Below are 72089 nucleotides of genomic sequence, written 5' to 3' on the forward strand. Positions count from 1 at the left end.
TCTTCATGGAAGATCTGCACGGGTTAAAAGGTTTCGCTATGGTGAAAGTTTAACATCAGAAGCATGTTTAAAACGAACAAGAGAAGCTTCAAAAAAACAAAACAAAAAAAAAATTGAAGGAAAAAAAAAAATAATAATAATTATGATGACAACAGCAATATTGTATGTCCTGAATGCAGGGGCGTTGCGTGAGAAAATTTCAGGGGGGGGGGGAGGAGGGTTAAGAGACCTTGTTTTTCCCAACTGCTTTACATAGTTTTCACAACTATTTTTTATAATTCAAAAATTCAAGAAATCAATTTCTGTCCTATTTACAAAATCTACTGATTGTTTTACTACACTGCACTCACTCTCATGAATTGCCAATTATCAGTATTTATTAACTTCTATTAACAAAACATGGCTTCCTTTACATATATACAAAATATTCAATTCAAAAAACGTCTAAAAGTTTTATCCATTTATAGTGAAATTGTATCAGTCCAAAAAAACACAATTTACAAATCTAATAAACTTTACAAACCATTCTGGCAGCATATATAGCAGTTTAAAATTACGGAAATGGATACAAAGGAATATGGAAAATATTATTTTATTACAAGACTTATACGCACAATATTTTATCATCAGTCTATCATTTTTTGTCTGCTGTTTGATTTTAATATGACGTTTCTTCAATTGAACCCACCGTTTAACAAGATGTTCGGGGTTAACTCCTTTACAAAGTTCTTTTTCGCACTTCAGTAGCATAAGACTATCCAATCTCTCGTCACTCATTGTTGTTCTCAGATATGATTTTACAATCTTGAGTTGGCTGAAAGAACGCTCATTTTATGCTACACCATAAGCAGCTGTGATTACAAAAATGCATAGTTTATGGGCTTGTTTCAGTATATCCTTTAACTTCACAACATGGTACAAAATGTCTTTCAGCGTCTTGGCTAGTATTCTTGATGACTTAAAATCTTCACCACCTTCTTAATCTATGGTGTCGTTCGTAATCGTTTTCTGCATCAATGTGTAATTTCCTAGAAAATATTACTGCACTTTCAATCAAATTATTCATGGCATCTGTATCGTTACTGATATTTTGTATGTACTTGGCAGTACTTTCAATTACATTAATACTGTCAATGACATTGAAGTTTGGACTTTCTAAAATTTTTGTTAATACTTTTATCTTCTCAATGATATTCTTCATGAAGAAAAGAGTACTAATGAAATCAAAAGTTGTTACTTTTTTCAGAAGTCCCATTGCCTTAGTTCTCGTGTTAGTATCAAAAATCTTATTATTTTAGATGATCTGAAGAAGATCAATAACCTTTTCTAAACACTGATTTAAAGCCTTAACAGATTTTGCTCGTGCGGTCCATCTTGTTCTAGACAGGTTTACAAGCTGTATTGCACAGTCAATGTCTTCAAGTTTTTCTTTTAAATGACTAAATCTTTTTGTGCTTGATGTGAAGAAAACATGCAACTGTTTGAGGACATTAAACAATTCTTGTATTAAAGTATTAACATTGCAGGCATGTTCAAAAGCAGTGTTTGTTCTGTGGTCTTGGCAAGGTATGTAGGGTACATTATGGCCAACTTCTTCTGTTATATACTTTTGTACTCCCTTAAATTATCCAGACATTGAACTAGCGTAGTTATACGACTGAAAAGCCATCTTTGATGTGTCAATGCCTTATTTATGTAAAGAAGATAAAATTAGCTCAGCCATCTCTTTTCCAGTCTTATCAGTGCATTCGATGGATTTCAAAAGCCTTTCCTGAATCTCGCCATTTTCACTGGTTGTTCTCACAGCTATACTCATTATGTCCTTATGTGACATATCGGGAGTAGTGTCGGCCATCACGGAAAAAAAATTGGAGCTGTTAATTTCATCAATGATCTTACTCTTTAATTCAGTTGCAATTAAACTAATCATTTCATTTTGAGACGATGGACTCGTGTATGTAACTCTATTTGGACGAAGGGCTCTATCTTCAATCCAGGCTTTTAGTGTGGGATTGTGGCGAGAGATTAGATTCACAACTGCAACAAAGTTACCTTGATTAGCACTGTCTGATTCCCTAAACGCTAGCCCTTGGCATCCCAAAGTCTTGCATTTATCGATAAGAATTTCGACAGATTTTCAATTCTGCACCTCTATTTTTTGCTCTTCTATTAGAGCAAGTCTATTGGATTTTTGAACTTGCGTCCTGTTCAAATTTTTTATCAGTAGATGTTGTTTCTTCTTCTATGGATATACCACACGTTGAAGTTGATGTTTCAATTATTATCAAGTCTAACTTTGTATGCTCACTACTTTGTATTTCATCACCCACTTCGACATCGTTACCAGCATTCGAAGGTTCTATTTTTCGTTTTTTTTTTCGAAGCTAAGGAGGCTATGAAAGAATTCTCTGGGGCTCCCACTGTTTTTATATGAACCTTTCTACCAAACCACCATGAACGGATCTTTCATGACTGGTTTTATAGTCGTTATTAAATACTGCTTTGCATACGCAACATAATAATATATATCTTTTGCTTTTCATAGTTAGTGCTGGAAAACAAACGCAGATGCTATAATTTACCGTAATTTTTAAATGATTTAATGTTTATAAAAGTTATCACTCTTAATAAATGTGTTAAGATATAAGAGTCTTATCATAGTAGAATAAGACTAATAATCCTATTATATATTCTTATTAGGCCTATTACTCCTGCAAACCTAATTCTGATCCTACTTTAGTATACTGATAATTGGAAGTAATAACAGGCACAAAACGTTCATATCAGAGTTTAGCATTTATTTTCTTATACTTTCTGATAAAAGCTTTATATAAAATTACTATATTAAAAAACTAATCATATCATTTTAAATGCTATCATATCTTCTATACAAAGACAGAAATGTTAAAATCAATTCATGGAAATAAATATTCACGTTTCAAAGTAGAAAGTATGAAAAAAAATGAATAACTGCTTTTAGTCAAACATAAACTTGCAGCTGCCATTTTTATTGTTGATAACAAAAAAAAGAAGCGCGAAAAAGCTTGAAGCTGTGGAATAGAGCCTTAAGCCGTTTAATAAACGTAAAGTTTATTTGTCCAAGTCATAAAAGAATTAGATCTTTGATGGATTTTCGCAAAAATTTTGATTTAATTTAACTAGAAAATATTTTTTATCACCGATTTCCCAACTGCCCCAACTCGTGGCAAGGAAATTCCCAACTTTTCTATTTTTTAGATTCTGGGAGGGGGAGACTCCCCCCTACCCCCTCCAAGGCGACGCCCCTGCCTGAATGTGGTGGCTGTGGAGATAAAGGTTTTTTAATTTGATCAAATACATTTGATCAAATTAAAAAACCTGCTGATAAATTTAAATGTTTTATAAGATAGTAAAAAAAAAAAATTATTAGCTCAATGCCCACATTTCGGATAATAGTGTCAAAATTTTGAGATATTTCAGTTCCCAGCCTCAAATTACCACAATATTACACGTTAAGGATAGAAACTTAAGATAAATTAAAAATAAATTAAAAAAAGAAATGATTATGTAATTATTTTACAGAAAAGACAAGATATAGGATAAGGCATGTTTTTTCAATTTGGTGGATCCTGACCACCTATGAAGAAGGGGGGGGGGGGTTAATTTTCAGTTTTGATGATTTTTAAGCAAGCAAATCCATAATTTTTTTTGCTAATTTTAAAAAGCCTCTTTAGTTTACTAACGTAATTTAAACAAAGTGCTGTGTTAATATAAAAGTTTACAAAAAAAAAAAAAAAAATTGCAAATATCCAAGGGAGCGATTGCCTCCCCCTTACTATGGATCCACCCTTGGCATAGATCCGTGGTTAGTCACCACAAACCATTAATTGGATTTGAAATTTATTTTATTTATATAATGAATAGCTATAGACAATAGATTTAACTTGGTATAAATTATATCGTCTTTAAAGGATTACTTCAATAGTCAAATTATAATGTATACCTGTATTACTTATAATTTTTTGATTGGCATATTTAATAATAACTTCTTGGATACTCATTTTTAGACCACATTTCTTATACGAATATAAATAAGAAGTAGTTAAATTGTTCCAACAGTAAATATTTTTTTTTGAAAAATCTTTTTTTCTCCCTAAACAATTATATAGGCCCTTTTATATAGAACCAAAAGTTCACCTTTCGGAGCTACAATAATTGGGGCTTTTGTTTTTGTGAAATATCATACATTTGTGTTTACTTGAACAAAGTTTTAGCTTTATAGTATTTTATTCATGGTTGAAATTCTACTGTACCGTATTTTACCGTATACCGTATGAAAGGTTTTGGAATAAGTGAAGATAGAAGTGATAAATAGGTGTGTTATGACATATTTGACATTTTATATAATGTCGAAGGCACTTTAATTACAAAAAGGACAATATTTAAGTTATCAAATAAAATTTTAACAGTTGCGTTAAGTCTTGGTAAAAATATATACATTCAATATACTTGGTCTAATTGCCCCCCTTTTTTTATTTTTTGCGATTTTTTTTTATAACTTCTTACCAGTTTTGGCACTATACAAAATTTTTTTTCCTTATAAAATGCAATGCCTCTATACAAATATGTTGTCTGTCACTAGAAAAAAAAATATTCGTGAACTTCACAATATTCAATTTTTACAATAGAAAAATCTGAAAGTATATGAAAAATGTGGTCTTGATGCCCTCCTTTGCCTTATATGTATATAAAATATATATACATATTGTATATATATATATATATATATATATATATATATATATATATATATATATATATATATATATATATATATATATATATATATACATATATAGATACATATAGTATATTTATATAATGTTATTATAGTTTTTCTTTGATAAAGAAAAAGTTATTATTTTGTGCATACAATTACCTAATATGGTTAAAAAATATAAACGTCTAACTAATCGACAATCCTGGGAAGAAAATTCAATGAAGCAGCTATTGAATCAGTAATGAAGAAGGAATTATTGTATAAGAAGGTATCGTTAATGTTTTGTATCCCAACAACGACACTGTGAGACAGAATAAAAAGACTTCAGCAAGGGAGTTTAGAACTAAATAGTTGTGCAGTAAAAAAACTTGGGAATTTTAAATAAGTTTTTAACCTTGAACAAGAGCAAGAGTTAGCTAAACACCTAATTTTTCTCAAGAGTTGCTTGTTTCCAGTTTCAATGAAAAATTTGAGAGAATTGGCCTTTTAGCTACCTGAAAAGAACAAGATACCACATAGCTTTAACAAAAAAACAGGAATGGCAGGCTGCCAGTGGGCAGGAAACTTTTTAAAACACAATCCTGTTATTTCTTTGCGTATGCCAGAGGGAACTTCTGGAGCTAGAGCAATGGGATTTAACCGACCTGCTGTGAATAAATATTTTGAACTATTGACTAAAAGCATAGATGAAAATAACATAACTCCAAATAATATATATATATATAATGTTGACGAGACAGGAATTTCTTCAGTACCAAAAAAAGTATCAAAAGTTATTGCTAAGAGGGGTAAAAAACAAGTTGGAACTATAACATCAGCTGAACAAGGGAAAATCATAACAATCGAAATGTGTATGAGTGCCTATGGTATATATGTGCCCTCCTTGATTATTTTCCCCCATGTTAGAGCTCCCAAGAATGTTAATATTATCGAAAAAGCTCCTCTGGGTACTATTGCATCATATCACTCTAGTGGTTGGATGCAAGCAGATATATTTTGAAGTGGTTTGATCATTTTCTGTCCTTTGTAATGCCATCCAAAAAAAGGCCTGTACTGCTATTATTAGATGGTCATGCAACACATACAAAAAATATGGAGTTCATAATGAAAGCACATGAAAATTATGTTACTGTTATTTTCTTTCCACCACATTGTTCACACCGTCTGCAGCCACTAAATGTCTCCTTCATGGCACTATTTAGTAGCAACTATTTGAATAAAGTACGTATTTGGCTGCGTACACATTATCCTAGAGTTGTGACCGAATATCAGGTTCCAGAACTATTTGGAATAGCTTATATGAAATCTGCAAACATGTTGACAGCTGTAAATTGTCTTAGAAAGACTGGAATAAGTCCACTTAATCCGGAAGTTTTTGATGATTGGATGTTTGAGCCTTCAGAAACAACCAACAGGTCATTTCCTGAGATGGATTCAGCAACACCAAATCTAACTACCAAGTCTCAAACACAAACTATTTGACTGCAAGAATTATCCCTGACATCTTGCTCTGAATCAGAAACTTTGTCTTCGACATCTATGGCTTCTTTCATAATTGCTTCACCTGCAGAAATTGTAAGTATTTCGAATGAGAAAACTCAGCAAACTCGCAAACGATGGCAAAATGGCAAAACAGCTATACTCACCAGTTCACCATATAAAGCGGAACTGGCAAAAAAGATGGTTATAAAAACTAAAAAAAGAAAAAGCGCTCAAACAGTTGACAAGACTGTAGAAACAAAAAATGATACACCTACAGAAATTGTACCACGAAAAGTATACCCCCAGCGATTTTTGTGATTTTTGTTTAATTACATTTTCAAAAACTGTTGCATTTTTTTTTAAATTGCTAAAATTAAAAGCTTTTTTTTGTTGTTGTTGGTTGTTAAAATACACTGATAAAAAACACAGGTCAATTTTATTTTCATATTTCATTAATCTAAACCTTACGGGGGCTGTTATGACCCCACTTCCCTATATATATATATATATATATATTATATATATATATATATATATATATATATATATATATATATATATATATATATATATATATATATATATATATATATATATATATATATATATATATATATATATATATATATATATATATATATATATATATATATATATTTTAAGGTACGGTTGTGCCTCTCTAGAGGGGCACAACCGCTTTTTTCACTAAGTCTAATTTTTGTATTATAACATTTTCAAAAACCGTTTTATTTTTTTCTTAATTGCAGCAATTTAAGGCTTAATGATGTGTTTATCGGAGTACACTGTTAAAAAAACGCTTGTCGTTTTTATTTTCATACTCCATTAATCTAAACGTTACGGGGGCTGTTATGCCCCCACTTCCCCTATATATATATATATATATATATATATATATATATATATATATATATATATATATATATATATATATATATATATATATATATATATATATATATATATATATATATATATATATATATATATATAAATGTATATATATATATATATATATATATATATATATAAATGTAATATATATATATATATATATATATATATATATATATATATATATATATATATATATATAAATGTATATATATATATATATATATAAATGTATATTTATATATATATATATATATATATATATATATATATATATAAATGTATATATATATATATATATATATATATATATATATATATATAAATGTATATTATATATATATATATATATATATATATATATATATATATATATATATATATATATATATATATAAAATATATATACATATATATTTATATATTATATATTTATATATTATATATATATATATTATATAAATGTATTTATATATATATTTATATATATATATATATATATATATATATATATATATATATATATATATATATATATATATATATATATATATATATATATATATATATATTGCCATTATTAATATATGATATAATAATAGTAGAAATATAATTTATATCCTATAAATAACTAATTAACAGGTTTAAAAACAACACATTAGGAAAACATCAATTTAAAATACTTTTTATGTAATTCGTATAAGTTGTTCCAAGGGAGTTAAAATATTATGGGGAGTTAATTTGTTACGCCGACAGGGGTTAATTTATTTCAAGAAGAGTTACTCCCCGGGTAATTTTTTACGCAACGGGAGTTAATTTATTATGGGGGTTAATTTATTTCATGACACCGGCCATTAACTTTATTGCAAATTTATGGAAACTGTTATATTTATTAAACGGCAAAATATAATGTTAGATAAAAAAAATAAAAATAAGTAAGGCATCTTAACAAGAATTAGGCATATCACTATGGTTCGTTCCTTATGGTATTTGCAGTATATGTATAAGATAAAATCCTAGAACCTACATACAGAGCCGACCCGATGGGGGAGGGGGGGGGGAGAACGACGGAGGTGTCTAACCTAATGAAAATTACATTTATTAATTAGTCGGCAAATTTGGATACTGGGAGTCGGCAAAATTGGATCTTTTGTAGGCAATCGGCGAATGTTAGCCAACAAGGAACTTTTTTTTTTTTTTAAATCTTAGCAAAAAATTTTGTCTCATTTATCCAATTGATTAAAAAAACTTTTATTGTGGTTAATATATTTTACTACTTTGTTAAAAAATATTCTATATATTCAATCACGCTTGTATAACTCCTGTATAACTATATAACAAAGAAATTTTAAATTATATGTCTATTCTCGAACTCTACTAGTAAAATTCAAATACCAAAAAATATCAAAACAAAGTTGTTAGACAAAAAACGATTTGATTCCCGTCAAAAAAGAGAAGTTTTAATATTATTTTAGTTTTTTTGTTTTTCTTTATTACAATCTTTATACAAATATAAGTAAATAAAAAGTTATCTTACATTAATTTAAATTATTTGCAAATAAAGATATAGTTAGAAAACAAAGAAAGATAGCAGAATAAAGAAACGGAAAACTCGTGAAGACCATGATGTCTTGTCACCGAGAAACCGCTCAAGCTGACTGAAATGATTTTCAGTCCGAGCAATATTTGCATAATTTATATAATTATGGATAAATGAATGATAGAGTTGGGTCAAGCTCTTTTTATCTATATAATCTGTAGATTTATATAAAATTCCAATATTTTAGAAATCTTGGTATATAAGGTAGAGCAGGGCTAGTTGAGCAATTTTTACTAAATCTAACAGATCTCATAAACGGTGCGTTGGATTTACATAATTTTTTCACTATTTGATAATTTAACCTGCTAAAAATTTGTTAAGAAAAAAGTCTACTTTTTGATTTTTTTTTAAATAGTACCTAAAGTTTGCGGAGCTGCTCAACCTGCCACAGCCACAGTCATAAAGTATAAAAATTATTTTTTATACAATTATCATGAACTTCAAAGCCCGATTTAAAAATTATTAACTTTAAAAATGTATATGCATAATGTATCATAATGTATAATGTATTATTTATTATCAAAGTTGTTTCTTTGTGTTCGAAAGTTACCCCTACTAAACTAGGTGACACCTTAGTTTTAAAGAGAACAATAAGAGTTAGGAAAAAACGGGCAGTTTTAATCGAAAGTCCGATAAATTGTTAAAACATCAACACTTAAGTGATGTCAGATAAAAAGATTTATAAGCATCTAAGCAAAAAATAGCAAAATTTTTTTCTTTCTACTATTTTGGCCGAAAATAGAAATAGTGCCCGTGTATCTTACTCAGCTGCTTTTTATCAATCTTTTGTTGTGCATTGTGTTAACATTCTAGTTCCCTAACTTTCATCCATTAGATGTTTTGTCAAATGATGCATGTTTTTTGAGATATTTGAATTTCCCAACTTGCCCCTATGCTCAACTAGCCGCTCTACCCTACGTAATCAGTATGCTGTTTCCATGCAATGTGCTCATCAAGATAAACTCCTAAAAACTTTATGATAGAGTCCCTCTTAATCTCAATTTGGTTAATAAATATTTAAGGCAGATTTATGGGTAGATAAAGTTTTTTTGAAGCGGGCGAAAAATGATCCATTTTGTTTTATTAACATTAAGAATTAATTTGGTACGCTTGAACCAGCTAGATATTTTTTCAAGTTCGTTATTTATATTACAAAACAGTTTACAGATGTCCGTATTAGAAAGGAATAGGTTAGTATCATCAACGAACATAATACTAAGTAGGTTTGATGTTTTAAGTCATTATAGATATAGAGCCTTGAAGAAAACCGCAAGATATATGTAATAAATCTTTTTGAAAATCATCAAGCGCTGTCGACTCCTTTATATTTACATAGTTTAAAGTGTAATCGTATGCGCTAAGCATTATAGGATGTCCTGGTAGTATAGTAATAAGTTCACCAAAACAAACTCGGCTGAAACTCTGCAAAGTTTTCTGTTTTATATTGCGTTATTCTTTAATAAATAATACTCTTCGTTGTTCAAAAATGCCTTCATATTGTGCTACAATTAACTGCGCGAATGCGAATATATAGTCTCATGGCATCACATTCAGACGTTGTTTAAGATAGAAAGACGTACATGCAGTTCTATCCGTCTTGCACCAATATTCTTGGAGCATTTTTTGAATTGAATATTATCGTCAAGTGTTATACTGACTTCTTAATGACCAACCAATTTGTTGATAAAAATAATACTCTTTTTTAATCTAATTCAATTCAAAAAAGTTTTATGTTGATAAAGCTGCTCGATGTGATTTAACAACAATGGAAAATAGCATGTTTCTCTTAAGGGTATTTCAATTGCAGATTAAAAATGAGTGTTTTGTGATTTAAAATCCCTATCTCATTGGAGATGAAATGTTACAATAACTAGTATACTGAAATTGTGTCAGGAGCTCTTTTCTCGCGGAAAAGTTTAGCTGCATTTTAACATCTCACTTTAAGCAAGACTATTTAGAAAGTTTGATTGGAACTATTCAGAGCAAAGAAGGTCGAAATGACAGACTTTCAAACGATTTAGATTAGCTTACCTGAATGTTTTGTTGTTGTTGTCATTAGAAACTAGCAGCTTTAAAAAACAATTGTCTTAAAGAAATAAATTTTGGTGTTGTACTGCATATAAATGCATTATTTAAATATTTTCACTAGAAAAACCAACCAAATAAGATTGATTATTTTTTGCTGACAAAAAAAAATCAATTAAACAGGTTTACTGTTACAAATCTTATAAAGAAAACTATTGTACAAAGCATGCAGATTTTGCTAGCTTGTTAAAAAAAGGTGTCGAAGTGTGTAAACAGTGTGTGGTAATACTTTGTGGTGAAGCAATGGATATTAGGCATGGTTTAAAGCAGGGTTGTCCAACGCCCGCGGGCCAGAAGGTGGCCCTCGTCAGCCTATGGCATGGCCCGCTTATCACGGTCCTTTATTTTTGAATTTTTATTTTAATAAAAATTTCAAATAACAATAATAAAATAAGTTCTACAGCATATTATTTATATATTTATAATTCGAATTATACATTCGATTTCGATTATACTTTCACTGAATAAATCCGCATTTGAAATAATAAAACGCGCGCTAAAGAAAAAACATTATTTTTATATATTTAATAAAGATGGCTTCAGCTAAAAGACGTAGATGTGATACTGAAAGCGGTCATGGGGGTCGTGTATTTAATCCTTCTTGGACAACTGACTATTTTGTACATGAACAATGTAATTCTTTTATATGTCTAATTTGTTTGGAGAAAATTGCCGTGTGTAAAAGTTATAATGTGAACAGGCACTACACTACAAAACATGCTGTAAGTTATGACAAATTTAAAGGCCAATTTCGAATTGATAAGATTGAATTGTTGAAGAAAACTTTTCTTGCACAACAATTAGTGATGAAAACTAAAGTGATTAGCTCTTACAGTGCTACCAAAATAAGTTTTTTAATGGCAGAAGCTGTTGCAAAAAGTGGTAAACCTTTTTGTACTGGAGGTTTATTAAAAAACTGTTTAAAAATATTTTGTAAAGAGATATGTCCTGAAAAAACACCTACTGTTGAAGATCTTAGCCTCTCACACCAAACTATTGCTAGAAGAGTTGAAGATCTATCAAAAAATATTGAATTATCATTAAAAGAAAAATTAAATAAATGTGAAGCCTATAGTCTGGCACTGGATGAATCAACAGACAGAGGTGATACTGCTCAGCTAGCCATTTTTATTAGAGGTATAACTAGTAACTTTGAAGTAATTAAAGAACTGTTAGATATTAATCATATGAAGAACACAACAAGAGGAGAAGATATTCTCTCTGAAGTGAAAAAAACATTGGTGAAATTTGAATTACCAGAAATGAAACTCTGTAGTGTCACTACAGATGGAGCAAGTGCACTAACAGGAAAAAATATTGGATTTATTGCATTACTTAAGAAATCCATTAATCATGAAGTTATTTCATATCACTGCATTATACACCAAGAGCAGTTATGCGCAAAAGTATTGGAGATGAAGAATGTTATGGAACTTGTTATTCATACTGTTAACTTTATAAGAAGTCGTGGCCTTAATCACAGACAGTTCAAACAATTACTTGAAGGTTGTGGTAGCGAGGCTGAAGATGTAATTTATTTCAGCCAGGTTAGATGGCTTAGTCGAGCTGCTACTCTGAAAAGATTTTGGATACTATTACCTGAAATAGTGCTGTTTCTAAAAATTAAAGGGAAAGACACAAGCTTGCTTGAAAATATTGACTGTCTGAATGATTTGGCATTTTTGATTGACATGACTCAGATTTTAATGGAATTAAACCTTAAGTTGCAGGGTAAAGATCAACTTATTAGTAAATTGTTTGAAAATGTAGAAACATTTTTTTTGAAATTAAAACTTCTGAAACAACAATTAAGTTCTAAAGTACTTGTCCATTTCAAGGCATTATCAGAAAGAAATATTAATACAATTGACTCTGAAAGATATTGTACTCTTATTTTAAAATTAATTGATGAATTTGACACAAGATTCTGTGATTTTAAAAAGGAAAAAAATGAGTTAGACCTATTTGCCCATCCATTTTCCATCAAAGCTGAGACAGTTAGAAATGAATTTCAAATGGAATTAATAGAATTGCAAAACAATAAAGATTCTAAAGAAGCCTACAAAGAAGTAGAATTGTTAGAATTTTATAAAAAATACACGAGCATTGAAGTTTTTCCTCATTTGTGCAGACATGCTATTAAATATTTTTCACTTTTTGGAAGCACATACAACTGCGAACAGTTATTCTCAAAAATAAAGCATGTAAAAACAGAACAGAGAAATAGATTGACAGATGAACACCTTACTAATACCCTTCGAATTGCATCATCAAATATAAAAGCAGACATAGATCATTTATGCAAAAAAAAACAGTGTCAAGTTTCACATTGATCGAACTTTTGTATAACTTCACTTTGAACCTTAACTATGAGTGTAACTGTTTATCTAAATTTAAATAAAAACTTCAAATTTAATAATTTTTATTTTGGGTATTTTATGTTTGTGGCCCTCAAGTTGATTTTGAAACGAATTAATGGCCCTTATTGTAAAAAGGTTGGACATCCCTGGTTTAAAGACCATTAAGAAAACAAACCGCCAAATTTATTTACCAAAATCTTTATTTATATCATTGATTTGTCATATTGTATTTAACATTATTTGTAGAATTTATTGAAAAGTGGCTTCATACTAAAAACCTAGCTTTTAGATGTTATTTAAAATTATAGAATTCTGTACTTTTGATATTTTATTTAAAGATTGCTTTAAGTATGCTTTTTACTTACAATAAATTTTTTTTTTGCATATTTGTCAGAACAAGAATGTATACATATGTGTGCATGTGTTTAAACTTGAATTGAATAATTTTCTATGTAATTATTACAGCAAATTATTTTATTAGGTTTCATTTAAAGATTTTTAAATTGGCTTATTATTATGACCCGATAAGCTTCATAAAAAAAGAATTTTAATTCTATATATAGTTTATAAAATAAATTAAGAGCAATCAATTACTGAAAGCATTTAGATATTGAAAATAACGTCTTTATTTGTTCTTAATATTACCAGGGCATTCCACAATTCTCTGTAAACAAATTACATGTTTTTACTCGAGTCGACAGCGCTTGATAATTATCATTACAAGAAAGAAATTGTTTACGGTTTGATAGGTAGCTCTCCAACCACTTTAGAGATTTTTCGTTTATACCATATTTAGGCTTATTGAGTAAGATAGTGTGATCTACTGCATCAAAAACCTTAAATAGATCAATAAAGATATCTATTGTGTATTGGGAATTTTGAAAGGGTTTTAAAGTTTTGCGTACAAATTGAATAATCGCATGTTCCGTGGAGTGTAAAGCCAAATTGGTTGTTATATAGTAGATTGTTCCATTGAAAATAATCAGACTCAATTATTCCTAATTCTTTCTAATATTCTTTAAAATATAGGTAAGATAGAAATGGGTCGGTAGTTGCTAATACTAGCCATATCGCCTTCTTTAAAAATTGGGGTAATTTTTGCAATTTTTCATTATTTTTTTAAGAGATTAGGTGTCGTCCATAAACTACGCAACGCAAAATATATTTTAAAAACAGAAGTAAGAGATATTGAGCTCTTTTACGCGGCGGTTTTTATTATTTTGATTTTTTATTTAAATTAGGACTCAGCGAGGGGAAACTTTTGATTTTTTTTTGCTTTGTTTTGTAGGGAGTAATAGTTGCTAACAACATCTAGTTCAATATATAAATGATATATGATATGATCTACAACACGTAGAAAATTCTTTTGACTTTACAATATTCATTTTAGTATATCACATATTGCATTTTTTTTAAAATATTACATTTGATGTCAAAGTTTTTTTACAAATATGTTGTTATTAAACAGAACTTTCAAATTTTAAAATATTTACTGTCGCATGAGACATTCTTTATTACATAAAATGCATTTATATTTTCAAAAAATTAGTGTTTTACGAGTAAAAAAATGTTTACTAAAACAGGTTTGCAAAGCAAAAATGTCGGCCAAATGTCGGTTTATTTTGTAAAATTATTTCATTAATATACTTCTTTAATTATTGATAACATTATCACTAAAGGTGAACTTCCACTTATCCGTTTTTCTAAGGGAACCACGGTCGTTTAGACTTTATAAATAAGTGGAAAGTTATTATACGCAAGCGCAGTAGAGTTAAAAATAATTTAGAATTTTAATAATGGCTACGGATGCAACGTTTTTAAAAACTTATCATTGACAACGAGTAACTTGTTTAATTTTAGATAATTAAATAGACTTTTAACTATTTTTTAAAATGAAATTATTGTGAAAATAACTTGCAGCTGTACTAAGAAATGTTTTAAATAAAGCGTAGAAATTTAAATTTTTTATTTAATCAGCAAGATGAACCTTTTATCTTTTTTGCATTTTTTGCTTATATGAGGATTCAATTTTTTTTGCAGGGTTAAAATAAAATCTTAATCGTTAACTTTTTGTAACCTGTTGCTACGGTACTCCTTTCCGATGTATGTGTGTGTATATATATATATATATATATATATATATATATATATATATATATATATATATATATATATATATATATATATATATATATACACACACATGTATATACATATATATATATACACACATATATATACATATATATATACATATATATATATATACATACATATATATATATATATATATATATATATATATATATATATATATATATATATATATATATATATATATATATATATATATATATATATATATATAAAGAGAAATAGAGAAAGAGATCTCGAAAAGAGAATAAATAAATAGTAGTAATAGTAATAAATATAGTAATAGCAATATATAATAGTAATAAATATAGTAATATAATAGTATATATAGTATATAATAGTATATAATAGTAATATATATAATAGTAATAAATATAGTAATAGTAATAAATAATAGTAAATAAGTAGAATATATATATACATATATATATATACATATATATATATACATATATATATATACATATATATATACATATATATATATATATATATATATATATATATATATATATATATATATATATATATATATATATATATATATATATATATATATATAAAAAGAGAAATAGAGAAAGAGATCTCGAAAAGAGAACAAATAAATAGGAATTGGTTGATAAATATGGATGAATTACAAGGATTTGTAAAAAATAAATTTGTTTATAATTATATATAATATATACAATTTTTTATATAGTCTAATATTAAATAAAATGGAACTTCACAACAAAAATATTAAACTCATTTGCAGAGTTTGTGGACAGTTACTTGGTAAAAAGCATTATTTTATAGGAGAAATTCTTAAAGTAAAATTAGAGAAGCTGTTTCATGTTGAAATGACAGATTTGGAAATTGTCCATCCTCCAAAAATGTGTAAAAAATGTTATTGTACAATGAACAATGTACTTTCAAGAAAAACATCAACTGCCCTTGGTCTCTGTACTAAGTGGAAACCACACTGTGATGACTGTTTTACTTGCCAATCAGTAAAAGTCAGTAAAAGCTTAGAAAAGGTTTAGTAGTTTCTAAACAACAATCTAGAAATAAAGCAAGATGTAGTGGCTGCCAAAAAAATGATTCAAAGATGTGGACATTTGCAATGTTCACTACCATAAAAGAAGCAATAACCATAATACAAGATGAAGACATAGATATATCAGAGCTAAATAATGAGTTAAATCCACATTTGCAACATTGCTTATGTAATATATGCGGTAAAATTCCAAAGCAACCTTTAACTTTAAAAAAATGCGAGCATCTATTCTGCTTTTTTTGTATTGTAGAAAATATTAAGTTCAAGCCAATTAGTAAAGCAATATGTCCTCAATGCCAAGAATATTTATTATATGAAGATTCATTAGCAAGTAACAAAACAAATTCTCTCATTAAAATGTTGACTGTTGCATGTATTTCAACACAAAATAAAAGATCAAAATATAATTCAAATAAAAATATAAATATCTTTCATGCATAAAATACATTTTTCATTCCTTCAATCTTTATGTAAAAAATATTCTAAATATATTCATATTGATTTTAACAGTTTCAAGCTAAAAAACATTAAAAAATAAAAAAATTTAAACACGAAATACAAAAAATATTTATATCAAGTTCCAAGAAAAAGTCTTTCTGCTTTAGTTTACTTTTCCCTTTTTTACAACAGGTTAGTTTCCTTTTCAAGACCCAAATATGGTTGGAATACTAAAAAAATATATACTATAATATTTGTTTGTTTTAAATCAATTTTTATCATAATTTATTAATTTTGAATCAATATGTACAAAACCAGACTGATGATTCAATAATAGAATCAAAATTATAGCATTCAATTGATAAAATCAAAAATATAACCAATGGTATTGCTTTGAAGCAGGCAAGACAGTTGATTTATTTAATGTTATTGACTAAATCGAAAGCCTGGAATAATAACATTCAAAATTTTGATCATAAATAAGAGTGCATAATAATATAATGTATGTATGTCTATGTGTATATATATATATATATATATATATATATATATATATATATATATATATATATATATATACATATAAATATATATATATATCAGGGCCTTGCGAATCGATTCGATTCGCAAATTAAGTGTTGCTTCGATTGAGTCAAAAAAAAAGATTCAAGTTTTTTTCGAATCATATTTTATTTTGCGAATGTTGCTATTTTTTTAGATTTCTAAAGCTAAAATGTAATTGAAATGGGTTTTTACCCCAGGTGGAGTAAGAATAAATGAAAATAGTTCTAATATCACTTTTAAACAAACGTCAAAAATATAATCCGGGCAAAAAGAATTTAATCAAAGAAATATTTTAATTTTTTTTGGAAAAAAAAAAGCTTAAATTTGGTTTACCACGAATTGCTGATTCGATTCTCAAATCAGACCTCCTTTGAGATTCAATTCAAAACAAAAAATGTCGATTTGCAGGGCCCTAATATATATATATATATATATATATATATATATATATATATATATATATATATATATATATATATAATATAAATATATATATAAATATATATATAAAAATATATATATATAAATATATATATATATATAAATATATATATATATATATATATATATATATATATATATATATATATATATATATATATATATATATATATATATATATATATATATGTGTGTGTGTGTGTGTGTATGTGTGTGTGTAAATTATGTTAGTGCATTTTACAAATAGAGTGTTCAATGTTCTTAAAGAACAGAGTAATATTAAATGCCCTGCTAAATTATAACATTTCCAAAAAATGTATGCTATGTTTGCAAGAAAAATTTGAAATAATTACTCATTTAAATCAGGAAAATTTATTAAATTAAAAATTTGAACTGTTTTTTACTAATTTACATACATATATATATATATATATATATATATATATATATATATATATATATATATATATATATATATATATATATAGCCACATCGGAAAAGAGTACCATAGCAACAGGTTACAAAAGTTTAATGATTAAGATTTTCTTTTAACCCTGCAAAAAAAAATTGAATCCTCATATAAGCAAAAAATACAAAAAAGATGAAAGGTTCATCTTGCTGAAAAAATTTAAACTAAAAAATTTCTAAGCTCAAAAATATTTTAAAAAAGGTTTAAAAATTGTAAACAAAAACACTAAAGTTGCTTTAGCTGAAAGTTGATATTATTCACTATCAGAGGTCTTGTATTTTATTTGAAAAATTTCTTCGCACAGCTACAAGTTATTTTCAAAATAATTTCATGAAAAAACTAGTTAAAAACCTATTTAATTATCTAAAATTGAACAAACTACTCGTTGTCAATGATTAGTTTTTATAAGTAGCCATTTTAAAAATTCTTCAATAAATGTAATTCCACTGCGCATGCGTATAATAACTTTCCTCCTGCAAACGACCGTGGAACGGGAACAAATAAAAACTTATACTGCGCATGCCCACGTGATTATTTTTACTTTTCCTTTACCGTCCGGTAAAAAAACTATTTAATGAAAAAAAACGAATGAATGGAAACTCACCTTAATAGTTGCATGATTTGTCAGATCAAAAGTGGAATATTAAAAACTGATATTAGCGATCATTTTCCAAATTTTCTAATAATCCACTCTTTGATTCCTAAGGCAAAGAGAAAAAGAAATAATCTATTATAAAACTTTGTGAATAACTTGACAAAAAATGATTGGAATCGTAAAACTTATTTTTAACGGTTTTTTTTCAAAACAATGCAATTGATCCTTTCCAAAAATTAAAAAAACTAATTGCTCCAAAAACTTTAATAACCCGTAGATGACAAATGGTTGTAAAAAATCAAACAAAGGTTGTATACAATTTTTTAAAAAAGTACAACTTATAACAATAAAATTAAAAAAAAAAAATACAAAAAATATAAAATTTGTTTAGAAAGATTAAAAAATCAAATTAAAAAAATTATCATTGTAACCTCTTACGACATTCATAAGAGCATTTGATGAAAAAGAAATTGCTGAAAGTCTTTACAAATTTTTTATAAACATAAAAAAACTTAGCAGCAGATATAACTCCTGGAAATAAATATTCCAATCCTATTTAAAAAAACTCACTATGTAATGGATGAGTCGGAACTGTCTGTAAATAAACTACAGACATCTTTTAATGCACTTAAAATAAATAAAAATGCCAGGTTTGAAAATATTAATGTTAATGTTCCAAAAACTGTTTTTGATGTTATTGAATCACCTCTTTTTTTTTGTCTTTGATATTTTAATAACAACTGGTATTTTTTCTTGTCAATTAAAAATGGCTCGATTAGTTCCTGTATACAAAAATGGCGATGATTCTATACCATCTAACTACAGACCTATATCTATTCTTTTTTATTTTTTAAAGTTGCTCGAGCGTATTACGCATAACAGTCTATATAATTATCTTGAAAAACATAATATCGTTTTTAGCTAATAGTTTGGTTTCCGAAAAGGGCATTCAACTCATCATTTAGCCAGTCAAGTTCTGAACGAGCTAACAAAAATTATACTCTCGGTTTGTTCATCGACTTGTAAAAATCTTTTGAAAATGTTGATCATGAAAGCCTCTAAAACTGAAAACATATAAAAAATAAATAAGAACCTAAACACGCTACAAAGTTACCTTAAAAATTGAATAAAAGGAGTATCTTATGATTCATAATGTACAAATTTAGAAACAATAAGCTGTGGAGTTCCTCAAGGCTCTATTCTAAAACCCTTACTGTTTCTGATTTATGTAAATGACAACTACCTATCCTCAAACATGTTTAGTTTTTTTTTGTTGCTGATAATACTAATATTTTTATACCAATTCCATTATAAAAACAATTTTCTTAATGACTTAATAGCTTGGTTCAAATCAAACAAACTCTCTTTGAATATATAAACAAAGTATATAAACAAAGTAAAAAATGTTTAATTGATTTCTATTACTCTTTTATACATAGCTACATAAGCTATTGCAATATTGCTTAGGCTAATACTTGCCCTTCAGTATTGAAAATATATATATTAAACAAAAACAAGCCGGTAGAGTTATGTGTAATGAGCAAAAATACGCCCACTTCAAGCCGTTACTCCAGAAAATTAATGTATACAAGAAGTATATAAGAATACAAAAAGTTGTTTAATACCTTTAAAAATATGAATTAAAGTTTTACATAATAATTTCAAAATTTTGTATGTCATGTCTAGCATAAATTTATGGAATAAAATAGTCTTGTCTGACTTTGACTTTTAACGAAAATTAACAGAAGTTATCTTTTTAACTGAAAATATCTTTTCTTGTTTTTAGTTCTTTTGTTTCAATATTTTATCCAGTATATTTATATTTTAAATGCACAGTTACATATAGTTTATGTTGATTTATTTTTATTGGTTAATTTAATTTTTTTTTCTATTATTATTATTATTATTATTATTACTATATTTAATATTGTAAAGGGCTTCATGATAAGATCGTGTGATCTTGTGGAAGTCCTGCTGATTATATTTGTAATAAAGCTATTATGTAATTGTAATTTTTTAAATCTACACACATAATACCATTGTTTAAAAAAAAAAGTAGACTAGACACGAGGTGTTATTAGGGTTTCTAGAATACCAAAAAAAATTTTCGAAAATAAAAGTTAGAAGGTAATGCTATTCTCTATTAAGGTCTAAAGAGCTGGAAGTTATTAATTTTAAATTGCTGGGATCATTATAAGTTAAAGAAGCTATAATCAGTAAAGAAACTATACAGTATATACTGTTACATGCAGTATCAAAGTAAACGTATTTAATGAGAGAGTTGCTTAACTGACAATTGCTGGCAAATGGTGACATAATAGGAGTATCCAGTGCCGTGGTTATTGGGTCCGAGCCCCCCTCCCCCCAAAAAAAAATCTGTTGTTAAGGCCCTTTTAAAAAAAATCTTAAAAAACTTTTCATAAGATAATGCTAAAAAAAGAAGCTACTTCCATTACCAAATGGGCCCCTAAATTTGCTAGACCCCCTCCCCAAATTAAGTAGTGTTGGGGAGCCTAGCCATGGCTCTGGGAGTATGAACTTACCATCAGTAAGAGCAGTAACAAATATAAAGCTTCATTGGACAAAACTTTTGGTGCAAACCTAAATATAATAACAATGTAGCTTTAAGGAAAAATTTTCTAGTACTGTTTACAAACTTCAAACTGTTTGGAGCAAGCAGAATTTGCTTCAAAATTTGTTATATTTGAACATTCAACTAAACAAAAAGTTTAAAACTTAACAATCGATACAAAGATATAATAAAAATGCTTTTGACAAGTGTCTCTAAACAGAGACAGCTGTCAAAGCATTATGTAGATGATCTATTAGCTGTCAAAGCCTCAGAAAGTGTCTAATATTCCCAGTGGGCACGCATTGTCCGAGGGACGCCTGTTGAACGTCTCACGGACGTCCCCCGGACAACGCATGCCCAATGGGTTATGCTCCGAAGTATAGTGATAGCTTTTGGAGGCGTGATTTATCCATTGAAATTTAAAAAAATCTTAAACCAAATATTAACTTTTATGTATAAAAATTTCAAATTTTAGATATATAAAAAGATAAAACATGAACAACAAAAGTACGGATGTTTGGAGCTAGTATTATGAACAATATTTATAAATTAAAATGCATGCTTCATATAAAATAAGTTTTTTAGAAACTCTATTATACAAAACACAAAACTATAATATAAAAATTGAATATAGTATATAAGAAATATATTTATAATAAATAAATAAATATAAGAATTAGTTTACAAAAATATATTTTAGAATTAGAATTATTATATATTTTAGAATTAGAATTAGAATTTTAGAATTTAGAATTAGAAAATATATTTTAGAATATTTTAGAAAATATATTATAGAAATGAATTTTTTAGAAACACTATTATACAAAATTATAGTATAAAAATTGAATATAATATACAATAAAAACTAAGCATCGGCGTTACCGCACCGTCGGTAAAAATGCGTAAATTTGCGTAAAACGCGTAAAAATGCTTAAGTTTGCGTAAAATACATAAATTAGCGTAAAATGCGTAAGTTTGCGTAATTACCGCGGTAATTTTGCGAAAAAATGCGTAATACGCAAATTTACCGCATTTATCACTTTTTACCGTTTTTTATCACAATTTACCGCTTTTTTTGCTGGTTACCGAAAAACTAAACAAGGATTTTTTAAATTGCTTTTGTATTTCTATTAGTAAATTTTACATATACAGTTTAAACAAACAAGTTATTAATAAAAAATTAATCATCAGATATTTCATCATCTGTCTCTAATAAAATATTTGCAAGCTCAGATGCTCTCTACTTATTTTTCTTATTCCTCTTCCATTTCGGCAATTTTCGAGCTTTTTTGCTTCTCCTTTGTTTTTGCTGGAGTGTCATTGGAATAAACAAAGAAACACTTTGAGTTTGGTCTTCATCTTGGGTCCCTTTATGCCTATCTTGTTGAGCTAAAGTCCTTTGACTCTCTTGAGTATCTAACTGTAGCTGTTGTTGCACTTTAGGTTAAGGACCAGCTTGAGTATCTGATAGAGTTAGAGAGCCTTTTCAGATGCACCTCTTTTTTTAGTTTCAGTTTGATGTGATTTTCACTGTTGGTAAGTCTTCTTAGTTGGTGGTGTGACATGTGGTAATTCATATGGCTCTTCTTCGCAAGTTTTTTCCCAATTGCTGAGGTTAGAAGGAACCCTTGCGTATTTTTGACTCACAAAAACTAACATGCTAGTGTTTTCTGGTTTTACGTTATGCCTAAAATCAGTAACCGTCCTACCTCCGACTGAAAATATTCTTTCTGATGAAGCAGAATTCACAGGTTTAGCCAAGTAACTTCTAGCCACACTAGCTAGCAAAGGTAACTCATTTTTATTTTGCTTCCACCATTCCAAAGCATCCACATCTCTTTCAGGTAAGGCCATAGTCTGATACTTTTCAAATTCAAGCATCAAGGGAGGCTTGAGCTTTGATTGGCTGTGAAGTCTCAGGGCTTTGAAGTCCCAGGGTTGTGAAGTCCCAGAGATTGACTGTGAAGTCCCATGACGTTGCACTAAAACCTGCCTCCTGTTTTTTAAAAACTCAGGGTCCACTGGATCCATAGTTTCGTCAAGATCTGATGTTTCTAACAAAGTATGATCATCAAACAATGACTCGTAGAACTGGATTGTGGTTGTGTAATTGTCAACCAATTCCTTGATGGTGGCTTCTCTCCTTTCCTCACTGTTTGCCATATTTTTGAGTGTTTATTCTCCATAATATGGGTGCAGAAGTGAACCTACATTATAGTATTTGATTCCAACGCCATTATTAGGTCAACCTTTCTCAAATTTTTTTCCATGAAGTCGTGTAGGCACTCTTGATGCATCAAAATTTGAAGATCTGGTTTGTTTAGAGTTTCGAGAGCAACCAGTAAACCAGCCTTCAATCTGAGGATTGACTTGAACATCATAAAGTGAGAATTCCATCTCGTTACTATTGGCTGAATGATCTTGATGTCCTGCCAGTCCAATGAACTTTGGTCGGTCTTTGAACAAGTCCTTTACATTTCTTAATTATATCATTAATTCCTTCTGATATTTCTACCGCCTTTGTTAAGCAAGTGTAGCACAGGTTAGATGATCACTAATCTCTTTGCTTTCCGTGATTACTTTCTTCATGTTGGCTGCAGCATCAGTAACACCCACTTTGTAAAGTTCTTCCCTCTGAAGACCAGGAAATTAAGAACTCATGTGGTCTATTCCTTGTGCAAGCAAAACCCCTGTATGTCTCCCAATAAAGTTTTGGCAATTTAAAGATGAATTTTTGAGTTCAAAGTCTTTGATAACATAATGCAATACAAGGGAGACGAAGGGATCACCATTTCTTGCAATCCATCCATCTGTAGTGAAAGCTGCCATTTCGCAATGCTGGATGTCAATTTGCATTTTTACATTACGTCTTAGATTGCGATAAATCATTGGCAGCTTGTACTTGGATAAGGTGGTTAGACTTTTCAGATTGGCATGTGGACAAAGATAATTCAGCAGCATTTTGAAGCCAGCAGTTTTAATTACGTAAAATGGGAGGTTAGAGAGAACTAGTGCAAGGGTTAGGATGGTATTAAATTCCGACTGTTGTGCAATTTGTGAAGGTTACTTTATGGTTACTTTATGGTATATTATGGTTTCAGTAAAGTTGTCCATTTTTGTTTGGTAATTTGATGATGCACCATTTGGGAGGCTATCAAGCCTTTTGTTTTGATTAATAGGACTAAAATTTACTCCTTATGGTATTGGACTTATCAGCCTCTGCTTGAGCATTCCTTATTTCTTGAAGTTTCTTCTCTTTATTTTCATTATCGACTTTTTGCATCTGGTAAAAAGATAGCGGATTGCAGGATCTGGAAGAAAATAGTGGAAATATATATGTTTAAAAAGATGCGATTTAGAATGTTTAAGCAGTAGATAGTTCATAAAAAGTAAATACATGAACTACAAGACACATTAGTGTGTTTTGAGTAATTCAAAGTATATTTTTTTATCAAAAAATGTCACATTTTACTCAGAAATTCCGGGTTTTCGTGCATTTTACCGCATTTAAGCAAAGTTTAAAATTACTGATCTCAAAATGTAACTGGATAGCTTATACCGAAAAATTTTTGAAACCATTTTTGGTCACCCAAGATGGCGGCGGATATAAGGAACGGCTATATGAAAATTAAGAAACTGATGATAATCAAGTTTTATATCTTAAGCTCAAATATTGATAAGTTTCAAATAAAAATCTATTTTTTTGAACATAAGATTTTTTCATAAAAATAACGGAGTATTACTTATTTACATAAATTTCAAATATAAATATTTTTTTATTTAACAAAACATATTTTTACAATAACTTGTTGTATATTAACTTTCTGTTTTTTGTTTTTTAGAATAGATTTAATAAAAAAAAAAACAAATTCTCAGTAAAACTAAGTACGAGTTTTAATTTTACCTTGTTAAATAGTAGTGAAGAAAAAGTATTTGTTAGCTTGTGCAGAAATCTCAAATTTAAAATAATTAGCATATGATATATAATTTATGTACTTTTTAGTTCTTAACTACCCAATGCTTCTGTTAGAAGGTTAGTAACACAACTGCAGGTTGCGTTATTGAAAACATAAAATTTGTCAAAATACCATGCAGTTATGTTATCAACCTTCTAGCGTACTGCATTGGGTAACTAAGAACTAAAAGGTACATAAGTTATACATAAATATTAATTTAATTGTAAATTGCACTTAAAAAGTATATCAAATATTTTGAACTTTAATACTTAAATTAATAATTTCTCTGTCTTATTTTTTTTAATCACATCATTTCTTTAAAATTTTTAAAAATTTATTTCATTGTCTTGTTATTTTTTCAAAATTCTGTTTATTTATTTTATTTCATATTACTGTAAAGTCCTATAAGATGTACATCGTTTACCGCTAAAAGCTTTGATCGCCACCATCTTGGGAGGTCAATTTTGGCCTTAATTTTTTTTCCAAAAAAACGATAGAATACACTTATATCCAGCTATATTTTGAGATCAGTGGTTTAAAATATACTTAATTATAGTAAGAGTAAAACACTTACTGTAAGTAAGCTTTAACTCCACTGGTGCTACCTTGAGACTTTTTAATCACTTTTTTGCGCTTATTGCACTCAGCAATCCCGATTTTCTGCCAGAGCCAGAAATGTTATCCTCTTCTCTGTCAAGCGTGGTAAAATAATTCCAAAAAAACATAGTGTTTTTTAAGATGGTTTGATTTGGTAGTGGTTTTGGTATACTAATCAGATCAATGAAGTTAGAACTTTGAGACTGTTAGTCTTTCTTGACTTTTGTCAAGCTTGTATAGGAGGCTAGTTTAATTTTAGGATGTAATTAATTATTTAATAACTATCTGAGTTGATAAAAACAAAGTAATTTTTTACGCTATTTTACCATAATAGTTACCGCTTTTACTGACTTTTATCACAAATTACCGGAATCACCGATTTTTACCGCTTTTACGTGGTTTTACCGTTTTTACGCAATTTTACTGTTTTTACGCATTTTTACCGGATTTTACGCAATTTACGCATTTTTACCGTCTTAAAGCCTAAAAATGCGTAATACGCGTTTACCGAATACAGTAAAAATGCGTATTACGCGTTTTACCGCATTTTACCGAAATTTTTTACCGCCGGTGCGGTAACGCCAATGCCTTTTAAATACACAAGAACTCACTTATTTACACATTTCTAAACACACATTTTATAAAACAAATTTTTGTTACAATTATTTGTATTTCACATTTGTAAAGAATAAGATCAGGATCAAGAACAAATAAGATCAAGAATGTAGTAATAAAAATATAAATAAAAAGTAAGAAACTTCAGAAAAAGTCTCATTTGTTGTCAATAATCAAAAGTTTTTGTTTAAGTTTATTTTTAAATTGATCAACGGAAGAAATAGTTTTTAACTCATTGTTCATTAGTGTGTTCCATAATCTAGGTACTCCGATTGCGATCAAGAACTTAGTAGCAGAATAATTTGTTTTTGGTTGAATATTATTGTTATTCAAAAATCGTGCTAGGTATAAGCGATTTTTTGTTTTTTGTTAAAAATGAGACAAGGGTGTTATATTATTATCAACTTTGAATATAAACATAAGAATTTGATTAGGTTTAAGTATACCTAAAAAATACCTAGAAATGACTAGAAAACAATACCTAGAAATGATTGTGAAAAAAACCCCCATATTTAACCCATATTTGGTCTACTTTATTTCAGATTGTTCAGTAACGTAATAGTGATTTGCTAGAATCTTTATTTATTGTAAATAAATTTTAAGTTTTAATTTATTTTAAATACTTGTGATAATTTATTGAAGACATGGTTCCACTCATGATTTCAATACCATCAAATGGGCTGAAGTTGATCTGCGGGTTAAATTTGATCAAACTGAGGATTAATGACATTTTGTTTTTAAAACGTTTAAAAACAAAATGTCATTAATCCTCAGTTTGATCAAATTTTTTGAATGATTTGAATTGCATTTTGTAAATTTTACCAATTTTACCCGAAAATAATTTCATGGTTTTCAGGGTTTTGTTTGTGGTACCATCGCACTAAAGTTTTGTCAAGTTTTTGTCTAGATTTGTCAAATTACATCCGTAACTGTAATATTTTATATTTTGTTATTTTTAAATAATTAAAACTAAAAAAAAGCTAAAGCAAGCTAAATAATCACTGCGCCACGGCTGATATGATTAAATCAAATCTGGCTGGTTTGACAGTCGGTGTTATGAACGTTGGTTTCAAAAAACTTTTCTTAAACTAGTCAAAAATCAACCGGAAGGTAAAGAGTTAATTGGAGACAGTTTAGCATCGCATTTTACCGAGTTAGTTGGAAAGCTCACTGTGGAAAATAATATATATCTTGTATGTTTATTGCAAAATGTCAAGCATTAGCTGCAACCGTTAGATCTGGCCGTGTTTATATCTTTTAAATGATTTATGACGATTCTTTTAATGACGACCATGATTTGGTTGAAAGCAATGATGAGATATTGAAGCGAGCAACGTTAAGCAGACTAAAGACAAGGATTTTAATGACTTCTTTATCAAAGGTCAGTGAGTTGCTGTTGCTAACCCAGGGAAGAACAAAGCGCCACCTTGAACTATATTGGAGAGATCGCAAAAGGTTTCCAACCCATTCAATAGGTCAAAGTGAAATTTGTGAAGAAGCAGAGTAGTGGACTTACTATCAATTTCCTGATGAAGACCAGTTAGACACAAAATCAGCTTCTTTTTTCACTGATATCTTAAAAAACCAAAAGTAAACAAACAAGTAAAAAAATCTAATTTTTAAAGAAATGAGTTACACAATGCCCGGACAAGAATATGCTAATACATGTATAATTTTTATTGCTAAATTGTTGCAATATTAGTGTAAAATTATTTAAAGTCTAAATTTTAATTAAATTTACCTCATGGACAAGCTTTAATTGATTTTTAAACATTTTTATGACATCAATTTCACCTTGGAAACGGGTGTATTGAAAAATATTTTTCTGAGATTGACTTTAGAAAGGTCGACTTTGAAGTTTAACCATGGAAAAGCACTTGAAAAGTTTAAATTATATTAAAAAAACAACTCTTCTTATAAAGTAAACTCTAAAGAAAACTATAGTGGTTTTACCATAAAGCACAATCAAGAGAAAAGTATCTTATGTAATGAAAACCTATCCTAAATAATTAAAGTATATCAAAAACTTGACATTAAAATAATTATATAAATTAAAAAAAAAAGCTAAACTATAACTTGTAAAATGTGCAAATTATAAAGTGAAAACATATATATATATATATATATATATATATATATATATATATATATATATATATATATATATATATATATATATATATATATAGATATAGATAGATAGATAGATAGATAGATATCTTATATGTATCTTTTACCTGTTTATTATTGCGCTTTTCTTTAAAATTATTGTGTACTCTTTTTAATAATTAAACAGAGTTGAACCTGCCGTTTTAAAAAAGGCACAAGTCTATTAATTAAAAATTTTTTAAATCAATGTTTTTATAAAAATGTTTATGGTGCTAAAGAAACTATACATAGAACTATATAATTAAAAAACAATTTTTAAACTAGCTGTGAAAGTGTTCCTCACAAAACTGCGATTTCAGTTTATATCTATCTACTTCTCTCAATCAATCTCTCTCTCTCTCTCTCTCTCTCTCTCTCTCTCTCTCTCTCTCTCTCTCTCTATATATATATATATATATATATATATATATATATATATATATATATATATATATATATATATATATATATATATATATAGATATATAGTTTTTAGCTGTTGTAATCTGATTCCTTTTTTTTTAAATTTAGCTATTGCTTACTGCTTTCATAATACGAAATAAGCTTTTTAAAAACAACTTAATAATGAAATAAAAACAAAGAAGAAAAACTGTGCAAAACTATTAAATGACTATGATTTGTCAACATTAAAATGAAAAGTTTATACAAATATTTGTTTCTCGGAAATTGAGGTCCAATTGTATTGTATTTACAACAAAAGAACTGTACCTGGCATTCTTTATCTATTGTTTAATTACTTTCTTCTTTGTAGTAATTTTGAATTGTGTTAAATAATTTTATCAAATAACAGTGAAGAGTATCAACTTAGAACAACTTCATTTCCGGCTAGCTATAAACTAACCAATCATTTTTACGGTTCTTAAAAATGAAATAAAAAACTTGGTTTATGTTTCTTTAATAAGACTGTGTTCATATGCCAAGTTCACTTTTATTAGTATTCTAAAATACTTTTGAGCGGATTAGTTTGCAAACGAAAAGTTGGTTTTATAGTTAGTGGCTATTAAGCTGCTGGCCTATAATGGCGTTTTCAAGCAGTCTGTTCATGCTATTGAGCATACATTTTATAGCGCTCACTTATGGTCAAGGTAAGATAATAGCTAAAGCTTTTTATTGCCGATTTTTTTTTTTTTTTAATTTTTTAGAAAACGCGTAAAAACATTTTAGGAGATAAATAACTTTTATTTTATTAGAATATGTATATATATATATATGTATATATATATATATATATATATATATATATATATATATATATATATATATATATATATATATATATATATATATATATATATATGTATGTTATTGTTATTATAATTATTATTATCATTATTTAATTTTATTTAACACCCAATGTAATTTACAAGGTAAAAAGAAAAATAAGAAAGTTATTTCCGGTTATTTTTACTTCAGAATTCTTTCTTATTCTCATATCTTTGAAAATTCCTCTTTGCTCTTTTGCATTCCAGCCTTCTATCGTATATTCCAATGTTTGTTCAACATCGGAGGGAATTTCACTTTTGGAAGGCGCAATTTTTACCTTCTCTTTATTTTAAATCAAAATTTTAAAATCTAACACCAGAAAACGGCATAGTTCCTGAACATCATCAACAAAATCAAATTGTTCAATCAAAAGCATTCTATAAGATTTTTTTTACTAATCAATAGTGATCACAAACTTATTAGGAAATAGTTTAGAAATGAACTTCAAAATTATAAAATATAGTAATAAAATGATAATTAAAAAATAAAATGGAAAAATCTAAATTTAAAGCTTTCATTTAGTAATCTTTAGACGTGATTTTTACAAACTAGGCTTTCATTGTTTAAAAACCATTATATATTTATAAAATGATTTTAAAAAGTAACTGATATTCAGTACACAGAAAAATATTTTGCTCTTTAAATTCCTTAAACACGTTATCAAAGAAATTTAAATTCGTGCTCAACATATGCAGTAACGTTTTTTTAACGCGGCGCTTAATTATCTTATATATTATTGCCGAACTTTATAGTAGTGTTAGGAGTGTGTTTAACACGGAATTCTTGGTAGCCATTGCAACCAAGGTAACGGCAAGAAAGAGTTGCAGCACTTTATTTATAAGCGTGAACGATAGTGTATGCGAATATCTAACTTATGTAAACTTCAAATTATGTAATGTTAAAACATATATTAAGTTTTACCGTTTTACTTTCACTAGAAAACTGCATTAACATACAGTTTTCAAGTGTAACAATAAACAGATATTTCAAGAACTTCTATTTCAGTAAAAGTAGCTTTAGGGCATCGCTGCGATATTCAACCTTTAAGAGACTCATTGCAGTTTAGTGTCATCCCATACTCTTTTCTGGTAACGGTCAATACATTCTAGTTTTTCGATAATATAATCACCATATGGTTTACTTTTAACAAAGGTAATTAGAATATATTAAATTATATATTGCATGGACGATTGAAATATTTCTTGAGCTCCAGCAGCTTCCGTTGACCGTGCTTAGCCAAAATGATTAACTTAGCAAGCGTGTGTAGCTTTCCAATGCCATAGCAGCAGGTAAGTTTATTTCATATGTTTTGAACCAGAAACACTTTGATTTATAAATGGAGATGAAAAAATATACTTTCAAAGTCACAGTTTGAACATTGAATAATAATTCCAATCGAAAATTCCATACGTATAGATTATAAAAAACATTTAGCTTGCTATTGCAAGAAAAAATTATCAACATCAGAATCACAGTTTATTGATGGACTACAGTTATATCTTTTCTTAAGCTTTGATGCACTAGTTGTTTCTGATTGACAAATAGTTGTGCTATTTGTTCTTCTGCTTTTTTTGTATACCTATTTCCTCGATACTTTTTCTTCAAATTTCTAATTTTATTTCTTTAGTTTGCCCTATCCAGATTGTAAGTTTAGACATAAAGTTAAATTACATTAGAATAATAAACTTTTAGAAATATAATATTTTAAAAGCATAATATATCTAAAACTGAAACTTCAAGTGGAAATCTTCAAGTAGTAAAATGAATAAATTACCTGTCTACACCGTTTTGTTTTTTAATTTCAACTATTTTAACCTTAAGTTAAAATGCTTCTCAATATTTAAAAAAAATAATCAATCTTATTTTTATTATGAAAAAGTTCAGTTGTTTCTAAAAATGATTAATTTTAGGTACTTCAATCAGGCCGGGAGAATGTTTACCTGTACCTGAAGATGATTCCCGCGAGTGTTCACCTGAAGATGAAAATAGCTGCATAACCGATTCGGATTGCCCTAATTCAAATGAAAAATGTTGCAGCGATGGTTGTAACCTTTTATGTACTCGAAATTTCAGTCCGCCTGTTGCTCCTATAACATTGAAAGGAAATCCAGGTGATCCAGGAGACAAAGGAGACCCAGTAAGCAAACAATTTTATTTTACACTGTTTTATTAGGGGCAGGATGTCTATCCATCTTGCAATTATACTTTTAAATAGAGTTCATTTTTTTTAATTATTTGTACCTTTTTATAATTGCTTTGACACCTAATCTTTCTCATCGTTCAACCTGTTTTATATAATTAGTTATATAACTGTAATTTTAATACATATCTATAAGATTAAACTTTTTGGATTTAAAAAAAAAAGTTAAAAAAAACAAAAAATAATGCATATAACCACATTCAAGTAAAATGTTGGATTCGGTTTATCGCTATTCGACCAACCGTTCCAAATCAATCAAGAACCAATTATTTTAACAACTTAATTTAATTTATTAGTAATATTTTGGCACTATGAATGGTACTATGATATGGTATTCTAACACCTAAATTTGATACTACGTTTAACTAAATTTGTTATTATGAATAATATTTTGGTAATATGAATGGTATTTTAACAGTTAGATTTGGTACTATGAAGAATATTAATAATTTTTAGATCATGAATAATATTTGTTGAGTAAATCTGTTTTTAAATCCAAAACGCGTCAGTCAATTTATGAATGCTTAATTATTCCTCTCCCCATATGTCAGTCGATAAATATAATTAAAATACGTAAGTAAAATAAATAGTAAGGGCACAGTCGTCCGTAAGATGTCTATACAATATTTAATGCGGTGTCACAATTTGTAGGACGTCCTTTAGACGTCCAACGAGCGTCTAGGCTCCATTGGCACACAACAATATATTTATGATTTGAAATGTGTAGAGCTATATGGTCACTCCTGTTTTTTTTAATACCAAGTTAATTGAATACAGGTTTGGGTTTTGATCGTCAATGCTGATGTCGTAAAACAGATGAACTAAATAAAATCTTCCAAATCGAAAATTTTTTAACAAAAAAGTTTTCAAGGTTTTTATCTTCTAAAAATTCATAAATTTTGTTTAAGTTGCTTTTGCTTCAGAAAATATAGTTAAAAGGGGGGGGGGGGGGGTAGGGAGAGATTAAGAGCTTAGGGAGGGGTTAATGCAATATCTTCTAGCTAATGGGGCAAAAGAGTCTGTTTACTTATTGTTTATTGATTTTAGTTACTTATCTAAAATAAACTTGTTAAGAATGATGCCTTGGCGTTTCTGTTCATAAATTAGACATTTAGTATTTGTAGTTGCCTTAAGTTAGCAATCTATTTATGGATACTTTTCTGTGTTTGAAAAGCTTTTCAAAGTTCAAGCTCCTCATTTCTGGATTTTTTGATTAACTTTATGGCCAACTATGCTCATTTTTTTAAGTTTTTTATCCACTATGTATAAAAAATTTTTATATACATTAAATCATAACAGAAAATAAATTACAATAATTATAACATGGTAAAATCAATAATCAAAAAAGTAATTAATACTAAGTAAAAAACTATTCAAAGCACCATTCTTTTGAAATGAAAAAAATATTTAAAATTTTTACAACATCAGAAATTTTTTCTGAATGAATAGATATTAAAGCTAAAGAATTAAATCTTTACTCTGTTATGCAAGTATTTGTAATATTTGATGGGACCACAGATTACAAAAATGTTTACTAAAAATCCAATGATAAAAAAACAAAACTCCAAAAAATCTAACTTAACAAACTTTTTTTTTTTTACAAAAGTTGCAGAAAATCACTGATTAAGAACAGCCGAGTAACAGTAGATGTGATAAAAATTGATTTTAGATCTAAATATTGAGTGTTCACTTCTATTCAACTTCAACTTCATTAGACTGTTGTGAGAATAACGAGTGACTGTTAAGCAAACAACAGTGATTGTTTTAATAAAACTAAACTTACAATGAAAGAAAAATTTGTCATTAGATTTTAAAACATCAGGCTTTGGAATATGTATCAATACTAAAATTCTTGCCTTCATTGTGTGTGATTTCTTCCATTGAGTGAAATACATCTAGATCGCTATTTTTCTGAATCCATTTAATTTGATAAATATTAATTTTACTTGAAAAATTTAACTTTTTGAGATCCAATGCACATTCCTAATACTTTAAATATTGCATGATTTACCAACTAAATTAAGTTTTTACTTAATTTTTTTAAATTGTTATATAACTAATATTATCTAGAATTAAATTTATAAATTTAAAAGGTCTTTTTGTTCACTGTGCATGCCATAAACTTAAAGTTTCGGCAGAGGTGTACTTGGTTCACGGGTGATTAAAAGTATGATTTATTTTAGCCGTTTTTTTAATTAAAAGATACACCACCCTCCCTGATCCCGTGAATAAAATACACCTCTGCACAGTAAAAAAAAGGTTTTCCCGACATTTCCCCTTCACCATCATAACTAAGACCACTGCATTTATGGATATAAAGGCATTTATCATGAATTGAAAAAGTTATTTTTTATTATTCAATAAATTGCAAAAAGTCTTTACAAACACTATTATCACACTCAATGTATCTAATAACAAAAAGAATGTTCAACATTTGAACAATCAGTGGCTTCGTCGCATATAGTAATATATATATATATATATATATATATATATATATATATATATATATATATATATATATATATATATATATATATATATATATATATATATATTATATATATATATATATATATATATATATATATATATATATATATATATATATATATATATATATATATATATATATATATATATATATATAAATAATAACATTTCAGTAACAAAATAAAACATAATACAAACATGTTTAAACTTTTTATTTTATTTTCATAAAAGCATTAATGTCGAAAATTCTTAAAAAGAAAGGATTTTCGTTTAAAATAGGAAACCTTTTTAATGACTCTTTCTTTACAGTTATTACGGAGCTTTGCCTTGTAAGTGATAATTTAGACAAGTGCTTGGATTTATCAGCTTTTCTATGAGTTCATTAGTATTAAAAGCTAATAAAGCCTTATTTACTGTAAGCAAAACAAGACCATTCTAAAAGCGTTTGATTAAAAAGGGTTCACTCGGTTCCGTTTACTTAAAAAAATGTATTCTGTCATACGCGGTTTTTTGAGCATAGTGGAGAAGAGTTTTTATAAGTTTGCTTAAGTTCATTATAACATCAAAGCCGTAGTAGATATTTTTCTTATTTATTTATAAAGACAACTCTACGGAGGGTGTCAACCCCTCCTCCCTTAAAGGTTGACAACTTTCAAGTTATAGTTGATTTAGACGGGTACCTGACACATTTGAGTCTAATGATTTTTAATTCTAAAAAATTTTGTTTTTGCCCACACCCCCTCCCCTTACTTTTTGGAATAAAACGACTAAATAATGAAGAATCTTCATTGTTTTTAATTCATTCACAAAACTAACATTGTCTTCATTGATGACAAAGTTAACTTTATACAGGAAGTTGATAGTATGGTTTCAGGACCTCAAATTGATTCATTTCGGATGGCCTGACTGGTTGCAAATTAATCCTAACCTAATTGCTTATAATTGAAAAAATGGATACACCTAAGAACATTACCTACGAATTTTTTAAATTTTTAAAGTAAAAAATCTAATATGTAGACTCTAGAATTACGCCTCGGGAATGACAACAAGTGTAATTTTTCTTTACTTTTTTTGTCATTACATTGTAATGACAAAAAGTACAAGTAAATTCCAAAATTCATATTTTTGTCAATTATCGTAATAATTTGGTCAGTACTGTATATATACTTGTATACTATGAATTTAATTTTTGAAGAAGATTTTATTATATATTATTAAAATATTATGGGTGAATCTCAAGATACTAATCGCAGGATACCCCCTAGATCTGCCCCAGCAACAGTAAATAGAAATAGTACATTATTTAAAGTTTAAATGCTTTTGAAGATTATAAAAAATATTTAGTGGAATGTTTAAATAAAAACAAAAGCCATTTTAACCCCTAGATCCGCCCCATCAACAGTAAATTTTAATTTCAATCCCCTAGATCCGCCCCAACAACAGTAATTAGAAATAGTACATTATTTAAAGTTCAAATGCTTTTGAAGATTATAAAAAATATTTAGTGGAAAGTTTATATAAAAACAAAAGCCATTTTAACGTCTAATATTTAAAAGTTGAAAAAATGGTTCTAGTTTTGTTGTTAAGGGATCGTCCGTAAATTACGTAATGCAAACTTTCACAATAAACAAAACAAAATAGATCAAAAGTTTTCCCATGAAGTTTTTCCTTGCAAAAGTTTCCCCTTGCAGTTTAAATAAAAAATTAAAATAGGCCATTAAGTTTAATGAAAATCGCCGCGTAAAAGAGCTTAATATCTCCTCCTTCTGTTTTTTAAATATATTTTGCGTTGCGTAATTTATGGACGATCCCTAAGGCGTTGTTAAGGTCAACATCTTTAGTTACTCTTAAAAATGTTACTTTAGAATGTTTTATGTTAATAAAAAATACAATATTGTTATATCAAGTTAAATGTTTTAATTAGTTTAAAACTTAGAAAAAATTAGTTTAAAAACAACTTTCAAACCAAAAATCATTAAAAAAAGTAAAAATAAAAAGATAAACTGCAAGATCGAAATTTTAACCATGAATGATGCATTTAGGTTAAATCTTAATGAGTGGAAAAATGTTGAGGGAGTAAATCTGTAGTTAAGCGGCGTAAAATAGTTTTATTTTTTCGCTTGTTGTGAATCTTGCTCAAAGTGGTGACTTTTTATTATGAACAAGTAATATTTATTGTCTTCAGTACATACATCGACTATCTTATAGCCTGCTGCTATAAGAGAGTGCTGCTACATCGACTATCTTATAGCCTGCTGCAAAAGGAAGTGCTGCTACATCGACTGAGGGTTTGGTTGGGGCAGGCAGTCTATCAAATAATAAAAAAAAACTTAAAAAAAAAAATTAAAAGGATATTAAAATATTCCGTATATTAAAAAGTCACCACTTTGAGCAAGTCTCGCAACAAGCGAAAAAATAAAACTATTTTAGGCCACCTAGCTGCAGATTAACCAATTATCAGCTACTTTAATTTTAGTAGTAATAAACTTTAGTGGAAATATAAAAATTAAACTTTAGTAATGGACACACATATCCTTTAAATCAAATCTTAAAATATTTTAAAATCCTAAATTATGCTGATAATTAAACAAGGACTTTATTATTATTTTGAAAATGTTTGTTTTCAGGGTTTTTATTCGCTATCACATATTATTTTATATAATAGTAGCAATAGTATGGAAAATTTGCTATTATTATTTAAAAAAAAGTAAGTTTGCAAATTACAGTAATTCTGCTTAACTAACAACATGATGTGTTAAAATAGCTTGCAAGCAATATTGTGGTGAAAATATTGAAAATAATTTTTTTAGGGAGTAAAAGGTGCTAAAGGTACTTCTGGACCTCGTGGGTTGAAAGGAGATAAGGTATAGAAAGCTAAAATTTTTTTAAATTTATTATTTTGAAATATCAAAACTTTTTTTGTGGCAATGGTTTTTTTTTTATATTATTTTAATATAGATGTTTGTAAATTTTTTGCTATTTATTAGGGTTTAGCAGGACCATCTGGTGATAATGGAAAACGAGGAAAGCGTGGTAAACCAGGTCCGCCTGGTCCTGCATTTGGAGGAGGACCAGGTGGAGGTGAAATACCTGTAGGACCAGTAAGAATATTTTTAAGTAAAAACTTAGTTGTGTAAGAATTTTATTTTTAAGCTATAAAACTTTAACATAAATTTATATTATTTGCATAGCTAACTGGAGAAAAGGGTCCAGGACCTAATGGAGAAGGACTAGCTGGAAGCTTAGAAAGTGAAGGATCAGTTGTTGCTAAAGAAGGTCCAAAAGGTCCAATTGGGCCTGATGGTAAACAAGGTCCTAGAGGACAGTATGGTGATCGTGGTGAACCAGGGCCTCAAGGTGAATCTGGCGATCCTGGTGAAAAGGTAAAAATGTCATATTGATAATGATAAGTAATTCTCAGATTTTACTATATCTAATATTTGAAATGAACTTTTAATTATCTTTGTTTTTAACAAAAAATCATTTATAACAGGGCGCTCAAGGGCCAGCTGGATCTCCAGGTACAAATGGTCGTGATGGCTTAAATGTATGTATTTTTTTTCATGGGAAATTAAAATGAAAAAATATAGCCCAAATATTTTCAGATCCAATCTAGCTCAAACAAATTCTTTATTATATTAATAAATGTTCATACAAGTTTTTAGTTATATATATAAATTTTGTACAAAATTATTTACATGAAAATGAATTCATTTTAATTTATACATTTATGTATTCCTAAAAACAACAATAACTGATGCATCAGATTTTTTCCTAGTAAACTTCAGCATTTTGTAATTTAATAATCCATCATAGTTTCAAAAGGCTTGGAAGAAGAAAATATTTTTGCTAAATACAATTTTTATTGGAGTACAATTATGCATTATTATTTTGTTTATTGTTAGTTAAAAAATATTTAAAACTGTAGTTTTTTTTCACTATTTTATTTAAGGGTGAGCGTGGAGACCCTGGAACAATAGGACCACCAGGTGAACCAGGTCCAGAAGTAAGTTTTTTAAAACTTTAATTTTATTTTATTTTTCATAAAAAAATGTTCTTCATACATTAAACATAGACTGCCTACTTAAGCCTAAACTCTAAGTTAGTATACTTAAGTTCCTACAGAGGGCTGTTTCAAAATGGCATTGTCAGCAGCATTTCATGTGCAGCTAAATTTGCTTTTGGTAATTATTAAATATAAATATATGTGTGTGTGTTCTCTTTATGTTATGTTATATCATACATAGTAGAAAAAAAGTTCTGTTTCAATTGAGCCATAAGAACTTGCTAGAATTGCAAGTTCTAATAACTCATTTTAACTTTTAGTTTCAAATATGGCTGCTCTATATGGCCGATGATTGTCTTTAGGCATAATATATATATATATATATATATATATATATATATATATATATATATATATATATATATATATATATATATATATATATATATATATAATGGTTTTTGTTATTGGGTCTAGTATTAAAAACATTAAACTCTTGATCGTAGAATTATATTACTTACTTATTATTATATTGTAGATACTTATTATTATATTTATAGATTTTTTTTACTAGATTTATAGATACTTATCATTATATTATAGATACTTATTATTATATTATATATAGAATTATATTACTTACTTACTTATTATATTTAAATTTAAAAAAAATTTTTTTTACTTCAAATTTTTAAACTTTTTCCAGTCTTATAAATTAATTTGGATTGGACCAAGTTTTCGAGAAAACTGCCCCAAAAATCTGTTATGTGAAAAAAATAACTTATTTGCTGATATCAAAGTAATTAGATTTATGGTTTAAAAAAGTTATTTAAAAAAGCGTATTTAAAAAAAAATGCCTAGAAAAGTTTCTATTTTCCATATTTTATATTGAAATCTCAAATAGGTGTTTTTACCTAATATTGTAAAGCCTAAAATAAGTTGTTTTTTTAAAATAAAAATAACATAATTGAATTCAGCATTTGATGGCAACTTTTTAAAATCAGGCTGATATGCTCTAGAGAAATAATTACATTTTCTGTAAATCAAGACTTTGAAACTTAAAACACACACAAAAAAGTGAATTTCTGCTAACTGTTTTTCCCTATTTGTTTAGATTTAGCAATTAGCTAGAGTTTTAGCAAGAGAATTAGCAAGAGTTGTTTATGCAATCGCGTGTTTGTTAACTGAGTTAATGTTAGGAGAAAATAAAATAAAATCGTTACTTTATGTCATTTTAGGTTTAAAAATTTATTTGTTTTAATAAACCTTATCACAAAAATATAAAACAATATTATTTAATTAGATACATATAAAAGTAAAATAAAAACATTTTTGTTCCAGTCTTATAAATTAATTTTTAATTTGTTTGTATTTCAGAGTTATAGAGTTGAGAGAGGGTTATAACCACAATTAGTGTCCTTGTCTGTAGTGGCCTTCATGGCCTTGGGAAGGTGTACTAAAAAAAAATTATATCTATATAAATATATATATATATATATATATATATGTATGTATATATATATGTATATATATATATATATATATATAAATATATATATATATATGTATATATATATATGTGTATATATATATATGTATATATATATATATATAAATATATATATATATATATATATATATATATATGTATATATATATATATATATATATATATATATATATATATGTATATATATAAATATATATATATATATATATATATATATATATATATATATATATATATATATATATTAAAATTTCTGCTACACATATTTAAATTAGTTTCATTTTACTGGTGTTGTAAATCCTTTTTTCATAAATAATTTAAATTTTTATTTTACTATTATTTTAATAAAAATATTTAATTTATTATCTTAATAATACTGTTTTAATATAAAATCATTTCTGTATTTAACTAAGAACACTTTTACTTTCAACTGCACTTAGTGACTTTGTTTTATTTTATTTTTTTAAATCTTTTTAATTATTTCCTTGTAAGTTTTTCCCACAAATGAAATTAAATGAATGAATGATTTATAGATAAAATTAAAATTATTAATTGCATGTTTGCTTTTTTTTCAAGAAAAAAAAAGCATTTACGTAATATATATACCTGAAAAATATATATATTAAGTAAAAATCTGGTTTTTGTGTAACAAAATTAGGCCGTTATTGAAATGATTTTAATGAACATAGGCGGTAGGACATATTGATTTTGAAACTGAGTTATTGGACTAGTAGAGGCGGGTGTATTATTGCAAGTTAAAATATCACTCTCAAGGAATTTTTGTAAAACTGCTTAGTTTTTTGAGGAAAGCTAATTTTTCCTGCATTTTAATGTATAAAAAAACAATGTTTTTAATAAAAACAGTCTTAAAAACAATGCTTTGACAGAAAACATAAAATTTATTGACTTTAGCGTTTTATTTAAAAGAAAAAATGTTTTTATTTTACTTTTATATGTATCTAATTAAATAATATCGTTTTATATTTTTGTGATAAGGTTTATTAAAATAAATAAATTTTTAAACCTAAAATGACATAAAGTAACGATTTTATTTTATTTTCTCCTAACATTAACTCAGTTAACAAACACGTGATTGCATAAACAACTCTTGCTAATTCTCTTGCTTTTTTTTAAATACGTTTTTTTAAATAACTTTTTTAAACCATAAATCTAATTACTTTGATATCAGCAAATAAGTTATTTTTTTCATATCAGATTTTTGGGGCATTTTTCTCAAAAAATTGGTGCAAAATGGGAAGCTAAAATTTTCAAAATTTTTTTAATGGTATAAAATTAGACATATCTCAACTAGTCCAAGATCTATTTTCCAAAAAAAGTTAATATTGACCTGCCCTAATAGGCGGTTTTTGAAATGATTTTAATGAGGAAGAGATGCAAAATGTTCAATAATTTTTCTTTTTTAACTTAAGAGATTGAAGCTCTTATTTTTTATTATTTGAAATTGTTATATGTGACTAAGAATATTTTCTCTTCCATATATGTATATAGTAAATAAGACAAACTTTTTATTAATACAAACATTACATTTCAACTAGCTCTACTAATTTTTAGCTAAAATTAAATATTGAAAATTTGTTTAAATGCTTCTAAAGGTGATTAAAAAAACAATACAAAATATAATTATCAGAATACAAACTATTAATAATAATTACAAAAATACTTAAAAATTTATTTTTTAAAATTAATAAGTTATACTAACGAACGAATAGGAAGTAGCAAAAAAGAATATACAATATATATATATATATATATATATATATATATATATATATATATATATATATATATATAAAAACTATATATATATATATATATATATATATATATATATATATATATATATATATATATATATATATATATATATATATATATATATATATATATAATATATATAAAAACTTTCTAATAACCCAAATATTATTTTAAAACATACAATATATATATATATATATATTATATATATATATTATATATATATATATATATATATATATATATATATATATATATATATATATATATATATATATATATATATACATATATATATACACTGCAGGCCAAAAGTTTCCGGACACTTGATATTTTTATATAAAAAGCTAAAATCTATCCTGTATCATTAAATTAACCAATAAAATTAATTTATAATACTTAAACTTACTAATTTTAAGTGTTTATGTAAGTTTGAGGTCAGTAATTGGGTATTACTGACCTCAAACTTAAATAAGTAAGTTTTTTTTTTTAATTGTTTATTTTAACTTGATATATAGCGTTACATTACTCTTAAGACTTTGGTCTTGTTAAAGTTATTTATTTGTTGAAACATGAAGTAAATATTTATAATATAATGATAGCCGACTAAAATGATTTAGAATATTTAGTTTTGTTTAGTTTTCATTTGGTATTAATGGTGGTTACATTATAAAATCTTGAAAAAAATTTTAAAATTTTATAATTTGACTATTTAACTAAAAATATGGGTAAGAAACTTTCTTTAACGGTTGCAAAACGTTCTGAAAAAATTACATTACATAAAGAAAGTTATTCAGTTCGTAAAATTTGCAAAAAATTAAAAGTTGCCAGAAGTACTGTACAAGATACCATCAAACGATGGAAAGAAACAGGCATTTTTGAAAACAAAAAAATCTGGTAGACCACGGAAAACAACAAAAGCAGAAGATAATAGTATAATATTGATGAGTAAAAGGAATCGAAGACTTACGGCCCCGGAAATAACTTCAGGCTTTAATAGGAGTCATTCAAAATATTTATATATATATATTTATACATATATATAATGGTGTCCTCAAAAACATGACCTGGCCGGCCCAATCACCAGATTTGAACCCAATAGAGTTACTGTGGGAAGAATTGGACAGAAAGGTCAGACAAAAATGCCCAACATCCAAAGAGCACCTGTGGCAGATATTAGAAGAATCCTGGTTATCAATTACACCCGAAATAATAGATAAATTAATAAATAGGATGCCACGGATCGCAAAAAAAGTGATAAAAACTCATGGGTTATTTTTTGACGAAAAGACAGTTTAATAATAATAGTGTTGTTAGTATTTTTTTTCTTTTCTTTTTTTTCTTTTTTTTTTTCTTAAATAGTAACTATATGTATCTTTTATAAAATAAATATGATATAAGAATTTTTTTGAAATAATTATGGGAGTTTTAATTAAAAAATTAAACAAGATCAAAGTGTCCGGAAACTTTTTGCCTGCAGTGTATATATATAATATATGTATATATCTTATATATATATATATATATATATATATATATTTATATATATATATATATATATATATATATATTGTATGTTTTAAAATAATATTTGGGTTATTAGAAAGTTTTTCTAGAAAGGATAAAAATTATAATTATAAAAATTTGCTAGATGGGAATGCTCAGCTTTAGATTTCTCTTTTTACATTCTGTTGTATAATATTTCTCTGTCAAGTATAAATTGCATGGTTTTCCAACATCATGAGGTAGTGGTGTAGTGTAGCGCTTGCTTTATAATTAATCTTTGTGGTATTACCAGATTATAATCAATTATATTCTGGTAGTATCGCACCTAACTTGTTTCTATGTGCAGCAGCCTTGATTAGAAAGGTTTGTTTTTCAGAGTTAAATAGTTAAGAAGTGTAAAATGGTTACAATCCTAACCACAAATAAAGAAATCTCCTTGACTCTAGCAGCCTTCTTAGCCTTGAGGAGGTGAATTAACGTTAAAAAAAAAAATTAAATTGTTTGGTCTAGTCAAGAACTTTACATATAAGTATATTTCCATGTTCTCCATATAAATCTAAAGAGTTTAAAAAAAAAGTTTTAGTTATCAAATTAGTAAAAGAAAAGTGTTTTTTTTTTTTTTACTAATTACAGCTTTATTTTGGTCATAATAAAGATATTTTGTGCAAAAAAATTAAAAGAACATTATTTTATGAGTTCATCAATTCAGATTGAATCATTTTCATTTTACATTTCTTTTCAACAATTCTTACATTATAAGTAATCTAAGAGTCATTGATTCAAAACAAATTGTAAACCTTTTAAATTTTTTCACTAATTTTTAAAAATTGTATTTTTTTTTTAAATAAATGACTAAATATATTTTCTTAAATATATAGGGATTGCAAGGACCCAGTGGATTGGATGGTCCTCAGGGTTATAAAGGAAATAAAGGTGAACAAGGACCAAGTGGTGAAAAAGGTTCTCCTGGAAAAGAAGGTGAAAAAGGTCAGGAAGGTGAAAATGGATTGAAAGGAGATACTGGACCAGCAGGTCCTCGTGGATTACAAGGACCTCCAGGACCCCAAGGACAAATGGGTCCTACAGGATTAATGGGGCCTATTGGATCAATAGGACTTCCAGGGCCACAGGTAAGAATATACATATTTTTGTAAGTTAACATATTAACAAAAAAGTTGTTTAAGGTAAAATAACTTTGTCACTGTTTTATTTAAGGGATCGGCTGGTTTGCCTGGTACACCAGGAGATCAAGGCGAAAGAGGACCTAAAGGAGAAACAGGAGCAACTGGTCCCAGAGGGGAGCGCGGTGAACAAGGAGAAAGAGGAAGGTCTGGAGAACCTGGTCAAAAAGGTTCAAAAGGGCCATTAGGTTCAAGAGGCAGAGATGGGTTTCGTGGAGATAAAGGAAGTTCTGGCTCACCTGGTTCCCAAGGTCCAAGAGGTCTAGTAGGGTCCCGTGGTCATCAGGGTTTGCAAGGATCTGATGGTAGCATAGGTGAACCTGGTCCACGTGGTGCTCTTGGTGAACAAGGTCCTCAGGGTTTACAAGGTCCAAAAGGTATGACTGGTGATCCAGGAAGTCCTGGAAGTCCTGGGGCACCAGGACCAACTGGTTCTGTAGGAAAACCAGGTCGAGATGGAAATATTGGCCCAGCTGGTTCTGATGGACCTCCTGGTATGGCAGGTATACCAGGAAATCCAGGAGAACCAGGATCACCTGGAGAGAAAGGTCAGAGAGGAGATCGCGGTCAAATTGGTCAGCAAGGTATAAAAGGTTCAACGGGTGCTCCTGGTGCTTCTGGTGAGATGGGTGCTCCTGGTGATAGAGGTAGTGCAGGTCCAGCAGGAAAACCTGGAACATCTGGGAAGCAAGGAGCTCGTGTATGTTTTCTTTAACTTTTGTTTAGCAATATTTTTTTAAAAATTTTTCAATGCGTATGAACATTTTAATACTTTAAAATAATTGATTACATTTAAAAAAAATAGGGAATCCCTGGAAATGATGGGCGACCTGGAGCAATGGGACCAATGGGTGAAAGAGGTTTACCTGGTATTCATGGTCTTCAAGGAATAAAAGGTTCACCTGGATTATCAGGAGCTGCTGGTGAAAATGGTCGACCAGGAGATAAGGGAGCACAAGTAGAACTTACTTTAATAATGGATTTTATCATATTTGTAGGTTTCAATGTAAGTTTTTCATTACATTTTCTATTTGTTTTATTAAAATAAAGGGAGAGAAAGGATTAAAAGGTACACAAGGACAAATTGGTGAATCTGGGCCCATTGGTTTAAAAGGAGAGCGTGGGCTAGCTGGGCCCACTGGTCAACCAGGGTATCAAGGACCTCCAGGTCCTCTGGGAGAATCTGGTGCACCTGGAAAAGATGGTGATCCAGGTCAACCTGGCGATCAAGGAAATGATGGACGTCAAGGAGAGCAAGGTTTGCGAGGACCACCTGGTGTCAAAGGAGCCCCTGGGCCAAGAGTATGTTTTTTTTTAATAGCAATTTTAAATATTCAAATTTTGTGATCATCTTAACTAATGATCTACAAAGTTTACAAGTTAATTTTATAAAATTTACAATATTATTTTGCAAGGGCGCTTCTGGATTAGTTGGAGAACCGGGTGAACAAGGTTCTGATGGTATACCTGGTTATAAAGGACCTTCAGGCCCTCCTGGATTGCCTGGAGATAATGGTCAACCAGGATCTGCTGGTCTACCAGGTTCAAAGGGACCCGAAGGAGAAAAAGGCCAGCATGTAAGTATTGCAACAATATAATTTAATTAATGTGCATAACAAATATTCAAATTATTTAATTTAAATAAATTCTCTTGAACATTTTTACCTTAAATATAGGGTGCACGAGGAGCTAAAGGTCAAACTGGAGATGAAGGTAAAGATGGAGCTAAAGGTCCTGATGGACCTGCTGGTTTACAAGGACCACCTGGTGAATCTGGTATAAAAGGAGAACCTGGTCGATCTGGATCTAATGGATTACCTGGAAGGCGAGGAAATCCTGGACCACAAGGTAATAAAGGACCAGCTGGGCAACCTGGTGAAACAGGTCCTGTTGGTCATCCTGGATCTGATGGTGCAAAAGGTGAACTAGGAGCTCGTGGAGAAAAAGGTGAAGTTGGTCCAGCTGGTGGAAGTGGTGAAGCAGGACAAATTGGTGCTTTAGGTGCTGAAGGAGGAAGAGGAGAAAAAGGAGATCGTGGTCAAGCAGGTCCTCGTGTATGTATTTAAAATGTTTATATTTTATAGCTCATTTGATACAAATGCAAAAATTGAATGTTGTTATACTTATAGCTTTAAATATAAATTTAGGGAAACCAAGGTTCTCCTGGAAATGATGGGCCTAGAGGTAGACGTGGTCCGAATGGAAATCCAGGACCTTCAGGTCGTTCTGGTCCTCAGGGAAAAGATGGACCAAAAGGATCTCCAGGTGAAACTGGTCATCCAGGTAAACCAGGTGAAAATGGGGCTCCTGGATTTCCAGGTAAAGATGGTCGAAATGGTGAACCTGGAGAAGATGGTATTACTGGTTTACCAGGAGATATGGGACCAGTTGGGCTTCCTGGCCAACCTGGTCCACAAGGAAGAATTGGGGCTTCTGGTTTTCCAGGAGCTCAAGGAACAGTTGGACCAAAAGGAGAGCCTGGTGTACCTGGTAAACCTGGTTCCAAAGGACAAAAAGGATCTTTAGGAGCAAATGGGTCTCCAGGACCAGTTGGATTACCTGGAAAATCTGGAAAAGATGTAATTTTTATTTCCTAATAAACATTTTAGTAATCTTTCTTTTGTTTTCATTTTTTTATTTCAATGTTCATTATTTTCAAGGGTGCGCCTGGGACAGATGGTAAAAATGGAGAGCCAGGAGATATTGGACCAAAAGGAAATTCTGGTGAAAAAGGGTTTTTAGGTTTACCTGGTGTTGTTGGAGCTCCAGGTTTAGCAGGACCTACAGGAACTAAAGGAAGAGCTGGTGGTCCTGGTACTCGTGTAAGTATACATAAACAATGGATAACTGATTATAAAACAATGCAGTGAAAGTTAAAAGATAAAATGATGTTATAATTTAATATTTGTTTATTTTTGTTTTCTAATATGTTAGGGAATTGATGGATTAAAAGGAACTGATGGACCAAAAGGTCCAAAAGGAAATATTGGTTTTCGTGGAGCAAAAGGTTCAAAAGGTAACAAAGGGCAAAATGGTGAAAAAGGAGATAAAGGATTTCGTGGGTTGACAGGACCTGATGGTGTACAAGGGCTAATGGGTAAACAAGGCGAAATGGGTCTTGATGGTATTAAAGGAAGCATTGGACATCCGGTTAGCTTTTTAAATTTAAAAAAAAACCTTTTCAGGTTTTCATTATACTAAGTTTACATTATAATTTTTAAGTTTACATTGGGCTGTTTAAGTTTTCATTATATGTATAAGTTTCATATTATACAAACTTTAGAATCCTCAAATAGAAATACTTTTCGATAAAATTGATATATTAATTTTTAACCCTCACAGAGTTAAACTTTAACTTTCACAGAGTAAAAATTTAACGGATCACTCTGAGTAAGGATGTACATTCAATTTATTCCATATTTTGCTTAAATATATAATGTCAAGGTATTAGGTTGATGCATATCAACCTAATATCTCCACATGCATATCAATCTAATATCTCCACTACTTATATTTATTCATATCTTGATGATATTAGGTTGATGCATATCAACCTAATATCTCCACAACTTATATTTATTTATATCCTGATAATATTAGGTTGATGCATAATTATTGCACAATTTTTAGTACTACTGTTATATATAAACACAGAATAATAAATAAGTACAGTACAATCAGAAAAAGAGATTTTCGAATTATAGACTTTTTTCAAATATTCTTGTCAAAGTAACTAATAGAAATTAAACAAAGAAACAAATAGTGATTCTTAGGCCTAAATGCAATATATTATTTGTTTTAAACTTTTATATTTTCAAAAAAAATGTCCGTAATTGTAGATTTTTATGAGCTTGTAAATCCATGTCAATGTGATGATTTATGTTCTTAAGAGCCTTTGTCTAACTATCTTTAAATATATATATGCTTTTTAAAAAGAAATAAGTATATATATAAATATACATATTAAATATATATGCTATTTAAACAGAAGAAAATAATTCACACTTATTATTTTTCAAAAACTCAAAACATTCGAAGTTTGAAAAAAGAGTTAAACAATCTTTTTACACTTCAGAAATTTAAAAAGTTTGATTAACCTAGAAAAGTTTGATTAACAGAGAGAATCCTACTGACATTCTGAAAAATCTATTCGAATAGTGGGTTTGTTGGAATGGGGGTTTTTGAATTATAGAGATTCAAGTTATAGGAAGTTGAACGTAAGTGTTACTTAAGCACTTTTCACAGTGAATTCGAATTAGAGAGATTTTACTATACTGACTTAAAAATATATAAATACTAAAATATATAAGAATATATAATAAATAATATAATAATATATAACAAAAAATATATATAAATACTTCTAAAAATGTTCAAAAAATTGTTATACAACAACCTAATGTTAAAAATTATTGTAAAGTTTTCTTTTTGAACTTTATTAAAATATGTTAGTTTTATAAATAAACTGTTAAATAAAAAAGTTAAATGAAAGGCTTAACTATTTCTTACTGAAAATTATGCATTAGGGAAATCAAGGACCAAGAGGTCGGCCTGGACGAGATGGTCCACATGGAGAAATGGGAGATACTGGTGTAGATGGAGTGAAGGGGGTTCCTGGATTGAGAGGACAACCTGGAGATGATGGTCATCCAGGATCACCCGGACCTACAGGTCCACCAGGTCCACCTGGCGGGGTAAATAATTTTGCAGCAGGCGGTCTGACTTCATTTCCACCAATGGGTAATACAGAAAAAGGACCTGGTTACCAGGGTTACAGGTAACTTGTTTTTTTTTGTTAAATGATATTTTGGTGTGCATCTATGCTACACCTCTAAATGTTTGTCTAAATAATTTTTCACATATTGCTGTATGCATTTTTTTGTTCTTTTTTCAATTTATGCATAAGTTGATATGTAGTTTAATATGTTTGAGGGTGGTCAAAAAGTTTTGAGTAAAAAAAGTTTTGAGGGTGGTCAAAAAGTTTTGAGTATACAGTCAAATGTAAAAGTTTAGTTTATACTTTGATAGTTAAGCATTTACTATTTTAAATAAAAAATCCTCTCAAAACTAAAAAAAAAAATTCAATGAAAATTGGCCTTAAAAGTTAGAAAATAGTTATTTCAGTCACTTATAAAAATAAAGACTTTCAGTATAAACAGGCTTTCAAAATTGTCAACCTAGTAAATCTCAATTTGTCAAAAATGAGCTTTTGGTTTATTTCTCACTAAAGTGTAAAACTTATATCAGCATATTAAATCCTATTGAAATTGTGAAAAAACAGCTGTTAGAAAATGCGCATTTGGCCGCAAGCCACGCTAGAATTGAAAGTTTTATGCATGTTTTGTTAAAAATATTAGTTTGATTTTTAAACTAAAATTTTTTATAAAAATTACTTATATTGTAACATAAAAAAAATATATAAATATGAGAAGTTTACAGCCTCCAATTTGGGGTACAAGCTGACAAGTGCTGCTATATACAGGCATATATTCAATGAATGTTATAATTTTAGTTTTTACAAGCCAAAAAAAGGCCAATGTTCAGAATGTACAAATGTACCATTATGTCAGACATAGAAAAGCAGAATGTAAAAGCATAGAGGAGCATATCAGGCGAAATAAAGAAGCACAGTCAGTAAAGGCAGCAGACAAAGAGAGAGCCAAGACAGAGAATACTTTCAAATCAGTTACAATAATATTTTTTTGTTTAAAAAAATATTCCAATGGAATATTTTTTTAAACAAAAATATTACCATTGGAAATTCATCTTTATAGAAATAATAAATGTTCATGGTTGGCAGAAGAAAGTATCATTCAAATAGCAATCAAAGTCCACTTGCAAATTATACATAACTATGCGCAAATTATTCGTGCGAAAATGTTGATTCGGTAAAAAAAATCACGTTGCTCAGTCTTTTAATATATATAAGCAGTTCACAGGTATAATAGATAGTTTTATACAACAAATGGTGAAAGAAATGAAGAAAGAAAAATATTTTCCCATCAGTATTGATTCTACTTCTTATATTAGTGTGTAGATTAACTGTGTTTATTTTTTGGTATGTTTAAAAGAATGGCTGTCCGGTAGAAAGAGTTTTATGGTTTTTACCCAATTGAGGTCATAAATCTGAATAATTAGCAGGTGCTATATTTTTGATTTCAGAATTGCATGGATTCGATACAAACAATAGTTGTGTTTACGATTACAATGTGTCTAACATGTCTGGTAGGTATACAGGACTTTAAGCTCGCATTAAAAAAATTAATTCTTTTGCATCGTTTGTATCATGCTTGGCACACTCTTTAAATCTTAATGATGGATGCGCTGTGGACTGTTATAGAAAGCTTCAGAATTTTTTATTTTGCTTCAAAATATCTATAAATTTTTCAGTACTTTTACATATTGATGAGAAATACTTCAAAACAATTTAATAAAAACAGAAAATGTATCAATTAAAAACTATAAGATACCAGTTGGTCAGCCAGATCTGATGCAAAAATTAGCTTAAACAAAAATTGAAATGAACTAATTAATGCACTTTCATTTATCAAAGATGATAAATCACAAAAGTCTATCACAAGTTCAGAAGCTAATGGACTATCTTGAAACAATTTTAATGGCCTCATTAAGAGGTGATATACTAGAAAGATTCAACAAAAATATTAAACAATTACAGTCAGTTAAGGTTGATTCAAAACTCATGTAGAAAATTATACATATTTTTTTAATGTTAAGTGAGTTTAACAATATATTTGTATTGAAAATGTTATTGTTTTTTTATTAATCATCCCATATCAAAGTATTCAGTTATTTATAAAAGAGGGCACTTAAAAAATTAGTGCCCTAGAGTGCCAAAAATAAATATACGTCTCTGCTGATAGCAAGATGGCTGCCTATTACAAATTGTACAAAGAACTAAAGCAATTATTTTGTATGGTGTCCCAGAAAAGCTGTTCAGCTTCTGAGTTCTGAGGAGAATGATGTAAAGGAATTGCTTAATGTGTTAAAATCCTACCAATCTTTAAAATTGCTTAATATAGTACAATTTTTTTGTATGATTATTCGTTATTTATAGTAGAACAGTTAGGCTTTAGCGATTAAGAATTATATCAATATCCTATTTATGTTAAATATAAAAGAATTTTATTTAAATGTTTTTTACTATTTTGTTTTAGATACTATCGTAGCGAACGAGGTGAGAGTTTTGTTGAAGCTACTGAAAAAAACAAAGATACAGTAATTGAAAAGCTTATTAGGCTAGAAGATATTGCACAAGGAGCTCAGAAGCCAGATGGAAGTGAATATTTTCCAGCTAAATCATGTAAAGATCTGAAAATGTGCCATCCCAATGTATTAAGTGGTATGAAAAATAGTATTTTTTTACTGTTGCCTCTAATCTTTATAAGGCTTCAGTTCCATTCACAGATGCACTTTTGTACAATGGAATCTTATCAAGAAAATGTATTTAATAAAAAATTTTTATTGTTTGTCTAGTTGTTTCTTCCATTTATTTGTTTTGCATTCTCTAGATTTTATCTTTTAGGGGAATATTATATTGATCCAAGTTTGGGTGCAAATGTGGATAAAATAAAAGTCACATGCGAGTTTTACCCAACAGCTTCTGAAACCTGTATCAAACCAGCAGTATCAATGTTTGAAAAGAAAAAATGGGTCTCTCAAAGCAGTGATCAATGGAAATGGTTCAATGGAGAAATCTCTTCAGATTCTATAGTAAGTATTCTATAGTATTTGACATGCTTCTTTGTTAGTCTTACTATTTGGCATGGTTCTTTGTTAGTATTAGCATTTATCATGCTTCTTTATTGTTTTTAGTATTTGATATGCTTCTTTGTTAGTCTTTTTTTTTTTAATATTTTTGATTTAATCTTAAATAATTTACTTATAGCATTAAAGATGTTATTAAAATGTTTTGATTAATGAATTTATTTTAATTGGTAATGGGTATATTATTGATGATCATATATTTTTTATCAGTATAAAATTATAATTAAATGTACCATGTGATATATGTTTATAATTAATTTAATTTTTAATTAATTTGTTTAAATGCATAAATCATAAGGTAACACGAGTCATTCAATGAAACAATAAAATTTGGTATGAATTATTAGTTTTTATGAATATATATGAAACATTTACAAAGATATAATTATATTATAGTTCACTTATGCAAGTCAAGTTCAGCTTCGCTTCTTACGTTTAAACAGTCAATTTGTAAGACAGAATTTAACTTATCACTGTTTAAATTCTCATGCTTATAACGATTCCTTTGGTAACAATCGACCATATGTCAAGATAATGTCAAGTGACGATATAGAAATTCACACGGGCAGCCATATGAAAAACAGGTTAAAGGTTCTTCAAGACCAGTGTAACAAAAAAGACAATCAATGGCATAAAGCTGTTTTTGAGTTTAGCAGCAAAATAACTTCGCGTTTACCAATTGTAGATGTTGCAGTGTTTGACGTCGCTAACGTTGGAGAAGAATTTGGCATTGAATTAGGTCCAGTATGTTTCTATTAATCAAATAGAATTTTTTAGAATAAACATTCTTTTACCATTAAAGTTTTTATTCTTTATACAAAAATGTGTAAATCTTGTGCACATTGGAGCACAAGTTTAGTCGCTAACAAATTAGACAATGATTTATTATATATGCAATAAATTATTTGATGTAAAAAAAAATATTATTTTACGCTTATTATGACAAAAAAATACAATATTGGTTTTAAGTTTTTTGTGGTATTGTCATCTTGCAAATTAAATGATAAACACAGTTGAATGTAGAATATTGAGGGCACTTGTTTGATGATTTTTGGACGTCAAAGCAATTAAACATAAATAAAAGCTAAAAAGGGGTTTTAAAAGACGCGAAAAGTTTTGTTTTTTTTCCTGGTAAAAACAACAACAATAACAACAGGGTATTCATTTTTCTTTACAATTTTTACAACAATATATTAATAGTATAATATTATTATTAAAAATTATAATGAAATACTTAAATATTTAATGATTATGAATAAATAAAAACAATTGTTTGATAAGAAAAGTGTTGTATGATTCTGATCAAAGGAGTGACACCAAAAAATAATAAAAATAAAAAATAATATTATTAGAAAAAAAAAGAAGAAAAAAAGTTACATAAGTGTCAAAGAACTAAAGCAATATATTTTTAAATTTATTTAAATCTATTTTGTGCCAAATAAAGAAATGAAGATATAATCTTTCAAATTTTCTCACTCATTCACAGTGCATTCAAAACTTCTGTTCCTCTCATTGATATACACATTGAGTTTTCCATTGTTGATATTTCTAGTTAAATATGTATTAATAAATCAAGTTTCCTCATAAAAGTTTGTTATAGAAGAAGGTTTTTATTAAGTTAATCAAAAACAAAAAGAAGATTAGCAAATCTAAATAGCAAGGTAGAAATTTTAAAAAGTTTTTTGAAGTTTGGAGTTTTTGTATAATAGAGTTGAAATTTTATTTTTCGGGTTGACGTTGAACTGATAATTTATTATTATTATCGGTTTGTTTCCTTGACAACAGTAATTGAATGGATGAGATTGAAAAATTACAAAATAAAGTAAATTATAGGTAGTTTATTAACATAATGACAGGTTATTGAAAGTATTCCCTCAGCTCGATTTAGTTTTTTACGGAGTGCATCTATTTGAAAATTTCATGGAAGTTTAAAACCTATAAAGTCATCGAAATATTTAATAAAATATCTTGGTGTCTTTATAGGTTGGATCAAAAAAATTGTGACAAGTAAAATTTTTAGATCAAAATCCAAACTGAAATTAATTTAAACAGAAGAAACTCATAAAATATTATCATCTAGTATACATTAGTTTTTCAAAAGCTTGGTAATGTTAGATAAAATAGATATTGGTTTATATTTACTGTATAGGGGAGAGTAGGGTAATGGCGAACGCGGAGTAACTCCGAACATGGTCAAAACAGCATTGTAGAAAAATAAATTCCACAATTTCTTTTTACCTGCAGAGAAGGGATCCTATGCTCAGTTCCGACGTGCAGTAGTGTAATGAAGCTGCGGATGTTGTTTACTATAATTTGATTTTAACTTTTTCTGATAATTCTATGCAACTTTTTTCTTGAGTAACACTCTGATGTAGCTTCTATGGAAATAAAGCCACTCCTTTTTTTGTTGTTGTTGCATAATATAATTTTTAGACTTAGTTATTACAATTAGCATTTTATTCGTTATTACACAACAGTGTTTATGATTCGCCCCCCCCCCCCATATGTTCGGAATTACCCCACGTAGGTAGGGTAATTCCGAACACCAATGGTTTTATTTTTGCCATAAATTTTTATTTTATAATAAGATTTTTAAAAATTGCTTTTGAGAGTTTGTGACTGAATAGTTAAACTAATTGATAAGCAATAAATATGATCAATTTTGTAAAACAGGTGTCTTTAGTTAGCATTTCCGCTTTATTTAGCATTTCCGCTTAGGTGTTCGCCATTACCCCATTCTCTCCTATGAATTTAAAGTTTTTTTTAATATTGGAATACACAAGATTGTTTTGAAATTCGAAAATATCTCATTAAAAAAAGAGTAATTAGGTATCTTAAGGATAATATAAGAAGATTCGGAATTAAAATCAATACCAATGCTAGTAGGAATGCTGTTTAGGTCTATTGTTTTTCAAAATTTATGAAATTTCAAAATGATTTGGTGAAGATGTCAACAGTAAACTATAAAAACTAAGATGATTAAGATACTTTATATGGGTAATATTTAAAACAAAGCTCTTTGTATTAGACATGCTTGCTAAACTGGTAGACAAAAATGAAATGAGGGTGATTTTTAATAATTTAAGCATTAATATATTTTACGCAAGTTTAGACTGATATAAATAGATAATTATCAATTATAAAGATGAAGGAGTTAAATTATTACTTTGACATACTTCATGAAACGAAACATTTATTTTATCTAATTACCAGATCTCAAAAATATCAAAATGAATCTACAGAATGTTTTTATCAAATAAATAATCAAAGTTCTTTGTTTCAGACATGAAAACTAAGCTGGTTCACAAAAGGAAATAAAAATATTTCAAATAATTTGAGTGTAAGTATAGTTATTAGGCAAATTTAGATAGATGGACATCTGCAGTGACGGATCAAGGAGGGATGGCGGATGCATCCACCCCCACCAATTTAGACCAATGGACATCTGTCTATATTCGCCTTATAACTAAACTAGAGGAAATTATTGGTTGTAAATGAAAAGTAGTCTTGAGTGTGAACTTTTACATCTACACACTTTATAAAATTTAATGTTTTTTATATTTTACTATGATTTTAATTTATACTATAATAGTTTTAATTTATACTATAAACATACAATAATTGGCTATTTCTTCTACACAAGTAATACTTATATTTCCTTTATAAATTAAATAAAATAAATTTTAAAATAGGTTATAATCAATCAACTGAGATAGATGTTTCTTAAAAGTATATTTTAAGAATGAATATTAACTATACACGCAGTGTAGAGTACGCCAATCAACTGATTTATATAGGGATAGGTGCACTGGAGTGTGACATAAATCAACTGAGGATACTATTTTATAGTTTACATTATGATTCCCTTTAAAATTATATTATAAAATATAATAAAGTTAAAAATCTACTTTATTTTTTGAACGTAAAAAACCCTTTTTTAAGTTATATTGAATATCTACCAATCAAAAAATTTATTTAAAGCAATTAAAATTTTCTATGGCTGTCCTGATTTTAGAAAAAGTTGACCAAAAAATATCAGTAATTATTGAGATTATTGATACTTAATTTAATTAAATTATGTAAAAACATCTTTTTATAGTAAATCAACTTATCCTTACAATTCTTTATAATATAGTACAATGTTTCTAAGGGTTATATATACTCTCGTAATTCAAGTAATCTAAACTTATTGTTTGTGAATCACTTTCTTTTTCAATTGTATATTTGATATTTGTGTGTTGGTTATTTAACAAATCGAGAAAACATTCTGATTCTTCCTCATTATTAAAACGGGAATGGATATTGTAAACATACCTTTGAAATGATTTTACATATATTGGTGGTGTTAAATATTTTGCCTGTACTAACGCTTCTTAATCATAATGTTGCAGAAAACTCTTTGCCATTACCACCATTAATGATAAGCCTATAGGACCAACATCTTCTAATGAGCATGTGTTGTTTTTATGTATGTAACATAAATCTAAAAGTATTTTTATTTCTGAAAACAATAATTTTGAATTAAAGATAGTACGATTACGGAGTTGTTCTATTAAAATATCGATTGATTCTTTAACTGGTATAGAAGGGTAAAGATTAACAATATCGAAAGAAACATGAAATTCACCAGAATTGGTATACCATGATTGAGCACACTCAACGAATTGTTTTGAATTTCGAAGTTTTGTTTTGTAAAGATTGGAGGTAGATTGAATGAGATTTACTAAATAATTGGATAATTTATATGTAGGTGACCTTATTGTGTTTACTATGATTCTCATTGGACAGTGCCTAGACTTTTTTGCAGATGCTTTTTTATAACGAATTTTATAAAAAAATTAAAAAAAAAAAGGTTTATTAGAAGTTTTTAAGAAAAAAATAAAAAATAAAAAAAAAGAGAGTCAAGAAAAGAAAAAGAAAGAAATAAAAAAGCAAAAAACATAAACAAAAAATTAAAAACCAAATCAAGCAAATAAACAAAAGGAAAAAAAGAAAAAAGAAACAAGGCAATAAAAAACCAAAGTCAAAAGAAAAAAACATTCGAAATTGGAAAGTAGTTAAATGATATATAAAAATTATCAATCTCCGTTTTGAAGAAACTATAAATAATAATTTTTTAAAAATCAAATGATTTTTTAATTTTAATTTTGAGGAGACGATATGTGTTTTGCTAAGTACTTTGATAAGATTTACTCTTTTATTTGAATATTTTTATTTATTATGAACACTCTATACTTTTTGTGACTAAATGCGTGTGTGTGTGTGTGTGTGTGTGTGTGTGTGTGTGTGTGTGTGTGTGTGTGTGTGTGTGTATGTTTGTGATGTGTATTAGGGTTATGACATTTTTTGAATCTGTTGTGGCCATACTTCTATAACCTGAGCAATGTTGAGTAATTGATAAAAAACTGGTTTAATGGTAGTCTAGTTGCAGAATTATCCCCCTCCCCCCTTTTTTGATAATAACGTGATTTTTCATAGATTACATGAAGACACGTAAAGCTTATTTCCACCCATTTATGAACAGCCACAAAAATAAATAAAACTAATTTTAAATTATATTTAATATTTATAAACTACATATCATTGAAGTGGATCAATAAAAGTAATTATTTTCAGCAAGTTAGTTTTAACGCGGCCCACAGCAATAAATAAATTATATATAAAATAGGTTATATTACCTATATAACAGAATATATTATAGAATTAGATTATAGAACTAATAATTGTATCAATACAAAATACATACTTAAGAAAAAAAAACATATAAAACACAATTAAAAATTTGGTGAGTATTTTGTTGTTGCAGCTAGCACTTGGTCATTCAAATGAGTGTCAGCCAGTCTTGTTCTGTAAACATTTTTTATTATTTTCATGGCTGAGAATGTTTGTTCGCATTAGTAACTAGTGCCATACATACAGATAAGTCTATTTACATGTTTTTTAAGAACTGGAAAACGTTCCTTCATGACAGAATGCCAGAAAATAATTAAATTTTCACCAAAAGTGCCATCTTCATCTTTTTTTGGTGCCTTTCTTCTCAACTCGTCGTCACATTGAAAGTTAATTAGTTTATCCTCTGCTTTTAAAATATCAGCTTCTTCAAAGTCCTTTAGAATACTAATATCATTCATATCAAAGTCAAATGGATAACACAAAAAAACCATACGCTTTTTTAAGTCTTCAAATTCATTAAATCTGTTTTCAAATTGATCATACAGAGCAGTCACTATTAATGAAAATGACGATAATATTTCCCTTGATGGTTGACATTCATTAAAAGTAGAAAAATGAGTGCAACTACCAGATGCAAATTGAGTTTTGTACAAATTAAGTTTTGTCTTCATCACAGTGATGTGGTTGATCAAATCACAAACCAGCACACGGCGGCCTTGTAATCTCTTATTCAGAACATTGAATTGTGCTGTGATGTCGCAAAGGAAAGCCAGTTTACACTTAAACTCTTCAATAGACATTGTAATGAATAAAATTTTTTGAGTTACCATGAACTGCAGTACACTTGGCAAACACTCCCAAAATCTGTTAAGAATATTTCCTCTTGATAGCCACCTAACCTGCAAAAAATAGACAAACATTTATTTTTGATTGTAATGGTAAATTATTTATTTTTTGTCTATATACTTCTGAATGAAGAAGAAGATCACCATGTTCATCTTCATTTTGTTCCATTAGCGCACGAAATTGACGCCGTTTGAGTGCATTGGAACGTATATGATTGATTGTTTTTACTACAGCTGTCATTACATCATCAATTGTCGCAACTTAAGCGCACAGTGCTTCCTGGTGTATCACACAGTGATATGACATAAATTTGTTAGGAAACTCACCACTATTTCTCAGCAAAGTAACAACTCCTCGAATTCTTCCAATCATAGCAGGAGCGCCATCTGTGACAACTGAAGAATTTTCAAAATTTTTTGAAGCGGCACTTTCCTATTTTTTAATATTTTGAACAATTTGTCAGAAATGTCTTGTCCAGTTGTAGTTGTTTCCAGTGGTTCAATTCCAAGCAGTTCTTCAAATAAACAACAATTCGTAGTGATAAAACGTGCATAAACACAGAGTTGTGCTTTACCGACAAGATCAGTAGACTCATCGAGAGCGATACTCACAAATTCAGCTTCTGACAGATTGTTTGACAATTGTTCATAAACATTAACAACCATTTTCTCAATTTTTCAATTAACTCAATTTTTCGAGTAACTGTACGCACGGACAAGTGCATACTTTGAAATTTGTCATGAATTTTTTTATCATTTGGGAAAAGAAATTTTGATGCTTCAATCATGCATTCTTTGATTATTTCACCATCAGTAAATGGTTTCAGGTTTTTTGCTAATATCCATGACACCATATTAGAGGCACGAGTTTCACAATCAACACTGCTAGACATTTGTTGAAACAAATTTTTCTGTTTTTCTAAACAGCTTTTCAATGAGTCGTATTTTATTTTTCTGGTTGTTGAATCAAGAGGATATTTAGTATTGTACAATTCATGTTTTGATACGAAATGACATTCAAGCTTGGTTCCTTTCAGTTCACTAACAGTCTCATTACATATTAAACATAGAGCATTGTTACTTGGTCCCTCAGTGAAGAAATAAATCAGCTCCCATTTTTCATTCCACTGACGTGCATATTTACGCTTCGCTTCATGTTTACCTGGCATATCTTTGCAAGTTAATGTGTGTATTTATCAGAGTTGCAACTTCTGAGTAAAGCATCCAAACTCGATAATCGGTTACTCGATAACTGGTTATACTCGAGTAATTTTTGGTTATTCAATTTCCAAATATTGCGTCTTAAAAAACCGGTTATTTAAAACATTAAAGATTTGCCGACTATTTCTTTTATAATACTTATTTCGTAAAAAATCTAAACAATGTAGTATTTTTATTCAAGAAAAGTACGAAAAACATTCTAAAGACGATAACTTTTACCACTGGTATATTTGATACGAAATAGTTTTTACAGCGTTAAATTAATTAAATTGTTGTTTGAGTTACTTCATCTGAACAAATTCGAATGTTCTAATTATTTTTGACGTGCTTTTCGAATGTTTTTATTTTTGTAGAGTAATTTTTTAGCATGATTTAACTTTTAAGTATAAAGATCTTATTTGAAGTCTTAAAGTCCTACAGTGTTAGAGTGCATTAAAATTATTTTTTTACTATGTCTAAAATGACAAGATCTGGTGTTAGGGAGTATTTTATAAGGAGGCTTTATAATTTTTACAGCCTGGAAAACAACTAAAAGGCCCACAACTACACTACTTTGTATATTATGCAGTTAGGTGGCTTGGGACCCACAAATTATGTAGCAAAGGCCCACAATTTGCCGACCTCTTATCAAGCATATAGTCATATGATTTATCATCAAATAATTGTTTGATGAGCCAAAGTTTTTTCCATTAATTTGCAATAAAAGCTGCTGCACTTTCAAGTTCACACCTCCATGTTGGTATAAGAAAATAGGCAAGAAGAACATATGATGCTCTAGAGTTCCATCTAGCACTGTGCAATGGAGGAAATTACCAAAAATTAAGTGGCTTGTGCCACTTAATTTTTGGTAATTTTTTATGATTCTTGAAGTAACTAAAAGCTTCACATAAGTCATAAAAAAATTTGAAGTCATCTCGTTATCCCAAGTTTATGTAATGATTAGGCTCAGCTTCATATGTATAATTTTTTCGAAGATTTTCATAATTTTTAGCTAAGTCCTTCACAAATTTATAATCAAAATCAGGACTTGTTGATTTACAATTTACAAAATGATGTAAAACGTGATTTAAATCAGTATATGATGCTGACATCCTAAATATTGTGGTTTAGTAAAGCCTCTGGTTTCCATTTCATTTTGTATTTTTACAACTATACCATTCAATTTTCCTGTGTTTGCTGCTGTTGTGTCACATACAATCATTGAAATACATTTCCATGCGTCAAAATCATTTAGCAATTTCTTAAAAGCTTCAAAAATATCATTGGATTTTTCACTTTCACATTTAACAATTTCTAAGTTAATTTTCCTTTTCTCATTTTGAAGTATCACAACTTGGTATTCAGTCTTGTTTATTTTCTTTCCATCAAAATGGAGGCTGAATTATTCTTCTTATACCATTTTAGCAACAATTTTCTTCATGTTTTCCCTTTGCCTTTTAGTTTATCTCCATATTCCTGTCTGACTTGGAGTTTCTATTTCAATACCTTTTTCAAATAACTTTTTACAGATTCTAGCTGATTTATTTGTACTTAAAGATTCAGTTATCACAAGATTAGATGCTAACTTTGTTCTATTATATATTCTCTTTTTTGATTTTTTTAATTCCACTGGTTCATAATTGTCTTGTGAATCTAAATCTGAACCACTTTCTTCTGATGCAGTTGAACTGCTAACTGGACGATTATTTGCTTGCTCGTAGAAGTTGTATCTTTTGCATTGCAAACTCTGACTTTTGAAAGATGTAATGACACTTGTGTGTTAGTACTGTGACCAACTTCTCCTGAACTTATTAATTGTATGTTATAAAATTTTATAATATTGGTGATATCAAAAAGGTCTCAAAAAACAGAGCATTCTTCTTTTTTGCCAGGCTTTTTAAGATACTTGTCATGTATTTCTATAACCTTTTCAATTTTTCTTCCAACTGATTTTTTAGAAATACTTGGAAAGTTGAGTTTGTTCCATAATTTACTTATTTCGACAGCAATTGACTTTACTCTTTCTTTTCTGCTTTTTTCAATTGATGCCAGGTAGTTGTAACTTCCAATAAAAATTTTTTTTAGCATTCTATTAAATGAATCCAATGGTTTTTCAATAAAGGGTAGACCAAATCTTGATGTTATACGTTTTTCAAACGAAACTAAATTTTTTGTCCATACTCTTGAATATTTGTTAACAACAGTTTTGCTATATTTATTTGACATATTAGAAAAATGTAAAATGTATGGATAATATATGTTAGTAATGTTCTATGTTTTAATATTATTTTAATAAAAATACTTTTCTTTAAAAATTTACTGTATAATTATAAAATTAATTAAAAAATACATTGAAATGGGTAAAGACAAAAGAAATGAGTAAAACATAAAACGCATTAGTATTAACTATTTTCTGTATTTGTGTAATATTTCAGTTCAGACCAACATATTACACAAGCGCATAAAATAGTTTTTACTTAGGTGTGTTTTATGCTTTATAGCAAATTTAAAAATCAAATACTTCCATAATAGTCATAAAAACAACAATATTTTTATAGCATAACTTAATTGTGGGTGGGTGGGGGACATTTTTTAACTATATTCAATACTACTATGAAATTTTAAAATTAACTATCAGTTTTAAAACTATGGCCAATTAAAACTGTGACAAAAGTTAAAAAAATCATAACACTAATGTGTATGTATGATATGTGTGTGTGATATTTATGTTTGTGTTTGTGACACATTTTTATTTGTGTTATTGGAAAAAAAAATTTGTTTATTTATTGTTAGATTTTAAAGAAATATTTATCGTACTTTTATCGTTTTTTATTATAATTATTAATATTAAGATTATCAATATTAAGATTATATTTAATAAATCATCGTTACTTTTTTTGCCGTAGTTGTTTTAGTTAAATAGGTAGGCTGTTATGTTTTGTCAGTATATAACTGTTTGAAACTTTCCTGGCTTTTTTCAATTATTGTTTTAAAGCTGATATTGGTTTATTATTATATCATTTTTTTATTATTCTTATAATTGTTAATTTATCATCACTTTTATTATCATTATTACTTGTATTATTAATACTATTAATTTACAATATATTAATAATATTATATTAAATATATTATTAAAGTGTGTGATAGAAGGAATAACTATACAACTCCACTTCAACGACAGAGCTGATAACAACCAAGGCTGATATAGCTTTTAATAGCTATCCAGCATTTACAAAATCGGTTTGACTTTCGTTGTTTTTGTAAATAAGAAATTTTTTTACTTGTGTATAGTTCTTTTTAAATCTTATTTCCTTTTTATGCACACGCAATTTTATCAGAATTTTTTCGACCCTTTCCTCGAATAATAAAAAAATGATATAATAATAAACCAATATCAGCTTTAAAACAATAATTGCGCACGTACTTTATGGACAATCCCTCGATATTCCGTGACAATGATTTAAAAGATAATTTAAATCGAATCTTTAAAATAATTCAAAAGATCATTTAAACTGAAAAATTAATTCGGTCCCGTCAGAGTTTACTATAGAAAACCTTGACGGGACCCAAAACTTTTTTTGATTAAAATGATCGTATACAATTAAATGATTGTTTAAATGATCTTTTGCAATAGTAAAAAAGTAGAAAAAAACTCCTTTAACTCGACCTCACATAATTTGAAAAATTAAGTTTTTGAAAAATTTAATTATTTAAATATATTACTATTACTACTACTAAGTAAAGCAACTAGATTCTTGTACCCCAACGACGCATTTTTCATCGTGTATTTTAAATATTGTTTTTATAGTTGGAACTCTTTTTATCTTTCGTTGTTCTACGATAGTAAGTTCAAATCCCGAGAATTCAATGCTTCAAAATATTCGAGTCTTTTAAAGTCTTAATGCTTCCTTGAATTTATTTGCTCGTGACAGACATGAACAAAATAGACGCAAAAAGAAAGCGTAACTATTTTGAAACTAAAGTACAACACCTTAAAAGAACTAGAAAAGGGCAGACCAAATTAAGAGATGTGGCTAACAAATTTAGCACAACCTGTACTACTGAGAAGAAAAAACGAAAAAATAGATTTAATGCTTTTAAAAATTCGTCGTTAATTTTTGACGCGGCAACGTGTCAAAACAGCTGAATAAGGCCTTGTTGAAGTGGTTTACATTGAGGAATGGTTTCGCAAGCTCTATCGTAAGCTCGAAATGCAAAGAAGAAGGGTTGTTATGATAGTAAATAGCTGTCCACTTAATCCAGATATTTCATAATTAAAAGATATTAATTTACAATTTTATTCATTAAATAACAAATACAGGAAGTACACAGCCGATGAATCATTGTATTATCAGATATGTTTACTTAGTTATTTTTGATTTCAATATTGGTTTCATAATTGCAATATCAGTATCAAAAGTTATAAATTTTGCAATAGACGGTATTCATTATTTAAAAAAATTTCTTTATATAAACAAATTGGAATATTTTAGAAGTTATGCTAGTTTGAAATTCAAAACTTAGTAACATTTTTACTTATCACGCTCCCCTAGCAACGTCCTTAGTAACAAGTAAATGTCGATACATACGTTGTTACCTTAACTATTTTATTTTATTATTTGAAATTTTCCACATATTATTAGATGCTAAACCATAAAATTTTACTAAGAAACAATAATTTTTTATATTTATTAAGAAATCAATAAGAGTAAATCGACGTTTTTAATAAAATTTCAAAGTAAACATGCTTTAAGAAGAATTACAGAAAAGGTTATGATCTATATATTTCCATATTCTTAAAGTATATATAAATATCTAAGGTATATTCACTCAGTGCTAGTCAAAAAAATAAAAGGTATTTTCACTTAGGGGTCATCCATAAAAGATGTCAGTATTTTTTCTCAATTTTTCGACTCCCCCTCCCCCCTTTGTCAAACTCTGTCAATTTTTGGCCATCCCCCCCGTTATATATAATGTCAGTTTTTGTGTACTCCCCCCTCTAAAAAACAATAAAAATGCTTACAAACCATTTATTTTTTTCTGACTAAATTACACATTTATATAATAGTAGATCTCATCAAATTATATTATATAATAGTCGATATCTCATTAAATAATCAACTAAGCAAATAGTATTATATATCTTTAATATAATCTTCTCATAGGTTGTTGAAGTGATCATCAATTGAAACAATAGGTAGTGAATCCTCTCCGCGCTCTAAAAGGATATCATATTCTTGAGTTACAATCAAATTCGTTGCGTCAACTTCATTTTCATTTAACCATTCAGCAGTTTCCGAACTCTTCTGCAAGGCGATGACTGCCAAATATTCTGTCTGACGCTTGGCAGCGATACAAACAGGTTGGACCCTTTTGATTAGAGGGAGTGTTATAGCAGAAGAATGGATAGAAGCGTGCTTTTTCAACATAGCTTGAGAGGCAAAGTAGATATTGCACTTTTTACAGATTCTACCAGTTAGGCGAGACTGAATTGATGGACAAAACGCATCATACGGCAAAGTTGGAAATCCTTTGGCAGTACAAGGAAGAATACTTTCAATGTTTGATGCGATGAGCATAAAGATGGATGATGGAAACAATTCTTTTGCTTCTTCTGAGACATCTACTGCTTTGAGCCCGTCTCTCGTTTGGTTGACAGGGACAGGTGGCGGAAGAAATCTTGCTCTAATTAGAGTAAAGTAAGAGCTTCTAATAGTCCGACAACAAAAACGATTTTCACATTTCACAATTTGAGTAAAATATTGACTTGTCCGAAGATGATCGGCAATCCAACGTTGATCTTGAAATAAAAGGCTCCTTGACTCTAGCTCTGATTTGTCTGGATCAATATACTCTGCAATGGTTGGATAACCGTCAATTTGTAGATCAGACCAAATATCAGCTAAAGCCTGTCCAGCAAAACCAAAGTTCTGTTTTTCTAAACTTTCATCTATTGTCCTGCCTGATTTAAAAAGATATGTTGGTTATTATAGGTTAAAAATTATATTAATATTTTTACAAATTAACTTTTGTCAATGTAATTAACTTGAGAATTAAGATGAGTTCCGTAATGTTCGTGCGAAAGAATTACACCAGATAATTCTTTAATTGCAGGTGCCATTCGTCGCTCAGCTCTGTTGAATGCACTGCGCCCTGGAGCGTTCGTCACGATGAAAAGAGCGTCAAGGTTATTCTTCAAGAAATGGTGAATTCCGATTTCAATTACTTTCTGGTATCTGGGATTTTCGTCGGGTCCTCCATCGACGCTAAACACAACGATAGACTTAACCATATTAGTTTGAGGACCTCTGGTGATAGAGTCGAATTCTTTGATATCCAAAAGCCGCTGAAAGTCAAATCCATGAGCAAAGGCGGTCGAGGATGCGTATTTTCCTGATCAAACAGCAATGTAGGTAGGTCCAGAATAAGTAACAGCATCTGTTTTTCCGAGACCATCTTTTTTGATCGTAATTCCAGCGTATACAGATGGTACAAGCTTGTGTTTAGCAGCCACGACCCAGTCGTGGTCCGGGAGAGTTACCCGGTACTCCAAATGCATCAACAACGTCGCCTGTTTTTTGGCTGCTGTGATTGGCACTCTAGCCTTGTTGTCTTGGCTAATGAAACACACTTTATCTTGCTCTAAAATTAAACAAACTTCTTCCACATATTTTATAGTTGAACTGAAAAAGCGCCGTTAACATGTTTTAAATGAGATTCATTCTGAGGACTAATCAATCTAATGCCTTCTTATGTTCCGTAACTTCTCGGAAGTAGACGAGTATAAAGGGCGCTCTTGCTGATTGCAAATCCAATTTTGTTCATCTCGCATGTCAATTCGTCGAGAGTTTTAATGCTCTAAATAATAAAAAAATATATTTGGATATAATTAACTTTTTTACAGAAAACGGGATTTATTTCGTAAATTATATTCAAATTAAATCTTGAAATTAATTGTTAACATTTCAAGGATATTTACAATAGTGATAGTACTAATTAAGAGTAAAATTCTAACAAATACAATGTTAACAAACATAGCTAAGCTATCATTACCCGAAGAACCTCTGACCGATATCTTTCATCGGCGGACGAACCATGGAGAGCAATATCCACTATCGCCTTCAAAAGAAGAGGTTGATCGTCTTCAACTGACGGTCGACCAGGTTTCTTTCTGATTTTTAGTTTTTCTTTGACTTCTGGATGCTCCAAGCAGATTTCCTCCATTCTAGCTTTTTTCAGTTCTCTAGTTTTCTTCTGTTGAGCTTGATCATACTTTTTTTGGCCAGTTCTTTACATAGATGAGCTAATTTCTTCTTTTTCTTTTTCAAATCATGCTCTTCAGCTTCAGCAATGAATCCACTTCTCTTTCTAGTCTTCAGTTCAGCAACTTCACAATTTAAAGCTGCAATCTCAGAATTGAGTCGATCTTGAGCCACTGTTCTTGCATTCTTTTGATTTTTCGTGGTTAACAAACTCAAAGTTAATGCACTTTGTTGATCATCAATAACAGATCGCTCATTAATGGGCTCAATAAGCTGTGAGGAATTCTTGTCAAATTCAAGTGGAGTATACGTGGGGGCAGACTGGTTTGGAGTATTGGCCCAAAATGATAATTGCTTGCTCTTGAACTTCATTGTCTTTTCATTAAATAAATTGATTAAATGCATTACTCTTGATTCAAGATCCTTATGCACCAGTTTCTCTTCTTTTAATGAATTCCATATACTATGGACTTCTTTCTGGATATTAGCTTTTTTTTTTTTATCGGGATGAGCATTTCCATACGAGACCATCAATAAGTTAAGTAATGCGATTTTATCCATATTTTAATAGCATTGTTTACATCACAATTTATTAGCATTGTTTACATCACAATCAGAATAATGATTTTGTTCATCGTTAGCGCAAGCTTTTTAAAAGAGTTTTTTCAACGCGCTAGGGAGAAATTAGCGTTTGAAATATTCAATAGACTTTATGTGTTTGCTAGCATCACGTCTTACAATCCGCTAGAGAGCAATTAGAGTTTCGTATTTGAAATAACGACAATTTTATTTCAAAAAATGACAAATTTATGAGTTTATTTTTATGAGTTTACTTTGAACCACATTTTACAATCCGCTTGGGAGCGAATAACGATTGTGAATTTTATCTACAAAGAGTTAATATTTCTAACATAATTTGATTCGCAGTCAAATGGTAATATATTAATAAAACGATAGTAATTTTTTATTTTACGTTAGTAGTTGTTATTTATTTGATGTCTCTGGGAAACTTATTATATTAATTTTATAATATTATATTATAAATAATTTAATAAAATATAATATCAAATTCCCCGAATTTAATATTAATTTCCCCACAAACAAAACATCATTTCTTTACCATTTAGTAGATGTAAATACCGTTAAAATCTGCTCATTAAAACTAAAAAAATAATTTAAATTGACATTATTTTAGCCTTAACACCCTCCTCCCCATTGTAAATTAGTGTCAAACTTTCCAGCACTCCCTCCCCCCCCCTCCCCCCTATATTTACTGACATCATTTATGGATGACCCTTTAGGTGTAAAACTGCAATATCCATGATATGCATGTACATAAATAAACTCAATTTTAAATATCAAAACGCATTAACTCTTTGAATTCCGTGTTTTTATGAATTGAAAAATCTTTATACAAACTAGTGAACTATAAATATTTTTTTGTTTTTCTTTGAACTGTAAAACAAAACAAAATTAGGTAATTTTTCTTTTCAACAAATAAAATATATTGTCATATACATATCATAGACATACACAAACTGTCGATTCTGAGTAATAATTGATAAAAAGAAGCAAGCAAGTGTCTTTCAAGATTCAAGGGGTATTGATGGTACATAAATTTAAATTCCACATCAACTTTGCACATCACCTTGCATCTCACAATTTTTAAATATGTAAGTCAAACTAGGCATAGTGTCATCACTGTAGTATCTCATCTTACCTTCATTTTGACATACAGGAATAAATTCATGAAAATCTCTTGTTCCTGGTATTATTTTACATTTTTAAATCGTTCAGATTGTAATAATCTTGTTTCAACCACACTTTCACTTGAAATAAAAATAAAGTTTATACCTTTGATGTTGCTAGTGTAATATGTAACATATCACATGAGTTCAATATTTGATTTGTAGAAATTCTCTGCAAACTAGCATTAGCTACAAGCCGTTTAACTGTTCCTCCAATACCATCGTAAGTTTGCTTTCCATGGCTGGTTGCAAAGAAAACCCATTTTGCATCTATTATGAAGTCTGATTTATGCTGACATAGGTTTAAAATGTTTTTGCAGTTTTTTGTGTATCTTTTGCTTTAGATTATTGATAATTAATTTTTGTACCTCGTAAATCATTGGTACATCATGATTGTTATCATCTGATATAATGCAATATAAAGTGGAATGCAACATTTGATTTTCTTTATAGTACACAACTACTAGATGAAGTGTACACTGAAGATTGTTCCAATGGAAACCTTGCATTTCATCCTGCACAACAAAACTTTAGTTTTCTGCAAAATCTCCTAGAATTATTGCACTATTTGATGGCAGTTCTTCTTTAAGATTTTTCAAATATTTAGATTGGCATTTAGAAATATATGAATGGACTGTTAACTTGACTAGTTTTTCCATCACCATATTTACATAATCTGGTATGCTTACAAGCTGTATAACTAGATATGATCTTCTAATTTTGATGTATTTTTTTTACACTGTATACATCGATTTAACATGCATTCTTTGTTTTGCATATCACAAACAATAAATTTATATAGTTCATGGTAATCAATTTTAATGGGTAGGAGAATTAACTTCATGTTTTGATGGTAGATACAAACGCACTCAAAATGGGTTCCTGATGAGTTTGGTAAAACACACCATTTAGGTCTTAAAACATAAAAATTGGAAAAACCTAACTTTAAATGTGGATATAGAATTTTAAATGAGACTAATAACTCTTTTAAGCTTGATAAAAGTAGTCGCTTTTGCATATGGACTTTCCAACTAACACTCATAAAATCCTTTCGACCAGGCATCTGGCGAGAGTTTTCACCATCTTCATGAAAATTTTTCGCTAAAGTATTTATTTGATCAAGCAGCATTTTACCTCGCTTAGTTTGTGGAACTGCAAGAACAAACTAAATTTTGCTCATCTGGAGCTAAATCTTGAAAAAAGTTTATTTCAATGTGGTTTGTAAACGTTAACTTGTGACAATTTGATTTTAAAATCAATCCTTCTGAGCATTGTGATGTTCTAGCCATTATAAAAATATTTAATTTCAATATTTTATTTTTCTAAAACCAATATTAAATAAATAATAATTTCTCACATGAGCATAATAATCAAAACTCAAATGTTAGAACCGATTGCTCCATTTAATTAATCAAAGAAGAAACCAAAAATTTATTTTTATTTTAAACTAAATAAGTATAATCATAGCTATGATTACATTTATTTAGTTTAAAATAAAAATGAATTTCTAGTTTCTTGTTTAATTAATTAAATGGAGCAATTGGTTTTAATATTTGAGTATTAATAATAATACTTATGTGAGAAATTATTATTTTTTTGTGAGAAATTATTTTAGTTATAATCTCTATATGGAGATTATAAACAAAACGGTAAATAAAATTGCAAAAATAAAATTGCAAAAAAAAAAAACAATAATATAATAGATATGTGCATAAAAAAAACAGTGAAATAATTTTTGCCTCTTACATGTATTTATATATATACTATTATTGTAAAGATTTAAAATGAATAGATCAATACCTTTTCTGCAATTAATCTTAAACTAGACATGTTTACTGAAAAATTATTGTTAAAAACACGGTTTGCATTGCAAAGTTTTTTATCAAATATAAGATCTAATAACTTTAAGTAATGATTTTTGATTTTTTTCTTCAAAAGTTTCTATACCTATTAAATTTTGTAAACGTATGGTTTAAGTAACTGTATACTTTACCATTTTAGTGTTGCTATAGATGTTGCTCAGAGCGCAGAGAATAAAAAAATGTAAAAAATCTCAAACTTCAAAGACCCATAAATCTTAAAATAATGAAATTGGCTCTAAATTATTTTTGAATATTCCTAGCGACACTATTAACTGCATTTGTGCCAAAAATCAAGTATTTCTGAGATGGTGGGTTATTTCGACTTGCCGTTTTGACATGGAATTACCCAATTAAAATATCTCACGGTTTGTAGATTTGGGGTCCTAATATCAATGAAACACCCTATGGAAACCCTTTAAAAGGGTGATAGTGCATGTCATATGGAACACAAAATGAGTGATTTGAAAATCCTGGATTAAAATCCAACAGACTTATTTAGCTTTGAATGTTTTAATACGAAATACCCATACATTTAGGTTATGAGTAGCCCAAAAAGTTTGTTGAAAAAAAAAATTTTTTGCATTTTTTTTTACAAAACACAACATATTAGCCTGTAAAATTCAAACCAATATTCTTTAAATAATTTATTTTCTAAGTGAGTTTGTTTTCAAGTTCTGTTACAACCTTGGATTTACATTAATGGATTACAGAGAAAAGGCATGTTCTGAAGAAAATTTTCTTTTCTAAAATAAATTAAATTCTCTTGCTGTTGTAGTCAATGACACATTTTAAAAGGTGACTGGCATAATCTGGGTGCAATGGATCTCTCTTAAATCTCTCCCAGTGAGATTTGAAGTTGGAATGTAGAGCTTCTGTTGCCTGCTCACTAAAAAGGCCGAGTCCAATTTGTTTCATCTTGATGACCTGTGGCACGTGGTAAAACACTGCATGCACTTTGGGAGTCACAGAAA

At 28.4% G+C, this 72089-nt stretch overlaps 2 protein-coding genes across 2 annotated transcripts; both read left to right on the forward strand.

The window, feature by feature from the left end:
• The first annotated feature begins 11371 nt into the window (after window positions 1-11371).
• Window positions 11372-13171, forward strand: LOC136087046 (general transcription factor II-I repeat domain-containing protein 2A-like). Its single transcript, XM_065809552.1, has one exon. The coding sequence runs from the start codon at window positions 11372-11374 to the stop codon at window positions 13169-13171; it is 1800 nt and encodes a 599-aa protein (XP_065665624.1).
• A 16609-nt stretch (window positions 13172-29780) lies between these two features.
• LOC100211987 (collagen alpha-1(I) chain-like) lies at window positions 29781-53477 on the forward strand. The gene is given in 20 exon segments (NM_001309669.1): window positions 29781-29890; window positions 31979-32205; window positions 37572-37625; window positions 37749-37862; window positions 37953-38144; window positions 38255-38308; window positions 38714-38767; window positions 44438-44689; window positions 44775-45440; window positions 45546-45698; window positions 45791-46042; window positions 46156-46317; window positions 46417-46794; window positions 46888-47319; window positions 47401-47562; window positions 47675-47890; window positions 49267-49517; window positions 51916-52100; window positions 52284-52471; window positions 52922-53477. Coding segments are annotated over 20 exon segments (4422 nt in total). The 5' UTR covers window positions 29781-29823; the 3' UTR covers window positions 53285-53477.
• The last annotated feature ends 18612 nt before the right edge of the window (window positions 53478-72089 follow it).

Source organism: Hydra vulgaris, chromosome 11, assembly GCF_038396675.1.
Source record: "Hydra vulgaris chromosome 11, alternate assembly HydraT2T_AEP".
Lineage (NCBI taxonomy): Eukaryota > Metazoa > Cnidaria > Hydrozoa > Anthoathecata > Hydridae > Hydra > Hydra vulgaris.

Excerpts from the sequence above, each read along its gene's own strand:
- LOC136087046 (XM_065809552.1), top strand. The coding sequence starts at position 11,372 with ATGGCTTCAGCTAAAAGACGTAGATGTGATACTGAAAGCGGTCATGGG.